The sequence below is a fragment of the Coffea arabica genome, chromosome 5c (genome assembly GCF_036785885.1).
Source record: "Coffea arabica cultivar ET-39 chromosome 5c, Coffea Arabica ET-39 HiFi, whole genome shotgun sequence".
NCBI classification, from domain to species: domain Eukaryota; kingdom Viridiplantae; phylum Streptophyta; class Magnoliopsida; order Gentianales; family Rubiaceae; genus Coffea; species Coffea arabica.
Genome location: NC_092319.1, coordinates 39,020,477 through 39,092,565, shown reverse-complemented (window position 1 = coordinate 39,092,565; position 72,089 = coordinate 39,020,477). Strand labels below are relative to the sequence as shown.

General features: G+C 38.4%; 6 protein-coding genes across 6 annotated transcripts; 1 reads left to right on the top strand and 5 right to left on the bottom strand.

Moving 5' to 3' along the window:
• Nucleotides 1-1,642: 1,642 nt before the first annotated feature.
• Nucleotides 1,643-4,932, bottom strand: LOC113690746 (putative late blight resistance protein homolog R1B-16). Its single transcript, XM_027208774.2, has 2 exons — nt 2,178-4,932; nt 1,643-2,047 (listed from the first exon to the last, which is right to left on the bottom strand). The coding sequence occupies exon 1, from the start codon at nt 4,745-4,747 to the stop codon at nt 2,198-2,200; it is 2,550 nt and encodes an 849-aa protein (XP_027064575.1). The 5' UTR covers nt 4,748-4,932; the 3' UTR covers nt 1,643-2,047; nt 2,178-2,197.
• Nucleotides 4,933-19,035: 14,103 nt separating this feature from the next.
• LOC140007331 (putative late blight resistance protein homolog R1A-4) lies at nt 19,036-21,594 on the bottom strand. Its single transcript, XM_072050061.1, has one exon. The coding sequence runs from the start codon at nt 21,592-21,594 to the stop codon at nt 19,036-19,038; it is 2,559 nt and encodes an 852-aa protein (XP_071906162.1).
• Nucleotides 21,595-41,412: 19,818 nt separating this feature from the next.
• On the top strand, nt 41,413-41,928 carry LOC113689413 (uncharacterized). Its single transcript, XM_027207187.1, has one exon. It carries the CDS (start codon nt 41,413-41,415, stop codon nt 41,926-41,928), a length of 516 nt encoding a protein of 171 aa, XP_027062988.1.
• Nucleotides 41,929-49,260: 7,332 nt separating this feature from the next.
• Nucleotides 49,261-53,805, bottom strand: LOC140007329 (uncharacterized). The gene is made up of 5 exons (XM_072050060.1): nt 53,130-53,805; nt 51,850-52,868; nt 50,996-51,729; nt 49,746-50,398; nt 49,261-49,268 (listed from the first exon to the last, which is right to left on the bottom strand). The coding sequence occupies exons 1-5, from the start codon at nt 53,803-53,805 to the stop codon at nt 49,261-49,263; spliced, it is 3,090 nt and encodes a 1,029-aa protein (XP_071906161.1).
• An 883-nt stretch (nt 53,806-54,688) lies between these two features.
• LOC140007328 (uncharacterized) lies at nt 54,689-62,817 on the bottom strand. The gene is made up of 5 exons (XM_072050059.1): nt 62,142-62,817; nt 60,862-61,880; nt 60,375-60,741; nt 58,758-59,375; nt 54,689-55,383 (listed from the first exon to the last, which is right to left on the bottom strand). The coding sequence occupies exons 1-5, from the start codon at nt 62,815-62,817 to the stop codon at nt 54,689-54,691; spliced, it is 3,375 nt and encodes a 1,124-aa protein (XP_071906160.1).
• An 883-nt stretch (nt 62,818-63,700) lies between these two features.
• Nucleotides 63,701-71,829, bottom strand: LOC113689412 (uncharacterized). Its single transcript, XM_072050058.1, has 5 exons — nt 71,154-71,829; nt 69,874-70,892; nt 69,387-69,753; nt 67,770-68,387; nt 63,701-64,395 (listed from the first exon to the last, which is right to left on the bottom strand). The coding sequence occupies exons 1-5, from the start codon at nt 71,827-71,829 to the stop codon at nt 63,701-63,703; spliced, it is 3,375 nt and encodes a 1,124-aa protein (XP_071906159.1).
• Between the last annotated feature and the right edge of the window lie 260 nt (nt 71,830-72,089).

Below are 72,089 nucleotides of genomic sequence, written 5' to 3'. Positions count from 1 at the left end.
TTTTCTTGATTTACCGAGCAAGATTTTATGTAGACAACATTAATATTCTGAACTGAACCAGATTAGGCACAATTTTACTGCAATTGATTAACACTGATAAATGTTTTTGATGGGATGTGGTTCCTCAATCAGTTGGATGTCCATCTCCTTGATCTGGAAATGAACCAAAGGGCTCATGACTTACCATTCTTAGTTCTGTCACTAACATTTACAGGCAAAAGTGATAGTTAACTTTATCAAACTTGTAAGGCCTGGCCACGCATGGCCAATGCCCAACGAGGCAACAAAATTTGAAGGATTATTTATGAGTTGAATGTCATGTGTAAATATATTATAGAGAGCATCTTAAATGTATTGCTTTGGTTAATAAACAGAAAAACTTCGTTGTAATAAAAAGCAAGTATTAATGCATAAATAAAATAAAATAGATGGGAAAAGTGTATATTTTGGTTGGTGGCAATTTTAATTGGTTTATATAGGTTTAACTAGTGCTAAATATTTTAAGATAATTTAAAATATCGTTAAATATTAATTTATTAATGAATAAATGTGAAAGAGAAGAATGTAAAGTGCATTTGGCAGCAATAATAATCTTTATCTTTGTAATACGTCGCACTTAATTTTAAATATTTTTTCCATTTTTAAAATTACATCCCTTTTACTTATATGCAATAATATAAAGTTGAAATAATTTAATAGACTTTTCAATCTCTAAATTTGGGAGAGATAAAATTCAATTAGAGTACCATTTACATGATCATTTCAAGTTATATTTGACAAATTTACTTAAGTTTTAATCAGATTTCAAAATCTAGTAGTTGGGAGTAGAATTGTAAAAAGAGTGTAGGGAGGAATGGGAGGGTTTTTTTAAAAAAAAAAAAAAAAACTTTGGGTTTCTTCCTTCATTTTGTACAACAATCAATTTTGGTATGTGCTTCTATCAAAAGTTATTTCGTTAACTAGCAGAGATCCCCCGATAGTGTAAATAAAGTTCTTGGAAAATTTATAAACTTAGTTGTTCAAGCAGAGCACTGATATTAAAATATTACCTTCCACAGAGTATTTGGGTACGTAGGGTGGGAAAAGAACCAATTGGACTCCAAGAAATTACTTCAACTCAGATCAGATGATGTTACTATTAACAGGTCCCATGTCCTTTATCATTAATCTTTTATTTTGATTAGGAAGTTGTCTAGGTGATCCCTTTCTTGTTATGCTGAAGCCTCTGGTCTAATCTGCTACAATTTTGATAAGTCGGATCCTGAATTTGTTTTAGTTTTGGCGCACAAGAAATGCATCAAAAGCTTAGAGAAAGAGGAACAAAATTTTACTTTAGGCTGCAAACCTTTTTGATTGTACAATGTAACAGATATTAATATGCTGGGTTCTTAATTCTGCACCTGCTTGATTATATGATTTAATAAATTGTTATTAGGAGTCAGAAAAGATCAGAAATTGTAAAAGAAGATGATGAAAATGAGCTAATAAAATTGTTGAGTCCTGGTAAATATGAGGCCCGATGGCATGTATTCTATTCCACGAACAAATTTAATTGCATCTATTGGTCGAATATATCTGCCTTTGATATGCAACTAAGCAGTCTTAATTTCGGATAAGGGCGAAACATTCTTGAAATCCTGACTTATTTGAGGCGGCAAAAAAACAGCAGCTTCATTAACTTGAATCTTTAGGAAGAAAACATCAGACTCGGGGAGTGATATATCCCAAAACAAGATTCTGTCACAGGGATAACAAGAAACTTGCAAAGAAACACAGACAGATACAACATTACCAGTTCTGTGTACAGAAGTAAAGGATTAATAAAGAATAGTACACTGAAGCGGCTGCCCAACCAAACCAAACACGCTTGAAAAGATCAGTCATCAATCATGAAATAAGGATCTTCAGATCAATCTTCGCTCTTCCTGAATTTGGTCCACTGAACTTGTAGAGTTGGGACATTTAGACACTTCAATTATTTCACGAGTTCATATATTTTCCAAACAAGAAGGGATCTCCTCCAAAAACTTGCAGCTTGATCTTGATGCTATTAAGAAAAAAAAAAAAGAAAAACTATTAAGAAAAAGAACAACTTGATCTTGATGCTAAACAGATACACGTTACCCGTAGAGTACATAAGTAGAGTAGAGTACACTGGCTGTCCACAGCAAACTTACTTGAGAAGATCAGTCGTCCATTATGAGACAAGTATCTTCAGATCGGTATATCCATTGCTTATTTGCTCTTCCCGAATTTCCTCCAATGAACTGGTACAGTTGGGACATTTTGACACCTCAATTATTTCAAGAGTTGAACTATTTCCCAAACAAGAAGGGATCTCCTGCAATGCATCACAGCTTTCCAACACTAGCTTCTGGAGACGAGGAAAATAGTACTGGTCCTCGTACTCATACTCGGAGGAGGCTGTCCACTTCACAATGTCCAGGGAAGCTAATTTCAAGAAACGAACTTTAGGGAACTTCTCTACTTCCATTTCCCATATTTCCCCCTCAAATGATCGGCGGAGCAATTTGAGCACCTCAAGATTGGGTAGATTTCCAATTGCTGCCATTTTGCTCCATGGCCAGCGAAAATAAGACAGGGTCAACTTTTTAATAGTCGAAGGATATTGGAAATCTATATGATATTTCTCATAATCGCAAATCAGACTGAGTGATTCCAAATGACTTAGACAATCCATTGCTACATGATATTCAACATCTGGCTCGAGATTGACAGTGCATCTCAGCTTGCGGATATTTGGAAACTTTCTCAACAGCTTGTTGATGCTCTCCCGAGGATTGAGGCATAGACAGGACAAGAAATCTAAGTCACGCAACAGTGACGAGTTGTCAAGATTGTCGCTAGGGAAAAAAAAACAATAATGCTTATCGACCTCATCAATTAGTTCTAAATGCCTTAGTTTCTTCAGGTTCCATATGGTATCTGGTAGTGAAACTGAACCATGAATAAAATAATTTCGCCAAATCAAAGTTTCTAAATTCGGGAGATTGCATATTGATGGTGGGAGATCGAATATACCTTGACCTAGAATCGCCAAGTAGCGCAAGTGAACAAGCAGTTCTAACTCTCTAGGAAAGGGGTCGAGTCCAATTTGGCTCAAATCTAACACTGTAACAAGTTTGATGATGTGAAAAATGAACCTAAAATCAAAATATACTACGTTGCCCATGCCACTACTTAAGAATAATAGACGGCGTATGGCAGGAGCAAATAACCTTAACTTGTCAAAGTGCTCAGGATTAGAATCAATGCATAAACGGCGTAGGTAGCATGGCACATTGATATCAGATAGTTTATCATCCCTACGTACCAGCCGTGAAAAGTTTTCTTCTTTGGCTTTTGTCACGCAAAACTCATATAACAAATCGTGAATGCGACAAGCTTTGACCCCATCAATGGATCTTGGTTTGGAAACTGTGACTAAGCTTCTGCCAATGAGTTCCATCAGGTAATCATTTGCCACATCCTCCAATCTCTTGGGCTGATTTTTTTGAACAAATCCTTCAGCGACCCATAGAGAAATCAGCCTCTTGGTATTGTGTTCATGGTCTTCTGGAAAGGCTCCAAAATAAAGAAAACATGCCTTCAAAGTATCAGGTAAATGATTGTAACTCAGCTCTAATGTAGCGGTACATTGATCCGAACTAGAAACATTCCTTGAACTTAAACCTTCCACAGCTTCTTTCCAACCATATCGGTCCATGCTTGAGAGAATTCCAGCAAGAATGACAACCGTAAGAGGTAATCCTTGACACATTTCCACTACTTGCTGTCGAATTTCACATAGTTCTGGAGGAGCCAAATCTTGTCCAGGATATAACTTCCCTTTTAGCAAATCCCAGCTCTCATTAGGAGTGAGTTGACGAAGAGAATGTGGTTCTTGGTCGAGTTTGTCTTGCGGAGCAACACCACGGTGCCGACTTGTCAAGATAACTCTACTTCCATTTCCATCATCAGGGAATGAGGCTTCCAATCCGTTCCATGCATCAATGTCCCATACATCGTCCAAAACAATGAGATATCTGTTTTTCAGCAAACGTCTTTTGACTTGAAGAGCCAGATCTTCTTCACCCATCTTAAAAACATCCTCAGGAAGCTTGGACTCAATACAAGTCAAAATTTGAAGCAACAGATTTCTCTTGTCATATATTTGAGAAACAGTACACCAAGCACGCTCATAAAAATGGGACTTCACTGAAGAATCATTGTACACTTTTCTAGCCAAAGTTGTCTTACCGCAACCCGGCATACCCACAATGGAAACAATTTTCACTTGGCTTGATCCATTTCTGAGTCCATTGATTATCGATGCCGTCTCATCCCCGAATCCCACCACCACATCATTGACTATTGGCTTACTTCCTTCTTGTGGCATGTGATTGAATCTCTTCGTTACTTCCTTAACTTTTCCACCAAGTCTTTCGCTATCACAAATCTTCAAGGCCGCAGCTTTAATGATGTTCATTTCTTCTAAAATGGAATGAATGGACATTGAAGAAGAATCTAAGATATTTCCAGTTATTAAGGAGTCAATAAGAAACTCTGTCCCATATGCCACCCCAACAATACGATCCCAAATTGCCTGGACCTCCTCGTCTTCATTGTGCAGCTCCACAATTTCCCTCAGCACAGAGCGTAAACAAACAAGTTCTTCCTGGACTTTTTGAATTGGATGATCGATCAAAGCAATCGAACCAGCCTCAGAACTTGTCACATCCATCATCTTTTCTAGAAGGGAATCAACAAAGCCCAGTCCATTGGTCTTAGGAAAATTGAACGATGATGATTCTGGACACTTCTCTGTGATTACTGTTGACCGAAGTGTGCCTCGTCCCACATCGGTAGTTTTGGAAGAGTGCCTCGTCCCACATCGGTAGTTTAGGAAGAGTTGAAGGCTTTTGAAACGTTTGTGGCCGTTTACAATTCGGTCAATCGCCAAAAAACTTTCTGTCAGATCAATTCAAATTTTCACACAGCTCATGCACTGGAAAACAGAGGAATCACACCTCTCAATGAAAATTAAAATTATTTCACGTGGCAACCAGTAATGGTCCTAAAGTTGTCGGGCACTACCAAAACAATTGCAAAGAAAAGTCATGAAAGTACTCAAAAGTGCCACTCTCATCTTCTTTATTTTTTCAATGCACATTTGGGTGGGTTCGATTTAGATCACCTCCATGCAACAACAGAGCCTTGGGACAACATCAGCGACCTGCCCAATGAAAAAGGTACAAATGTGACTGTTAAAAAATACACATAAAGCAAGAAGTCTTTAGCGTGATTTTTTTTGTAATGGTATAGTACAGCTCCTTTTTCTTTTGATTTATAAGCGGTATTTTTGGGTGCCTGTTTCACAACAAAGAATAGTTAATAACTGGATATAAACATTGAAAGAACTCTTTGCATTTTGCCTGGGATTACGTGCTTTCATATGTTGGCAAGTGTAAAAACCATATTTGTACTGCCCGGAACATTTCCCTGAAAAATAATAATATTTGTTGCACTCATGAGATTAGATATGGGTCTCCTGTTTCCATGGCTAGGGAAGCTACTTTAATAAGATCATATAAGCTGCAAACAACAGCTAATATATGTATGATATTTATACGAAGGTAGACTACATATAGTCAAGGCAATTCCGGCCCAAATGCTAGCTAAACCTCGTCTTCTCAGGGCGTATGATGGGCCCTCCGTAACTCGCCGACCTTGGCATCCTTGTCCCTAGTCTTTGGTCAACATTAGTGACTTGCCCAATGAAAGAGACCACATCCTATTCCTAATTGTAATGTGACTTGCCCAATGAAAATAATATTTGTGGTTCGATTTAGATCACCTTTATGTATATTTTTTAACAGTCACGTCTGAAATTAAAAATTGCTAGTACAGTTTCTTATATATTGTTCAACAACATAATTCTCACATCAATGGTGATTTCAGTTTCATCTTGGTCATCTTTCCAGCTCGCTAAAGAAACAAATTAATATAGTAGCCTTCCTCCGCGGACAAGGAGTTACTTTGGCAAAAACAACTATGTTGCTCTTACAACTCATGCCATGCTTTCGGGAATCACTCGTACTATTTACATCTCAATTAACCGAAGCAAAAGCAAGATATTGTCGGCAGCAGATTTTTATGATCTTTGAATTATTTCCTTTTCCTTCACATCCATGGGTTACATCTTGATGTCACTACGTCCTCCATTTTTGAAAAGTTTTAGCATCAATCAAAAGTATTTATTCTGGTGATACTCGTGCCAAAAATATTTTTAAAGGGTGATATTCAAAACAATCAATTAATGAATGGAATCTATTGAGTATCACTTGAGTTTCTTAGTCTATTTAATTGAGTATCAATTATTATTTGATAATCTAATACTAATCTTTTGATCGGGAATTGAAAAAAAAAATCACCTTGAAAATCTAAGCTAACTTGATATGTCTAATAATTTTTATATGTCCTAATCCTATATTAGTTTCAATTATTTTACATGACTTAGAATGGCTAACTTTTGTAAACTTTAATCCTAATTACATAATGACATTTGTATCTCTATGTCCACATTAAAGCGTACACATAAACTATGTAGATGCATTTTCTTATGTTCAAAGATATTAGGTAGACATTAACAAATTCAAATATTAGGGTAGAGGTGCTTTTTTTTTTTTGTTCCACCATTGATCAATATCTAAGTTTGTCCAAAAATATTAATAGAGACAAAAAATTATGCTACACCAATATGCAAACTCATTTTATTATTTTTTGAACTTCCAATTTTATTCTTATGAAAACTAATTTTTATCTTAATTACATAAATCACATTTTGCCAACACTCATAGCTATCGCCCCCTACTCTCTCTCTCTCTGTTTTTTTTTTTTTTTTTTGATAAAACTCATAACCACTTTAAGTATTGTAACTGCCAAATTACTATAACCATATAAATCAAAATTCTTAATAAATTTACATAAATTGTATTGATGTGAAAAATCTAAACTATAAGTGTGCCCTTAACACTAGTAATTAATCAAATGAATGCGCCCTGTTAGTTTCTCTGTGTTTTCTTAACATGTAGTAAAATTTATTCTCAACAATGTCAAGGTCATCTAGAATTGCTTTAGATAGATGGGGTTTTCCTAGTTTTCTTAGGGGTAGATATGAAAGGTAGCTTTGTTTAATCTGTCAGGCAGTCTGGATGTAAGATATTGTTCATTTCTATGTATTTTTTATTTCTCATAATAAAAGTTGGGTTGGCATCCCACCCTGTGTATGGGGTTTGAAAAAAAAAAAAGGTCATCTAGAATTGGATTCCAATGAAGCACTACAGATTTAATTTTTACGCACGGATTAATTTCACCTGGTCACATCCACATTTCTAGGATGAGGCACCATCAATGGGCTGATACACAATTATGGATTACTTTTAAGACAGTGTGAGAAAGTTCATTGGGAGATTCGGCAAGCAAAACCGGTTTGACAAAATGGCGATGTTACTTTTATAATTCAAGTTCCACGATTGTCATTTTGTATATTGTCGTTGCTAATTTCATGAGTTAGACGGACGAAATTGTTCGTGTAATTAAATTAGCTAGGGATACTATTGACCAGTAAATATTCACCTGAGAAACAAGACGAAGTTTGTTAGGTTAAAACATGACACATAGTGAATGGGGCCTTGCATGTCCTCCCTCTCAACGCCTGTACCTTTCTATGCCTGAAATTTCCTGCCAATATTTTATGAGTTTATCAAATATATATTGACGGTATACACACTATCATCCTTAAATACATGTCACATATATAAAAAATGATAAATTAACTGTAATGATAAGATATAAGATACAAATATGATAAAATATCCCTCATATGTATGTTATAGATATTTGAGACTTTCAATAAAAAAAATTTTTGTTACTAAAATAACATTGTATCATAGTGTGCTAATTATTTTAGAACTGTGTTACACATAAACTAAATTTAATTTAAACTATACAATATATTATATATGTATGTGATTTTCATTTAATTGTTGGATCTCGTTTTTATGAACAATCTCCCAAGGAAAAAAGTCCACATCATACTGCTTTTCTTATATTAATTGTTATACTAATTTTCTCATTTTTATTGTTATATTATTTTTGTTTGGGCTTTAACTCTTATTAATTCTTGTGTCCTAGATGTAAATTCATTAAAACTTTATCATCTTATTATATTTATAGATGTTAAATTATAAAAATTGTGATATATAAACAAGTGGTATTCTATATATAACTAGAAAGATTAGTTGTTATTGTTATCCAAACTTTCAAACTTTTTAAAAATTGAAAATGATTAAAAACTTATAATATGACAAAATTTTATTACATATTTTACAAGGTTATGTGAAAAGTAAAACTATTTTTCACAATATTTTAAAATATATAAAGACAGAAAATTTTAAAATTATACCTATAATCATGTATTATACAGGTATATTACGAGTACTTACTAACTAAGGTACTAAGCTTTAATCATTAATAAAACTTATCATTATTTCAAATAAACTTCCTAATACTAGTTTGAGACAAGTTTTTAAAGTAAAATAGTACATGTGTCCCATAAATCAGTAAGTTTTGATCATTAATCAAATTTACCATATTATCAGTAAGAATTACTACTTATGTATAAAAACTTACTATTACTTGAACTAAACTTACTCTCTAAAAACTAAGTTTCGGATATAAAGTAGTAATTTATTTATTTAAAAAGTAAGTTTAATATTTATTCCAATTTACCTTTTGAGGTATAAAAGTTACTAATTTATTATAGTTAACTTACTATTTTAGATGGAAAACTTACTTCCTTATTTTTAGATGTTATCCTATTTAGATGGATAGATCCAACAAGTAATCAAATGGTCACTAAAAGTGTAACAACCTGTTATATCAGATAAACATTATTTCGTTACCATAACTATCATTACTAAAGCATTGTCCATTTGAATAATACAACATTAATTATGTCTTAATAATCTTTTAATACATCTAGCAGCACTAATTTTGCAACTGGGTTAACCACACCATACTGTCAAGTTATTTTGATTAGTCTTGCACGTTATATATAATTGCTTATGTCAATGAAGTAGGACTTTAATTTAATTTTGAGATTAACAACAAGAATTCAATCAACAATCCATTTAATAAACTAGTAACAGTTCGTGTACTTTGCACGTGATTATATTAACCCAAATATAACATGTCTTATTTTTTTTTGTGAAATTTGAGTGTTTACCTAATAATAAACATGTTATATTTTCATTAACCAATTATTATTCCAAAGACCATCTAAATATGAACTCTTTGATCTATTATTTTTTAATTCATTTTGAGTTTTCTTTTTTTAATTTATGTCAATCTTTTTGGTAAATTATGGATTCAGTTTGATAAATAATTCCTAATATGGTTATTTTTCACCAAAGTTGTTGTATACTCACAATATTTTTACCATAAAATCATAATATTATTTTTTTAATATTGTACAAAAAATATTGCTAAACAGGAAATACATGCATACATGTCAAGTGTGACCCTACTGAATAGAATTCATAATTATTAGCAAAATAAAGATTTAAATCGTAAAATCAATTTCTAAAGGGAGGGACATGGCGCATGGAACATTTTTGTTCTCTTTATAGTTATTTTTTTGAGCCTTATTGTTATTAACTTATGTACAGCCACGGATTTAAGGGGGGGCTGGTGGGGGCTTAAGCCCCCCCCCCAAGATTTGGACGGTAAGGATAAGATTGCATTTGTCAAAACAATTTTTCTGAGTCCGTTGTTTCCTTTGTCAATGAATTTCTTACCCTCGTGACTGCCTGTAGTCAAGAGTAAACATTTTGGTTTAGAGTAGGCCAAAAAAATTTTTTTTTTTTTTTTGGGTTAGAAGGAAGAGTAGACCAAAGTTCAAATAGAAAAGTCAATTGTTGCTGGTGTCCATGGCCCATGGATTTGACTGACGTTGGGAAAATGGACAGAAGGCCCATCGAAGCGTGCAATTCTTCAGCCCAGCTCAACTGGTGTCAATTGTTGCTGCCTCAAGAAGTCACGAGTGGTGCCGTTGGAATTAAACAAACATTTATTCTCTTCACAAAAGTGCTGCTACGAATGTTGCCCCGGTTTGGCAAGTGAGTTTTTTGGATCTTTGTTTAAAACTTTACTGTATCTTATTATAGAAGTTTTTTTAAAAAATTTTGAAGTGCGTAAATTTTTCAATATTTTGAACTGTGTAGTTTAAAAATTTTGAAAAATTTTTGAGATTACTATAATTAAAGTTTTTAAAAAATTTGTGGCAAATAAACTTGGCAAAGCTCTGAAGCTGCCCCAAAGTAACTGCTGCTGGGAATCCTAATCCATTATATTACGGTGGTAGGTAAGAGCAGAGGTCCATCTTCCGACTGTGTTTTTTTTTTTTTTTTCCTGCAATCCCACCGAGAAGGATATTTTTGCAACAATTGAAAATGAGCAAATATTGCAGCGTTTTCAACGGATGAAAACTCGCAGAATGCAATTGCCTCCTCTTCGTTATTCGAGTGCAACAACTACCAATACTTCAAGTGTTAATCAATAACAAATTTTTGGGTATGTATAATTATATGTTTTTTTATTTTTATAATTATTGATTCTAAATTTTACTTATTAAATATATTTATTTCGTCACAAAAAAAAAATTTTAATACACTTCAGCCCCCCCAAAAATAAATTTCTGGCTCCATCCCTGCTTATGTATGGTCTGCATTCATAGCCAGCTAGACGTAGGCATGGCCATGGTTCCATTTAGAACTGGGAACGGACCGTTTGGAACCGGACTAGAACCGGAATCAAAACCATGGAACCAGAACCGCGGTAGAACCTTGGATAAAGGTTCCGGTTCTGGTTCTCTGACAGGTTGTCGAAGCCTGTGTAATAATAAAACCTGCTCAAACTAAAAGTAATTTCTGTAGATAGCGGTGAGTAGGGTCGAATCCACAGGGACTGGGAGTAATTGTTTCTTTTCAAATTCACAGTGACAAGGGGGATGTTTTTATCTCAGGGGTGACAATTTAAGCAATTTAACTAAAAGTAAAATAATAAAAGTAAAATAGCCAACTAGAAATTAAATAACAATTTACTAAAATCAAACGAGTGATAATTAAGGATCTAGCCAAGGAATAACTTCAGCAATGGTGCACCTAATTGATCATTGAAGCAAAGGCAATTCTAATTATTTATCAATAAATAGGTTATAACTACCAAACAAGCGATGGCGGTCAACCCCTCCTTACTGTGTCGGTGATTAAGATACGCCCGTTAATCACTGCTCTAATTGAGAAATAATCCTAGGTACGCCCGTAGCATTTAATTCTCCAATTGCCTTACATATTAGAAGAGCCCTATTCTAACCAAATAACGCATTACCAGGGTTATTTTAGATTAGCCCGCATATCCCCCTGACACGAATCTAATCGTGCCAGTTGTCACTATTTCTAAGCAATTAAACAATTATGGATTCAAATGCCCTTATTGACAATAGATTATCAAATTAACTAATTATCCGGATCCAAGACAATCAATCAATTAAATAATCATAAATATCGCAATCAAGGGATAGGCGAATACCAATAAATAAGAGAAAAAGATAAAATTAAATCGATCTCATAATTTTAAGCGAATCAAAGCTTTCGTTGTTCCCTGACTAGAGTGCAAAAATTAGTTCATATTTGACGAACAAAATCCACAGAAAATTGAAATAAGAGTCGCGGCCATTGTCTGCGTTTGGAATTCGCTTCAGTCAGGAAAGGAAAAGCAAGCCTACAAAGAAGTGATTTCTTGTTCTCCTTTCGTCCGTCATACCAAGGAGGAAAAAAACACTACTAAAAGCTGAAAAGAAGAAAAGTCAAAGGTTTCCCCCAATTTTTGCTCCTGACATGCGTGGAGACCAAAGCTACTAAGAAGCCAAAGAAAAGTCAAAGGAAACAATTCCTTTTTGCTCCTGCCATGCGCAGGAGAGGTCCTAATCAAAAGTCTAAAAGGAAAAATCTCATACTAAGCTAAAGCTATCCGTTTCCTTCTGCACAATTTTCCTATATAAAAATAATGCTACTTGCGGCGGCTCCTGTGTGGAAAAACGAGGACTCTCCAGGCCGTGCTTTCTTCCTCGGCAATTACCGAAATGGGCCCAAGTTTTTCTGTTGCCAACAATGCCCTTGGGGTAAGTTTTATGACTTGGACTCCTTTCCTGTCAAATTGGCACTTGTTATCATATTTTCGTTCTACTCCCTGAAATAAATGCAAAATACTAAAAGTGAGTAGAATCCAACAATTAATCCACATCAAGTCAGGTAATAGGGAAAATTAATAATAAAATAAATAATAAAATTGCAACCTATCAATTCCCCCCACACCTAAACCATGCTTGTCCTCAAGCATGAGAACAGTAAACAAGCATCCATGTTTGATAATGGCTATTGCTCCATCTATCTTATTGCCAAGATACCAAGAAAAATATATATCAAGCATCAGTGATCAAGATCCAAGAAACATCACTCCGATTAGCTTCTAAATCACAAATTCCTCCAATTTCAGGTTAATTAATCTAAGAAAAAGAAATGACGCACTACATTTATCAGCAAATTGTCCAACTATTAACCAAAATCTTAACATTAAATCCATAAATCGGCAAGCTGACTATTATTATACACTAACACAACATTCACTTTTTTATCACATTTTTCTACTTTTCTCTTTTTTTTTTTAATTTTTTTTCTCTTTTTTTTTTTTTTTTGCTTTTCTCAATAGTAACAAAAGACTTAGTCGCTAGCCATTGGAGCCTTTTGACGCGAACTCTGACATTTGTTAGATGAAAGAGCCCGATTACTCAGCTTCTATCGTCACGTGACCACGTACTCATAGCAATTACAACTTTTTGATGCGAGAATCGACACTTTTGATGAAAATCCCCGGTTACTCGGTAGTAAAGACCAGTGGAGTACAATCAACTCTTATTCACAGTCAAATAACACAAAAACTCAAAATAACACAAAAACTCAAAAGAAAATTTGCATCAGCAAGCCTCATTTTCAAACATGGAGAACTAAGGTTAATAACCGGAGCAATTCACATGAAAATGCTAACAATCATTCCCTATGCCTAGGAAAGTTAACCAAAAATTATAAGAGTAAAACAATCACCGATATTCACCAAAGAGATGTTTTTGGATTCAACCACATTGACTTGATACATTTTTATTATTAAAGTTTGGCAATAGCAGAAATAGAGGCAACAATCCAACATCAAACTTGGCAATCATAGGAGAGCTAGACAGATAAATGACAAAAAGTAAACGAAAACTAGACAAATAACAGACTAAAAATAAAAGAAAAAATATCTGAAAACTAAGAACTAGAAAAACTAACACCATAACTGCTCCCCCCCCCACACCTAAATCCTACATTGTCTTCAATGGAGGTAATAAAGTAATTAAAGTGAAGAGAACAATGAAACTTCCCTCTTGAGTGACGAAGGGATAGGCGGGAACGGTGGAGGAAAACCGATGTGGCGGAAGTATGCACCCAAGTGCTGAGACATCTTAACTCAATTCAACCAGCAAAATGCAAAACTCTGTCCACCCAAAATCTCAACAAATGGCTCCAGTTGGCCAGTTACCGTTTGAACTCAAAATCAGCCATAGCAGTGCAGAAATTAGACAGTAACAAATCAATAAAAACATTTAGCTCTCACTCAAACAGTCACCCAAATAGCAACCTAAGTCAGCAGCCAATTTGGCACTGACTAATCACTTAAATTGGACCGATGCCAATGAGTAGATTCAAGTGCCCTCGTGCCACCCAAAACGTCAACCAAGTGAAACAAATGGGCAGAGTATTCTTCAAATTGTTAACTTAAATCCAGTCAACAACCAAGGCAGCAAAACAATCCCCAAAATAGTGCAATTAGCAACCCTAGCAATTCAATCAGATGCACCCAACTGGAACAAGCAATGTAAATGGCATAGAAACCTCCCAATTTAACAAACAAGTGCGGTATTTCAGCTCACCCAAAGTCCCAACAAATGGCTCCAGTTGGCCAATTAATTGCACAATTTCACCCAACCCAAAAGAAATAGCAATTCCAAGCGAAAATAGTCCGACCAGTACCACTGGTGGAATTCACCAATTGAGAAAATAAACTCCAACCGTCAACAACATTAACTATTGAGCAACCCAGGTAGCAACAATTAGTTATTAAGAGATTGGGGGACAAGTTCCAATTACCTCCACCTTGGACGACAACCAAATGAAAGGGGACAGTAGTGGGTGGCGTGCGCAGGCGAGGTGGGTTGCGCGCGACTGTGGAGACCAAGCTGGAGGCGAAAGTGGAGCACTGGTGGACTGGGCTGCGGTGGAAGAAAGTAGCCGCGGTGACAATCGCGGCGAGCTTAACCTGGGCTTCGTGAGCTAATGGAGGTGGCGCGTCGAGATGGGGCTGCGGATGAGCTGGAGGTGAGTGGGTGGCGGCGGAGCTCAGAGAGAGAGGGACGGCGGCACTGTGGCGGCTTCCGCGCGGACAGCGGGTGAGGTGGAGTAAGCGACGGCGGAGTGCGCAGAGACTCTAGAGGCGAGGGGAGCTTGTGGTCTGGTGGGGCGCGCGACAGCGGCGCGCGCGAGAGAGGCAAGCCCGAGCAGGTGGTGGCGGGGCTGGAGCTGGGATGGAGGTGATGGGCCGCGGCGTGCGAGGTGGACTACTGATGGCGCAAGTAGAGATGAAGCTCAAAGTGCGCAGCGGTGACGAGGTGCAACGGGCCGCGTGCGCGTGGCCTTCGTGCGGAGTCGTGGACAGCCGTGCGTCGCGGCGGGCAGGAGCGGGAGGTGGCGGATGGAAACGGCGGCGTGCGCAGACGAAAAGAAAGAAAGGGCGAACAGGGGCAGCAGGGAAGAAAGAAAGAAAGAAGAAAGAAAGAAAGACAAGAAAAGAAGGAAAAAGAAAGAAAAGAAAAGAGGGAAAAAGAAAGAGATTTTTTTTTTTTTTAGAAATTTAAGCTACGGTGAAAAGGAAAAAAAAAATTTTTAGTTTTTTTTAATTTTAAATTAAATTTTTTTAATTAAATTTTTTTCCTATAACAATTGCAAAACTCAACCTTTAGCTCTCTAACGAAGGCACGGAATGAGAACGGGGGAGCTCTCTGACCTTGAGCTCTTCATGGGTCATGACACGGGCACGTCATGAGGGCAGGAATCTGTCAGGCCCCAGCTTCTAAGTGATGTCGTTTGATGTGGAGTGCTCTGCGTTTGGGGGTTTGAGGGGTAGCAGTCTTAAACGACGTAGTTAGACTAAGTCAGTTAGTTGGAGTTAGTTGCAACAGATAACAGAAATTGTATAAAGGTCCCTTTCATTTGCGGTATTTGGGTATCAGATTCATAATACCAGAATTACTTTCTCTTTCTTCTCTGTTACTCTCTCTTGCCCTCTCTCTTTTCACTCGATTCTCCTCCTTCCCCAATTCTTTTCTTCCAATCTGTTACCGATCGATCTAGCTCAGGAGTGCTTGCCTGACAGAATCCCTTCTGATGATTCTGACCGTGAACTCTCTAGACGTCATGACGCGGGCGCGTTATGACAGAAAGACACCTACAAATCATCAAAAACGAAAATTGAAACCCGAAATTAGTCAAATTCAAAGAAAACATATTTATACTATCACACGAAATTAAAACAAACAATTAAAAGAAATAATTGGGTTGCCTCCCAATGAGCGCCTTTTTTTAACGTCTTTGGCTAGACATTGAACACCACTCTTCAAACTGGGTGTAACTCAGTTTTCCTGGAAATCGGTGGCCCTCCTCCAGGATCCAAATAGCCTTTGACGGCAGCCTCCTTTCTTAATTTTCTACTCCTTTTCACCTCATACAGTGTTTCCATCCCCTTATACTTGTTCTCAGTAAATTTGAATTTATCCCTACAAGCAAACTCAGAAAATTCTTGCACAGAGGGATTAATAACATGAATAGCAAATTGCACAGAGGGATTAATAGCATGAATAGCAATGACATTATTCAGTTTTGTAGCCATGTGTTTTCTTGCTGGCTTTTCTTGTTATCATGTTTATCTAATTGCTATAAACCAGGTTTTGTTGTAAAACTAATAAAATATACTACTATAATAGGAATTGAAATATTAGGGAAATGAGTAGAGAAATGGAGAATGATTTTCTTATTATTCCAACTAATCAAAAGTCCTCACAAAATGTATCAATGTACCTCTATATATAAGTACTACAAGATTAAAGGTGCATCAATCCTATTAAACATTCATTACTACAAGAATAAAAAGAACCTTATGAAACGGTTCATCCACTACATGAATAGATTTATAGATTGTAACTTTTTTACATAATGTAGCAATGAATCAAGAATTAATCCTCTTAGGAATATAAATGGACATCTACACTTTTAGTTATTTCATAACAGGTTTGCCCTTTATACTTTCATTTATGCCAATAGTACTTATATCATCACGGTTTATCTCAAAGTTGAATTAATGCATATTTTTCTTGCATGATTGTATTTCATGTATGCCAAATATATTAATTAACGGGCAATTCTTTTGGGAACAGTACTGAATTTTTGGTACAACAATTATTTAAAGTGCACAGCTTTGAGGAAATTTCTGCTTTGGCACATAAATATAGAAGGCCAGTCTAAATAGCTGCTTAAACAAATTATGATGTAATTTCTATATTATGCCCTGTGCAGACATCTTATGAGCATTTTCACCAAAAGTATGTGAACTCTGGAAACCCCTATGACAAGGGAATCCTAGGCAACATTAAAGAGGTTCCACTTGCTTCACAACCACCCTCTAGTGTCAACTTTCGAGCAGATGTGGAGCCTGGATGGTTTGGTGGATTAAGTGATATTAGCATCAAATGATTTTATTGCATATTTAATACGTTTGCTAGATGATTTCCTTGTTTCCTTCAATTTACTAGTCCCATTTGTAATTACATTGTACCATGTTTTGGTAGCTGAATTTCTAGTCTTAGATTGATTACAAGCTGGACAGGGATAGCATAGATTATGAACCTTTTTAATTAGTGACTACATAATCATACTTCTTCATTGTTTCAAACATTTTGCTGCATTTGGCGCTAGCTAAACTTTGCTTATGTAAGTTTTCCAAGTTTGGTTACTTTAGTTTTGTCATCAGCATACCACAATTAGGAGGAAATGCATCACTATTGTTAAATTAAGATGAAAATGTTTTGAATCTTCAACCAAGGTATTTATGTATATTTTTGAAATTATAAATTGGTAGTTCGCCTCTAACATACTCAGCATCGAGAGCGCAACGGCATTTTGAATTGGATTTTTGAATTATGTCGAGTTATTTGCTTTTTGTTTATTGTTCGCTAGATCACTTGCAAAGTTGTTTTCAATGCAAAAGAGTCGTGAAAAAACTTTGTGGCTTCATTTGGATTGACAAATTTAATGAAGGATTTGAAATTCACCCCAATCACTTTAGTTATTAGGATTTATAAAGAAGCATTTGACTTTGTAATTCACCAATTATCAATATATATATATATATATATTAAATATTAGAATAATTGATGACTTATAAATTCAAATATCTTTTAAATAATCCAAACGCAGCATGAGAGAATGTACTATTTTCTTCTGGTCACCTAAACTGGTTTTATGCTTTTTGGATACTATAAAATTACTTTTAGCTACTCCCTCATGTAATGTGTTTGACTTGTAGAACCACAATAAAAGTATACTCCAAAATATAGCTGAGGTAGAGATAATATGAGTAGATTTTTTGCAAACTAAAATATATAGTTGTAGCTCCAAAATATTCAAATTTAAAGGGCATTTTGAAAATTTTTAGAATTTTAAGGATGGACAGGAGAATTATCTAAATCTTTGGATAAGAGTATCTGGACTTGGAGGAGCCCTTCCAGGTCCATCTTTGAAGCCATCATTTCCTGTTAAACTATATAAGTTGGGGTGGCCCTAAAAATTATGCTGAAATCTCTTCAAAAATGTTCCACTCATACCTTGCCCTGAATGTTACCTATTTTGGAAGATATCAATTTTAGAACAATTTAAAACGTTTAATAAACAACTTTACAAAAAGTTTCATAATCTTTCTAAAACAATAAAGAGAGCTTTTAGGATTATGACGATGCTCAAGTGAAGTTAGCACAATTAACTCTCTTAACTTGGCTTCTCCTTGACTTCAGATTCAAGGTTCGAATCTAAAGTCTAGTAGTTGGGAACATAAAGAATGTAGGGAGGGATTTAAGAAATTTTTTTTTTTTTGGGTTTCTTCCTTCATTTTGTACAACAATCAATTTTGGTATATGCTTGTATCAAAAGTTATTTTGTCAACTACCAGAAATCTCCCAATAAAGACAAATAAGTTCTTGGAAAATTTGCAAACTCAGTTGTGCAAGCAGAGTACTTGGGGTACGTTTATATCCCAGTACAAGATTCGGTCACAGGAATAACAAGAAACTTGCAAAGAAAACAAGAACAACTTGATCTTGATTGATGCTCAACAGATACAACATAACCAGTATGTGTACAGAAATAAAGGGTTAAAAAAGAAAAGTAGACTGAAGTGGCTTCCAAACCAAACCAAACCAAACACACTTGGAAAGATCAGTCATCCATCGTGAAATAAAGATCTTCAGATCAGTATTTGCTCTTCCTGAATTTGCTCCACTGAACTTGTAGAGTTGGGACATTTAGATACTTCAATTATTTCAAGAGTTGATATATTTTCCAAACAAGAAGGGAAGTCCTCCAAAATCTTGCAGCCTTCCAATGCTAATTAAGAAAAAGAAAAAGAAAAACTATTAAGAAAAAGAACAACTTGATCTTGATGCCAAAACAGATAAACATAACCCGTAGCAGTACATAAGTAAAGTACTTAAAAAACAAATGTAAAGTAAACTGGCTGTCCAAAGCAAACTTACTTGAGAAGATCAATCGTCCATTATGAGATAAGGATCTTCAGATCGGTATTTCCATTGCTTCTTTGCTCTTCCTGAATTTCTTCCAATGATCTGGTACAGCTGGGACATTTTGACACCTCAATTATTTCAAGGGCATAACTATTTCCCAAACAAGAAGGGATCTCCTGCAACGCTCCACAGCGATCCAATACTAGCTTCTGTAGACGAGGAAAATAGTCCTGCTCCTCGTACTCATACTCGGAGGAGGCTGTCCACTTCACAATGTTCAAGGAAGCTAATTTCAAGAAACGAACTTTAGGGAACTTCTCTACTTCCATTTCCCATATTTCCCCCTCAAAGGCTTGTTTGAGTAATTTGAGTACCTCAAGATTGGGTAGATTTCCAATTGCTGCCATTTTGCTCCATGGCAAGCGAAAATAAGATAGGGTCAATTTTTTAATAGTCAATGGAAATTGGAAATCTAACTGATATCGGTCACCGCCGTAAATAACGCAACTCAGACTGAGTGATTCCAACTGACTTAGACAATTCATTGCTACATGATATTGAACATCTGGCTTCAGATTGACAGAGCATCTCAGCTTGCGGATATTTGGAAACTTTCTCAACAGCTTGCTGATGTTTTCCTCAGGATCGAGAGACAAACAGGACAAGAAATCTAAGTCACGCAACTGTGACGAGTTGTCAAGATTGTCTCTAGGGAAAAAAAAACAATAATGCTTATCGACCTCATCAATTAGCTGTAAATGCCTTAGTTTCTTCAGGTTCCATATGGTATCTGGTAGTGAAACTGAACGATGAGTTGAAGAATTTCGCCAAATCAAAGTTTCCAAGTTCGGCAGATTGCATACTGATGATGGGAGACTGATTTTACCTCGACCTAGAATCGCCAAGTAGCGCAAGTGAACAAGCAGTTCTACCTCTCTAGGAAAGGGGTCGAGTCCAATTTGGCTCAAATCTAACACTCTAACAAGTTTGATGATGTGAAAAATGAATCGGAGGTCAAAACCAATACTGTCTTCATCGTGACTGAATAATAATAGACTGCGTATGGCAGGAGAAAATAACCTCAAGTTGTCAAAGTGCTCGACCTTAGAATCAATAATGCATAAGCGACGTAGGTAACATGGCAAAGTGAAAGCAGATAAGTCATCATACCTACGTACCCGCTGCAAAAGCTTTTCTTCTTTGGCTTTTGTCACACAAAACTCATATAACAAATCGTGAATACGACAAGCTTTGACCCCATCAATGGATCTTGGTTTCGAAACTATGACCAAGCTTCTGCTAATAAGTTCCATCAGGTAATCATTTGCCACATCCTCTGATCTCTTGAGATGAGTTTTTTGAACAAAACCTTCAGCAACCCATAGAGAAATCAACCTCCTGGTATTGTGTTCATGGTCTTCTGGAAAGGCTCCAAAATAAAGAAAACATGCCTTCAGATTATCAGGTAAGTGTTTGTAACTCAGCTCTAATGTAGCGGTACATTGTTCCGTACTAGAAACATTCCTTGAACTTAAACCTTCCACTGCTTCTTTCCAACCATATCGGTCCATCCTTGAGAGAATTCCGGCAAGAATGACAACCGTAAGAGGTAGTCCTTGACACATTTCCACGACTTGCTGTCGAATTTCACATAGTTCTGGAGGAGCCAAATCTTGTCCAGGATATAACTTCCCTTTTAGCAAATCCCAGGTCTGATTAGGAGTGAGTTGAGGAAGAGAATACGGTTCATGGTCGAGTTTGGCTTGCGGAGCAACACCACGGAGCCGACTTGTCAAGATAACTCTACTTCCATTTCCATCATCAGGGAATGAGGCTTCCAATCCGTTCCATACATCAATGTCCCATACATCGTCCAAAACAATGAGATATCTCTTTTTCAGCAAACATCTTTTGACTTGAAGAGCCAGATCTTCTTCACCCATCTTAAAAACATCCTCAGGAAGCTTGGGCTCAATACAAGTCAAAATTTGAAGCAACAGATTTCTCTTTTGATATATTTGAGAAACAGTACACCAAGCACGCTCTTGAAAATGGGAATTCACTGAAGAATCATTGTACACTTTTCTAGCCAAAGTTGTCTTACCGCATCCCGGCATACCCACAATGGAAACAATTTTCACTTGGCGTGATCCATATCTGAGTCCATTGATTATCGATGCCGTCTCATCCTCGAATCCCACCACCACATCATTGACTATTGGCTTACTTCCTTCTTGTGGCATGTGATTGAATCTCTTCGTTACTTCCTTAACTTTTCCACCAAGTCTTTCGCTATCACAAATCTTCAAGGCCGCAGCTTTAATGATGTTCATTTCTTCTAAAATGGAATGAATAGACATTGAAGAAGAATCTAAGATATTTCCAGTTATTAAGGAGTCAATAAAAAGCTCTATCCTGTATGCCACCCCAACAATACGATTCCAAATTGCCTGGACCTCCTCATCTTCATTTTGCAGCTCCACAATTTTCCACAGCAAAGAACGTAAACAAACAAGTACTTCCTGGACTTTTTGAATTGGATGATCGATCAAAGCAATCGAGCCGGCCTCAGAACTTGTCACATCCATCATCTTTTCTAGAAGGGAATCAACAAAGCCCAGTCCATTGTGTTGCGGAAGCCCTACCAAAGTTAAGGTATAACGAGTAAATTATTGTACCTAAAATTGCAAAATGGTAATTCCCAGGAAATATTTGGTGAGGCACACTGGCCTGCTTAAGTACCAATTTCCTAGACAGAATCACCTATATATGCACTTAATTGCACAATAACTCACTACAAATATACCTACAAATATAGCTACTAAATAGACAATAAAATAGAACACCAGAATTTAACGAGGTTCGGCTAATTTGCCTACGTCCTCGGACACTACCGACAATTTAATATTTCACTAGAAGAAATATTACAAAGAGAGAGAAGAAAGCAAGTTATTGGCTCTTGCTTGGTGTACTTGAATTGGTTTGTTTGAGAGCTATTTATAGTTCTCAAACAACCTCTCAAATGTTAAACTTAACCGATGTGGGATTTAGAAACTTAGGCCAAAGATTTCAAAGTCCTCAATTTTGGCTTGAAAAAGTCATCAATTGAGGCTTGGCTTTGAATTCAACAAATCTCCACCTTGGCATAATTTCTAATCCCACCAAAAATAAAAATTTTTTTCCCTCAAATTCGGTGGTGTCTTCAAATGCGTTGTCAAGCGCCAATCTTCAAGTTGTGCACAACATTTATCAAATTCAAACAATGTTGGAATTTGATAGTTGTCACAACCTTCGTAAGCATATCAGCAGGATTCTCCTTGGTCTGAATCTTTTGAAGTAGTATCGTACTATCTTCCAAAATCTTCCTCACAAAATGATACCGTACGTCGATATGCTTCGTCCTTGCATGATAAACTTGGTTCTTTGCTAAATGAATAGCACTCTGACTATCACAATGAACTTTGATAGACTTCTGTCCAATTCCCAATTCATCAAGCAATCCATGAAGCCAAATTGCTTCCTTAACAGCTTCCGTAACTGCCATATACTCCGCCTCTGTAGTAGACAAAGCAACTGTTGACTGTAAGGTAGACCTCCAACTGACTGGTGCCTTAGCAAGTGTAAAAACATACCCAGTCGTTGATCGACGTGTATCTTGATCTCCTGCGTAGTCGGAATCACAATATCCAACTACGCCTTGACCAATCTTCTCATCCCGCTCAAATACTAATCCAACATCTACGGTGTTCAAAATATACCGTAAAATCCATTTCACAGCTTGCCAATGCTCCTTGCCAGGATCATGCATGTACCTGCTCACAACTCCAACTGCTTGTGAAATGTCGGGCCTTGTACACACCATAGCATACATCAAGCTACCCACCGCATTTGCATACGGTACCTTTGCCATATATTCTCGTTCTGCATCATTCTTTGGAGATAACGATGCACTAAACTTGAAATGAGGAGCAAGTGGAGTACTAACAGGTTTAGTCTTTTCATTCATACCAAACCTCTTTAATACTTTACTAAGATACTCTTTCTGTGTCAAATAAAGCCTCCCCAATCTTCTATCTCTACTTATCTCCATGCCGAGAATTTTCTTGGCTTCGCCGAGATCCTTCATTTCAAACTCCCGACTCAAATGAGATTTCAATTTTTCAATCTCACCTTGATCCTTGGAAGCTATCAACATATCATCAACATAAAGAAGAAGATATATGTAGGATCCATCTCGTAACTTGCGCAAATATACACAATCATCATATTTGCTTCTTGTGTACCTTTGCCCCATCATAAACTTGTCAAATCGCTTATACCACTGTCTTGGAGACTGCTTCAATCCATACAACGATTTGTCAAGCTTGCATACCATCTTTTCTTTACCAGCAACTTTGAATCCTTCTGGCTGAGTCATGTAGATTTCCTCTTCCAAGTCACCATGTAAAAACGCAGTTTTTACATCTAATTGGACAAGTTCCAGATCCAATTGTGCTACCAAAGCCAATAAAATTCTGATGGAGGAATGTTTCACGACTGGAGAAAACACTTCGTTGTAATCAATTCCCTTCTTCTGAGCGTAGCCTTTAGCCACCAATCTTGCTTTGTAGCGAACACCAGACTTGTCAGGAAATCCTTCCTTCTTTGCATATACCCACTTGCATCCGATTGCCTTCTTTCCCTTTGGAAGACTGGTTAGCCTCCATGTTTGATTCTTATGAAGGGAATGTACTTCTTCATCCATTGCAATCCTCCACTTTTCTTTATCCGAACTTTGAGCTGCTTCATTGAAAGTGGCAGGAATATCAACATTTATGGTTGGGGATGCATAGGCCACTATATCAGCAAAACGAGCAGGTTTTCTGATTGTCCTCTTTGGCCTACTGGTTGCAATTGATTCATGTTGCTGTGAAAGTTCTTCAACTGGAACATTTTCTTCAGTTGATTTTTCTTCTACCATAGGAGTCCTTTCATCTACTCCGATATCCACTGCTGGTCTGATAATGCTTCTTTCAAACTCCATCTGCTTAGGAGTGCTCTCCACCTGTTGGGGAGTACTATCATTCTGCTGTACATCTACCTTTGTTAACATGGTAGATTCATCAAAGGTGACATCCCTGCTGAAAACTATCTTTTTCGTTTCGGGACACCAAAGGCGATAACCTTTAATGCCTGTTGTGATCCCCATAAAGAGCGCCTTCTTCGCCCTTGGATCCAACTTTGATTCTTTAACATGATAATATGCAGTAGAACCAAACACATGTAAGGAATCATAATCTGTAGCAGGTTTTCCCGACCATTTCTCTAATGGCGTTTTGCCGCCAATAGCAGTTGATGGTAAGCGATTAACGAGGTGATTTGCATATGCTAAAGCCTCAGCCCAAAATTGTCTGCCCAACTCAGCATTGGACAACATACACCGAACTTTCTCCACCAATGTCCGGTTCATACGCTCTGCCACCCCGTTTTGCTGTGGTGTATCTCTGACTGTGAAGTGCCGAACAATGCCTTCATTTTCACAGACCTCCATGAACGGATCACTAGTGTATTCACCTCCGTTGTCTGTTCGAAGGCGTTTGATCTTTCTTTCTGTTTGAGTTTCCACCATCTTTTTCCACTTGATGAAAATTCCCAATACTTCACTTTTCGCCTTCATAGTATACACCCATACTCTTCGAGAGAAGTCATCGATAAAGGTAACAAAATAATTCTTGCCTCCCAAAGAAGTTGTTTTGGAAGGTCCCCACACATCAGAGTGCACATAATCCAAAATACCCTTGGTATCGTGAATTGCAGTGCCAAATTTTACCCTTGTCTGCTTTCCTTTGACACAATGCTCGCAAAAATCTAACTTGCAAACACTGGCTCCTTTTAATAGTTCTTGATTCATCAGAAGATTCAAAGATTTTTCTCCGGCATGCCCTAAGCGCATATGCCATAATCTGGTTACTTTCAATTCTCGATCATCACTGGAAGCCACGGCCGCTACTCCAACAATTGCATTACCTTGATAGTAATACAAGTTATTATTTTTTCGGATTCCTTTCACCAGCACCAATGCACCTGAAATGATTTTCATCACTCCATTATATGCCGACACCTTGTAGCCCATTGATTCTAGTACTCCCACAGAAATGAGGTTCTTTTTCAATTCTGGCACATATCGGACATCAGTTAGAATCTTAATTGATCCATCCTGATTCCTTAGCCGAATTGAACCAACCCCATTTGTTGCTAATGTGGTCTCATCTGCCGTGTAGACCACTCCACCTTATTTTTCCTTGAAATCAAAGAACCATTCTCTATTGGACGTCATATGATGGCTACAACCTGAGTCCAATAGCCATGTACTAGAATGACCAGTAGGCATGACAGCTAATGAAAAATCTGAGTTTTGATCAATGCACTCAGATACATTTGAATCCGCAACAGCTTTTTCTTTGTCAGGTCTACCCTTCAGTTTTGGGCAGTCCTTCTTCCAGTGCCCTTTCTCTCTGCAAAAGGCACACTCATCTTTACTTAGTCTGGCTCTTGACTTGGATCTTCTTCTCGTCCCCTTTCTCTGGTTTTGTGAGCGTCCTCTAGTTACCAGAGCTTCTGCTGCTCCATCTCTGCTATTTTGCTTGTCTTTTCTTCTGAGCTCATAGCTGTACAGGGCAGAGCTAACTTCACTGAGGGACACCTCGGCTTTCCCATGGAGTAGAGTTGTTTCAAGATGCTCAAACTCCTCAGGAAGAGATCCCAACAACATGAGAGCCAAATCTTCGTCTTCAAATGTCACATCTAAATTCATCAGATCAGTGATTAACTGATTGAAATTAGTGATGTGATCACTTAGAGTTGTGCCAGGAACATAAGTGAAGCGAAATAAACGCTTCTTCATGTTGAGCCTGTTCTGACAATTTTTCTTCAAGAACTTCTCCTCCAATCCAGTCCATAATTTATTTGCAGAGGTTTCTTTTGAGAACACATATTTTTGTTCCCTTGAAAGACACGATCGAATTGTACCACAGGCTAAACGATTTAGCGTCCTCCATTCCTTCTCTTCAATCTCTTCTGGTTTCTCTTTTTCGATGGCAATGTCTAGACCTTGATTAAAGAGCGCGTCTAGAATCTCACTTTGCCACATGCCGAAATGACCAGTACCATCAAATGTCTCCACATTTAATTTTGTATTCGTCATAACATTTCTCGCCATAATAGATAATGACGAGCTTGTTGATGCTTGCATTGTAGATGAAGATCTACTTTCGGCCATCTCTACAAATTATATTTAGTAGCTCCTAAATGTAGAGTAACAATAGCCCAAGAAATCTTTTCTGATGTGGAAGATCAGACCATGCTGCAACCACAGAGCATACTAAGAAACCTCGAGCTCTGATACCAATTGTTGCGGAAGCCCTACCAAAGTTAAGGTATAACGAGTAAATTATTGTACCTAAAATTGCAAAATGGTAATTCCCAGGAAATATTTGGTGAGGCACACTGGCCTGCTTAAGTACCAATTTCCTAGACAGAATCACCTATATATGCACTTAATTGCACAATAACTCACTACAAATATACCTACAAATATAGCTACTAAATAGACAATAAAATAGAACACCAGAATTTAACGAGGTTCGGCTAATTTGCCTACGTCCTCGGACACTACCGACAATTTAATATTTCACTAGAAGAAATATTACAAAGAGAGAGAAGAAAGCAAGTTATTGGCTCTTGCTTGGTGTACTTGAATTGGTTTGTTTGAGAGCTATTTATAGTTCTCAAACAACCTCTCAAATGTTAAACTTAACCGATGTGGGATTTAGAAACTTAGGCCAAAGATTTCAAAGTCCTCAATTTTGGCTTGAAAAAGTCATCAATTGAGGCTTGGCTTTGAATTCAACACATTGGTCGTAGGAAAAGTGAATGATGATGATTCTGGACACTTCTCTGTGATTACTGCATCGATGAGCTTAATTATTTCCAATAACTCAGAACACACGATATCCATATCCTTGGCTTGTATGGCGTCTTTGATTGCATTCAGAGAGAGTGGGGAAATAAAATCTCCTCCATAACATTTCACGACTCGAGTAGGATCTCTTACTTTCTCATCGAACTCCTTTGGCTTCTCCTTCAAAATGGTTCTCAAGGAATTGAGCCCCTCGTAAAACATTTGTAGTTGACGCAAAATCACAGGACAAGTACCATGCTTTAGTTTCTCCCAAAGATTACACAGGAGAGAATGGTAGAAGTCTCTCAATATGCGCTCATCTGTATCTCCGTATGATTGTCTTGATAATTTTGAAGCAATCAGGGCCTGGATACAAGTCTCAAGGACTTGCGGTTCAACAGGAATAATCTTCTGCGGCAGTTCCGAAATGCTTTCCTTGATATCCTTGGGCGATCCGAAACCCTTCTTAAACTGGAACTTATAAGAGATGCCTGCTGCATTGATAGCCACAGCTTCAGTGTGAACCAACAAAGGTCCCAATTCTGTGTTTTCAACGCCATGCAGTGTGAGAAAACGGATGAAGTTTTTCATGAACGCCGGCTTCTCTTCAAGGGCTTTAATTAGTCCAACTTGATGTGCCAGCCGACTCCTTGGAAGATAATTCACTAGATTCTCCAGAAGAGAATCCATGAATTCCATAAGGTCATCTTTTCGAACGACCGAATTACTGGACTGCCGTGACGAGGAACCCAAGAAAAAGACGTACCATTCGCAAATTTCTTGTTCGAAGGATTCCATGTCTTTTTCTAAATCATGGACCACTTTCCAGGGCTGATCAGAAGATTGGATCTCCTTTGCCCACTTGGGAATGGCTTCTCCAATGCGAACTGCCAGAGCTTCTAGGCTTGCATGATGATTATTTGCCTGGTTCTTTTTGTTGTCAAATAGTAATTGCACATCACCGTTGCTGTATTTTCTCGCACACAGAAGAAATGTTCTCAGATATCTTAGCATGTGTCTCATGCGTCTCAGGTACTTCTGCGGCCAATTTGGAAATTCTGGATAATCGTTCTCCAGCGCTTGCAGATCATCCAAGATGGAAGTAATACAAGTGATACTAGTGGAGGCCATCTAATAAAAGGAAGATCAACAAGGGAACCAGAATGTATCGATCTCAGTTTAAGAGATGAAACAGTTCTCAAATATGAAAGGAGATCTCAAATAAGAGGAGAAAGATCTGCAAAACCTCAAAAACAAGTGCTCTCCCCTTTTCTGCACGTTGATTGCTAGTGTCCAGAAAGTAAATGACAAATAGTCATCGGATACTTCTTGTATGATTGAAAGAAAAAAAAAGACCCACTGCACATGCGTTATCCACTAGTCCAATTGCTTGAATGGTACAAATAGAAGTTATGGTATGGTGTTTTATAACAAATAGAAGTTTTAATGCTTTGGGCTCTATTGATTTCCATGTTTATTGCCTTGCCATCAAACAACAGCTTTTCACATTGAGAGCTGTCTACAATGGCTTTAAGTAAAATTGGTAAGCACCACAATCTCCGATTTCACTCCTATGTTTTTAGATGGAGTTTGTCAATACCTACACGATTCAACATTCCGGCGGCTGTCTAACCAATCAAAAAGGGCTCCCTTTAATCATTAAAATCTTGAAACGTTTGGGCTCTGTTTTGAAACTCGGACCGGACCGGCCGGTCGAATCGGGAACCGGCCAGGTAGCCGGTCCGAGTCTTTATAAAAAACCGGAAATTTAAAATCCGGTCAAAGCCGGTCAAAAACCGGATTTGACCGGATTTGACCGGAAAAAAATCGATTTTTCCGGTTCAACAGTAATTTTTTTTAAAAAAAATTCAAACTTTATAATATTATGTTTTGACCCCCTAAATTGTCAAAACTTATCGATATACCTCAAATATTTGATACTTTATAAATATTGTCCTAAAATTTGATGTTATTTTTCAATTAAACTCATAATTTTAATTCTAAACTTGTTAATATTTATTAAATAATATAAATTGCTACTTAATTGTTCTAATTTCTTTATATTTTCTTGTTAAATATATTTGAAACATCAAATATATATGAATATACCTTTATTAATATCAATATATTATTAGATATTATAAATATAATATTTTAATTTTTAAATAATTTTTATTTATGACGTCATCCGGTTCGACCCCTATCGACCCCCGGTCGAACCCATTGACCCCTGACCCCTGACCTTGGCCGAGTCGCTATCCGGTCCGGTTCTGAAAACATAGCGTTTGGGGCTGTTTACAATTTAGTCAATCGCAAAAACGTTTTGTCAGCTCAATGGTTTGGCGTTTGTTAAACTTTCAATTTTCACACAGCTCATGCACTGGAAAACAAAGGAATCACATAACTCAATCAAAATCAAAATGGTAAAATATAAAAAACTTCTTGTGGTTTGCTAAATGTTTAATTTAACTCTTTTTGATTTAAAAACCTACATCGTGGTTTCAACTAAATTGAAAATTGGACGGAAAGTATCCAATCCAAAGTGGAAGAAATGCAAGTAATACTATAGTACTGGAGGCCATCTAATCAAAGATTAATAAGAGAACCAGCAGAGATCTTAATTTAGAGATGAGACAACTCTCAAATGTGAAAGGAGATCAGAACTGCAAAACCTCACAATCGGTTCTTTTTTTTTTTTTTAAATTTATGTCGATCTTTTTGGTAAATTATGGATTCAGCTTTGATAAATAATTCTTAATTCGGTTATTTTTCACCAAAGTTGTTGTATACTCACAATATTTTTACCATAAAATCATAATATTATTTTTGTAAAATATTGTAAAAAAATATTGCTAAACAGGAAATATATGCATACATGTCAAGTGTGAGCCTAGTAAATAGAATTCTTAATTATTAGTAAAATAAAGACTTAAATCGTAAAATCAATTTCTAAAGGGGTATTAGAATAAATAAATTGATTTGTTAGATTTTGTCATTCTAATTATTTTCACCACACTTACCCCTTTCTTTACCCTTTTGGAAAGCTCGTTTATGAACTAGAGTCTAGACGTGCCTTTTCTTGCTTAAAAATAAACCCCAAAGTTAAGTTTATGATGAAATCAACAAATTTTAAGAAATAAAAAAATTGTATCAACATTTTAAATATTATTTTCCCTTGCTAAGACAAATGAAATGCAATTGTATAGTTAGAATGAATTAATTATTTAAGAATAAAATATATGAATCGTGCTCATATCCAACTTCGCATGAACATTTTACTTTATATCTTTCCAGTTGAACTTTTCACAAAAAATTTTGTGAATTTGAATTGAATAATATGAGGTGCATTGTTGAATTTGGATTATTGACGTTTTTTCTAAGTGTTACTGTGGTTGATAAGAATATAATGATTTATACAGCTTAATTACCTTAAAATGGCTATTTAGTTTCAATTGATAGAAATAGTTGGATTCTTTTATTTTTTGCTTTTCTTTTAGTATTTCTTTATACTGATAGAAGACACATAATTATGTACCTGTCTCATGATATGCATATCAAGATTCTCCAAATGAATATGGACTCTTTTCTTATTCTCTTTTGTTCTAAGAGCATCTATTTTTTTATACTAATATTTTTTTACAATCTTCAAATTGTGGTTAATGAAATTGGTCAAACTATTATGAGTAAGTAAAATCTAACAATTAATCCACATCGGATCAGGTAATAGGGGAAATTAATAATAAAATAAATGATAAAATTGCAATCTATCAGAAATTATTTCGAATAAGAAACTTTGATGCACATAAAAATTGGAGATGAAATGTGAGGGTCGCTTGTACATTTGGACATTTGAAGCTTGTCTTCAGAATCTCAACATTCAACACCCCTCTTACCTGTTTTTCTTGTCGAGGCAACACTGCCTATACTAATAATTTATCTGAAAGCCTTCATTGCTACCCTTGGTTGTATCTCCTGTACAAACCTACCCCGAAACCCCTTTAAAACTAAACTATTTTTCTTATTGAGGGAAACTAGGGTTATACTGGTATTTTATATGAAAGCTTGTATTTCCTTTTGGTCCTATTCTTGACACATTGACTAGTGCTAACTGATGAATCTTTTTGGATTTTTGGACATGTAAGTGAAAAAAATTAGGTGGTACTAATCCCAAATGAATAGTTAATTAGTGAACATTTTGTGTTAATCTATTTATTGATGTTTTAACATGTATACTTTCATATGTGTCATCAACCTTAGGGTGAATTTTTCAGGATCATTGGAATTTCTTAGGTCATTTTATTAGATCTCAGTATCGAATTTGACTTTGAACCAGTTGGATAGTAGATGGGATAGCATTGGCATACATAAATATTCTAAATTTCAAATTTGTTGAGTTTCACAATGCAATTTTTGTAATTTTCTAGATCTATTAGATGTAGTGATTCTTCAGATTTATTATATATGTGATATAATTAAAGTATTTTCTGCCACATTAGTGCATATTTCATTGTATTATATCGTTTATCAAAAAAAAAAAAAAGTTATCTAGATCGCATATATACATAGTGATAGTACTCCTGATGTGCGCACGTAGCTGGTTAATATCATGATTAGGTGACATCTATATTTGCAGGACAACTAATGACTGTGACTGACATCTTCGCAAGTGCAAGTGCAGCAGCAGCAGCCGGCCTGAAGCAGAATTGTAGATTATTTCAAAAAATTATGCAGACAAGATCATTGATAGATTAAACCAAGAAAAGTGGTCTTACAACAATGACAATACGTCAATATTGAATCCTTTATATATATATTATCAGTTTGCAACCTAATAAATTTTTTATTACTGTAATCAGACTATTGTCAAGCAATTATTCTGATTGAAAGAGACCTTGCGCCTGCACTCAATTTTAATTTCATTGGTTAATGTGAAAGTTTCCTTGAAAGCTTGTATCCGGACCAGAATTCAGCTTAGATGCCTTGATCTCAATATTTGTTTAGCATGCGCATTTCCTTTCAGACTCTCCATTTTCTCAAAGGATTCAAAATTTGTATCCAAGATTGTTCACCTATGAATGAGTACTTCCATTGAAAGATGCCAGGGGACAAATGTGCTCCATTTCAAATCACCGTTTATTTAGAAAATGCCAAAGAGAAAGACAAGAACTATTTTGAACCAGAAATGCTAAAGGAGAATTAACTCAATCAATTATCCCACCAAAATCCAACGTTTAATGTGCAACAAAAGTACAGTTCTGGTCCCCAATATTTAGTCCATCTAATATTTCGATTAAAACAAAATTTGTCTTCAACGCAATTTAAGACAACTAACGAAAAATCACAATAAGTAATAGTCAAATCAAATTGATGTACGTCAACAATTATGATAATCTATATTTTTGTTTAAGTACATCAAATTTGCATGGGTATGTTGTTAATACCTCACAAATCCCTTATTATTCAACCAAGGATGGAGCAGCCCTTTCGCTCCCCCCACAACCCGCAAAATTTCGGAATGTAGGAGGATTAGTTAAAAAAAATAGAAAGTCACAACTTTTTATCCAGCTTCTCAAGGATCGACTCTTTCTAAGCTCCATTATTATGCTTCAAGCATCAACTGTTCTCAAACTCCAATTTTGCAAGGCAAGTTTTTATTTTTGTTTCCTTCAAACTTTCTTGTATTATATTTTAAATTGTATTATTAATTTTGAAATAGTTATTTTTATTTTGAGTTTGTTGTTTTAGAATTATGCAATGATTATTGCTTCTATTAATGTAAGAAAAATAAATAAATGAAGCCAGCAATATGAATTATTAATTTATTACTATATTAGATAGTTATTTCTCGCATTGATAGGAAATAGAATGGTAGGGAATCCAAATTTTGTAGTTTGAATTATACTTTTTCTTTTATTATTGAAATCCTTAATTTACATTTTAAATTTACCATGCTTTATATGCTATAATATGTGTTACTACTATATGTTGGATTTTTTGCCTCCCCTAAACTAAAGTTTTTGGTTCTACCACTGTATTCAACAATATCCATTTAGCTCTTTTGTAGCATCATGTAAAGTGGAAAAATTGACCCCCAAAAAGAAAAAAAAAAGTGTCTCCAAGCATTAGTTAATATTTAAGTACAACAAGTGTCTAGCCACTTTACATAAAATTAATAGGGGATTATGTGGCCAAATGCGAAGCCATAAGGGGAATAAGTGGCAATTCCATATTTTCACATATTCCACGTTTCTAGCTAGCATGCATGTAGGTTGATCACCGTGACTATAGTTGCTTTTTGTCTATTTTGGACTTTACGTACAATCATAGACAGGTTAATTGGATATTTTAAATAATAGGAGGATTGTATGATAAAATGCGAAATTATGAAAGATAAAATTATTTACTCCATTCGTGTACATCTAGTCTAGCATTAAGAGAAGGAAGAAGCTGAGGATTTTGCAATTACTCCTTACAAAGCCTACGCGTTCTATCATCTTTCTGCTTCACTACACCAAATCCCGTTTGGTATAGTACTAAAATCTTGATTAACTCCTATACAAACCTGTGTTTAGTTTAGCTATCTTGAAATTGACGACCGGTTTTACTACCTTTATTTTATTTGAATGCCTTTATTTTATTTGAGTGCCTTTATAGTTTATATCTTTGTTGTCCCGTTACTAATGAAGAAGACAAATTGTCGCAAGTGGAGGCGCCAGCAGCGGCCGGCCTGAAGGATGACCGTCGGTTATATTCAAAAGTTATAGAGACAAAAGATTATTGACAGATCACGCCACTAAAATTGGTATCAGAAACAATGACAATATTGTTCTTTTTTTTTAAAATAAATTTTCCAGGCAAACTTTACAAGTTGAAGAAATGAAATTCTAAATGTAAACTGACATGGAACGCTACTGACTAATATATTATGGTAAATAAGATTTCATGTTAATACATAGTGAGATATAGAAGTGGCAAAATGGATATATGGTTGATAAATAGTTTTAGTTAAATGGATAGTGGATCAAATTGATCCAATCCAATTAAAACCATTTAATAAATGGATGTCATTTAAATGGATAGTGTAAAACCATGATCCATCCATTTATCCATTTACTTTCCCAAATCCTAAATTTAAGATCCAAATGTTTTTTTCCAAAAAGATATAGATTCCCAAAATTCTATCCTTAAATCACCTAGAAAACTTTTGGTAATAACAAATGCTTGTGCTATTACTCTATTTTATTCTTCATAAAAGCAGTTTTAAATTATTTTAGTTCTAAGAAAATGTAACTAATGTGGTCAATTTAACCTTAAATCATTACTTAAAGTATCATCTCGTAAAGTAATGAACAATTACTAACTTGGCTACATTATTATAACTTTTGGATGAATTGAATATGTCTTTACAATGGAAGGAAGTTTATTTTTCCAATTTTTTGCACTCTGTTCAAGAGGGATGCCTTGAATAAAAATAGAGTTCCAATAAAAGGTCTTATATTATTTGATAAATAAAATATTTTCATCACATGAGCACATAGTACCTAGAAATGTATGAAACTCCTTATTATAATATTGATATACAAGCTACCTTATATTTACTTAGTAAATTAGGTGTTTTTGTTTTTGAGGGTTGGGTTGGATGATAAAGGGAGAAGGATTATAAGTAGGAGATCATAGATTCAAGATCTTCCACTTATTAAAAAAAAAAAAAGAAGAAGAAGGTGTCATTTATATATCTTAACCAATGTCGTAGGAACACTCGTTAGAAAAATCTTTTTATAAATAAAAGAATAAAAAATAAAAAAATTACTTTCACACTGTATGATACATTCTTGCTTTTTCTTTACTTTAGAATGTGCAAGTTTGCTGTCATTACTATATAAGAGTTTAATTAAAAAAAAGTGTAGAGACTAAAATACAATTTTGAAAAGGATGGAAGAAGTCTAAGAACTAGAAGTGAATAAAATGCAATTAATGCTATTGACAACTTGGCATTGAGGAAGTTATGAAGTAAATAATATGTGGACCCACAAAATTCCATCCCACTTTTTTATAAATATTTGCAATCACAATGTGTGTTTTCTCTTTTTTAAATTAAGTGGATATATATGGATGATATGGATAATCCATTTAAAGCCATCAACATAATTGGGTTTAGATGGTTATCTATTTAAAACCATTGAATTTATTTGGGTCATCCAAATCCATTTAAGTGGATATAATTTGTTGTTTCCCAAGGGCAAAGTAGGAGAATTCAAGTAAATAAAAAAAATTTTGGGTAGCAAAAAGTTTGGATGGGGTTGGCTCTAATCAACACCACGGGTTAGGACATGTTTCTAAAATCATAGATTGTTTACAGGGATTCTTACAGATTACCCATTAACACAACCATACAGGTACATATTATCTACCAACACATCCTTATATTGACAATTGGATTTGAACATACGACCTTTTTGTAAGGAAGTGACCGAAATTTTCTATTCTACATGCTAAAGGTACACAATAAAGATACAAAAATTAGGGGTTAGTATAAAATTCTAGCATTCTCTTTTATCTTCTAAGTTGTAGCATAGAGAATTTACAACTTTTACGGGACAAAATAAAATTGGCTTACATTCTTTGTGTTGTATCCTAAAGTGCATGTAACTGAAGAACCAAAACAAAGAATGAGGGATTGATGTCATATTGAAATCATTTAGGCCTTGTTTTATAATTCAATTCAGCATTTAAACTTAATCTTATAAGTTGCTGATACTTTAGCATAGAGAATTTACTACTTTTATGGGACAAAATAAAATTGGCTTATTCTTTGTGTTGTGTCCTAAGTACATGTAACTGAAGAACCAAAACAAAGAATGAGGGATAGATGTCATATTGAAACCACTTAATCATCATGCTTTCAAACACATTCTAATTCAGATTTTGTACATTTTTAAGGCTTATTTAGCATATGCCAACATGAAAGACTTTGAAGCAAATGACACTTATTCTAAAGGTGTACTGAGTTGGTAACTAGTAATGTACGTATTTAATGATAGATTGGTCATGGAGTTTTGCATGCAAGAAAATCAAGCAACATAATGTGAGTTGACAAGATCACATAAAAGCTATTAATCTAAATTAAATGAGACAATAATAGATATTAACCTTAATATGCATGGTTCCTTGATGAGACTACATCAAAGGTCCTACAAGTTCGACATTTGGCTCTTTATTGCTGTAGGCAACCCTGAAAGAAGGACAAAATAAATGGCTTTTTCGTAATAGACATTCCAAAAAAAAAACATTGACTGCATATATGTTTTGAGCAAAGAACAAGTCTGCCTAGTTATTGAGATTAAAACTACCAAATTTTTGTCCCAAATTGACAAGATAAGAGAGCCCCAAATTAACAAAATTTTATTAACTAGGCAGACTTGTATATTTAATTGATACAAGATTGGGAATGCAAAAACTCTTATATGACCAGAACTGCATATTCGGAGCTAGCCAGTGTCTTCACTTGAGAATAAGTCTTACAATCACGATTTCTTACAATGCAAGAGAGAGAATACAACTTTTTTTTTAAAGCAGGCCTGCAGGCCAACTTTGCATGTATTTCTTAATTTAGATGACAATCAATCCCGGTCAATTGTAATGGATATAAATAAGATGAACAATTTATAGTTTTTTTAAGTCTACATTGTGTCTGAGGGGAATCATAGTTCAGAATATCACAGAAATGGTGACAGAAATGTCTAAAGTTCTGTTATTCACTGCCTTGTTTTCCTTACTAATTCTGTCATCATACTCAAGTTCGATTCCTGACAGCTTCATGTCATCAAACATCTCAGTTCTGAATGTTCTTTTATCTCCCCAACAACTCTTCTTATTTACCCATCGTCGAATCTTGACAGGTGTCGAGCCTGTACAATAATAATTACCTACTCAAAAAAAATACAAATTTTGTATATAGCGGTGAGTAGGGTCGAATCCACAGGAATTGGGGATAATTCGTTTCTTCTAGAGTTCACCGCATTGGGGGTTTTTGGAAAATATAAAATCACTAATTAACTAACTAATGAAACAACTAATAGAAATAAATAAGAATTAATCAATAACCAATACGACTCTAGCCAAAGGTGCAACTTTTCAGATACGATCCATTCAACTGATCATCGATGCAAAGATAATTCAATTACTCATTACTAGATTGGTTATAGTTGTCATATACGCGATAAACGACCAGTCTTTCCTTACTTTTTCGATAGTTAAGGTACGACCATTAACTATTTCTCTAACCAAGAAATAACCCTAGGTACGACCGTAGGATTTAATTACTCGATTGCATTAATAATTAGAAAAACCCAACCCTAACTAACAAACACGCAACGAGGGTTTGTTTAAGTTAGATCATACGTTTCCCTAACATGAAACCAATCACGCTAGTCGCCACTGGTATTAATCAATAGAACAATTACGGATTCAATCAATTAATATGACAGTAGATTATTAGGTTAACTGGAATATCGGGCCCTTGACATTCAAATAACAAAACAATCATAAACAATTAAATCAGGAAATGTACAAATACCAATAAATAAAAGAAATAAGTAAAATAATTAGATCTCACAGATGTTCAGAACCGAGTCCTCAAATTGACCTTCGACTAGAAAAAGGAGCTAGTTCATCTTCATGGAGGAAATCCCATGCAAAAGTGCAGAAGTAATTCTCTGAAACAAAGCTATGTTTTTGTCGTCCTCATCGAAGAGACGGCAGAGAAGAAAACCCAAGAATATTAAAAACGAAGGAACTGCCCCCTAAAAACTAAAAAAACAAAGTTCTCCTGTTCTAAAACCAAACTACTACTTGTCTCGTGGTCCCCGCCGAGATTCCCCAATCAAAGTACAAAAAGGTAAGGCCTCTTAATGTTTCCTCTTTTCTCGTTTCTCATTGCTCCTAGGACTCCTAGGATTCAAGACACTCTTCATCAGCAAAAGAAATGCAGTCCGCGTATATCACCATGTGGGCCAGGTCTGTGGCTTATTTGAAGTCTCAATTGTCTCCAGAAAGTCCCTCCTTTTTTGTAGTTTTCTGCTTCACTCCCTGAAATTGGGTTCAATACCAAATATAAGTAAATATTAATAATTAAAACAATATTTGGCAAGGATAAAAGGGAAAATTAACAATAAAATTACTAACAATTAACACCCTATCAAATCTTCAATCCAAAATCTTAGGTTCTCTGTATCAAGGAAAAAACAAAACCTTTGGCAATAATGACAGGTTGTCGATGCCCGTGTAATAATAAAAATAAATCTAGTTGCCAATTAAAGTAATCAGAACCCGATTCTAAGTACTGGAGTAGGGACTCTAGGTGTGCAATGGGTTACTTGATTCACCCTGTTCCCGAAGAGTTTGCTTAATCCGATATACCAGAATGGGATTGCTTATTCACGAGGATTTATTGATTTGTATAAAGGGCAAGTAGGGTCGTCTCTTCAGGGATTGGGGGTATTTGTCTCTTTTGAAATTCAAAGTAACAAGGGGGTGATTTTGTATAAAAGATGCCAATTAAGACAGTTCGAATAAAAACAAATAGCTAACTAAGAATTAAACTACAATTCACTAAAATCAGAGTAATATTAACTAAAGGTCTAGTCAAGAAATAACTTCAGCAATGGTTCATCTAATTGATCATCGATACAAAGGCAACTCCAATTATTTACTAATAAATAGGTTATAATTGCAAAACGAGCGACAACAATCAACCTCTCCTTACTGTGTCGGTCATTAAGGTACCCCCGTTAATCATTGTTCTAATTGAGAAATAATTCTAGGTATGCCAGTAAGATTTAATTTTTCAATTGCCTAACGTATTAGAGAAGTCCTATTCTAACCAAATAACACGTTACCAGAGTTATTTTAAATTAGCCCGCATATTCTCCTAACAGAAACCCAATCATGCCAGTTGTCACTATTTCAAGGCAATTAAACAATTACGAATTTAATGCCCTAATTGACAATAGATTACTAAATCAATTCACTATCCGGATCCATGATAATCAATCAATTAAACAACCATAAGTGCTGCAAGCAGAGAATATGCGAATACCAATAAATAAGAGAAAAAGATAAAATTAAATTGATCTCACAATTTTTAGACGAACCAAAGCCTCCGTTGTTTCTTGACTAGAAAAAGGGATTTAGTTCATTCCTGATAAGAAAAACCCACACAAAGCTGTAGAGAAAGTAGCAGTCATTGTCCTCCGATTGAGAAAGCTCAATTCGTTCGATTAATCAAAGAAAACGTAAACTACAGAGAGTGATTAAGTCTTCCAATTGCTCCTGACATGTGAGAAGAAAAGCTACTAAGAGACCAAAAGAAAAGTCAAAGTTCTCAAACTAAAGTAGTCTCCTCTTGTTTCTATCCATTCCTATCTAATTTTCGTCTTCTACTTTGCGGCTGCTTCCCCGGAAGAAAAGAGAGGCTCCAGGTCTTCTTCCGTCTCTTCTCTCTTCGGCAATTACCAAAAGGGGAAAATTCCCCCTATTCCCAAAAATGCCCCTGGAATAAGGGTTGCTGCTTGAACTCTTTTCCTGATGACTGTCAAATTAGCACTTGTTATCGTATTTTCGTCCTACTCCCTGTAATAAATGCAAATTTCTAAAGTGAGTAAAATCTGACAATTAATCCACATCGAATCAGGTAATAGAAAAAATTAATTATAAAGTAAATGATAAAATTGCAACCTATCAAATAATCACTCCTCTAGAATACTATATATCACGTTGAAGCAATAGTCATATGTTGCAAACGAGATGGAGTACAAATGAGGATTCGAAGTGGCGGCCATGATTTCGAGGGCACATCCTATAAGTCTGAAGTTCCATTCATCATGCTTGATATGAGAAATCTCAAGTCAATTAGCGTTGATATTGAAGGAAATAGTGCTTGGGTTGAGTCTGGTGCAACAATCGGCGAATTGCAGTATTCCATTGCTGAGAAAAGTTTTGCTCATGCCTTTCCTACTGGGAACTATCTAGGCGTTGGTGACTTGGTGTTGGTGGACACTTCAGTGGTGTTGGTGGACACTCGTGCCTTTCCTAAAACACACACACTTTACAAATACTCATTTGGAAATTTTTACTAAAACTTGTTGCTCCTCAAAATCTATTTTACAAATTAGAAATATATTAACAAAATGAAATATTACAACAATTAATTCTCAAAACAAAGATCACTTTGAATGACATTGTATAATCATAACTTCTTAACTAACAAGATTCATAATAAAACTAAGGATGGGTAGATTACTAATTACATTTTTATTTGTTACAACTCTCGCAATTATTAGCATTCTATAATGACATTATTTTGTGATGTCATACGACATATCTTGTATTAAAAACTACTGGTGTGTTTCGATTGCAGCTATTTCTCAAAAAATTATTTGCTTGTTTCATAAACAAATTTTTTAATATATATTTTTATCTTTTTAATTATCTTTTTATATCACATATATCATATCACAAAAAGTACTATAATAATTATTTCAAATATTCACGTCCAAACACACCCTTTATTATAGTGATCTACTGGTTCAATCTAGCATCCATTGGGAATCCGCTGACCCATCCATTTCAGTGTGTTCCTCCCCGAGCCTAATTTGATAGGCTTGTTTTGCTTTATATTGCCTCCGGGTAGTGCGTGCATATATAAAGCAAGTGCTTTATATCACTGACCAAATGAACCTAAGACTTACTGAACCTGTTAGGGAGGTAGAAATCAAAGAAGCTTTGTTTTCCATGAACCCAACAAAAGCTCCTGACCCTGATGGCATGACACCAAACTTTTTCCAGAAATTCTGGCATATCCTTAAAACAGATATTATTCAAGCCATCAAAAGCTTTTTCCATTCTGGTCATATGCTCAAAGCTGTTAATCATACCATCATATCCCTGATACCTAAGGTAGAAAACCCCATTGATATAAAGCAGTTCAGACCCATAAGTCTTTGCAATGTTATTTACAAAATCATATCCAAAATTTTGGCAAACAGATTGAAAAAAGTGCTGGATAATTGCATCAGTAAAAACCAGACAGCTTTTGTGCCTGGAAGACAAATTTTGGATAACGTTAGTCTCTCATGAGTACTTGCACTACCTCAAAAACAAAAGGCAGGGATCTCAAGGTTTCATGACTTTAAAGTTAGATATGTCAAAGGCCTATGACAAGGTGGAGTGGGGCTATCTGAAGGCAATGATGATCAAAATGGGATTCTGTAAAAAATGGATCAACTGGATCATGGAGTGCATCACAACAACTACCTTCTCTTTCAATATAAATGGGGAAGCAAGAGGATATGTGACACCTTCTAGGGGAATTAGGCAAGGTGATCCCTTATCACCTTACCTATTCTTACTAGTCTCAGAAGGCTTCTCCAATCTTTTGGCTCAAGCTGAGAGGAACTAGAAGCTGACAGGAATGAAAATTAGTCGAAGTGGACCATCAATCAATCACATTTTCTTTGTAGATGATTCCCTGATTTTCTGCAAAGCTGATACAAATCAAGCTGAAGAGGTGCTGAGGATATTGGAAACATCTGAAAAAGATTCAGGACAAATGATAAACATGGAAAAGTCTTCAGTTTTCTTTAGCAAGAATGTGGCACAGGAAGATCAAAAAGAAATTTGCAACAGACTAGGAAATTTAAAAATGGTGCATCAAGGAAAATATTTGGGGTTGCCAATGGTCATAACCAGAACCAAGGAACAAATCTTTGGATATATCAGAGACAAGTGCCAGAAAACTATCTCTAATTGGTGCAACAAGAAGCTTAGCCAAGCAGGAAAAGAGGTGTTACTGAAAGCAATTATCATGGCTATGCCAACCTATGCAATGTCCTGTTTCAAGCTTCTAGTGAAGTTGTGTAAGGATATACATGCCTTAATGGCAAGATTCTGGTGGGGAGGGGATAATGAAAAAAGGAAAGTTCACTGATGCTCATGGAAAAAGATGGCAGCTGGAAAGAACCAAGGAGGATTAGGATTCAAAGACTTACAAGCTTTCAATAAAGCGTTGCTGGGTAAACAAATCTGGAGGCTCCTCACAAGCCCAAACCTGCTGATGAGTAAGGTGATGAAAGCAAAGTACTATCAGAAGGAGTCACCGTTGAGCTGTGAAGTAAAAGGCAATTCATCCTGGATATGGAAAAGCATGATGGGAGCCAGAGAGGAGGTTAGGAGAGGAGTAAGGAAGAGAATTGGAAATGGAAAGGGGACCAAAATTTGGGAGGACGCTTGGATCCAGGATGGCAAAGAAGGCAAGCTAGAGTCCCCTAAACCCTCAGGGTGCCTGATAAGCAAAGTGAGTGAACTGATATCTAATTTTAGATGGAATTCACCACTTGTTTTCAGGACTTTTAATGCAAGAGAAGCTGGACAGATACTTAACATCCCTATAAGCCTAACTGGTAGACCTGACTGCTACTCCTGGAGTCATAGTACCAATGGTCAATACACAGTTAGATCAGCATATGAGGCAATTACAAGGGAGAGTAAGCAGCTGGAAACAGACAGGAGAGTGAAGGGAGAGTCAAGCTGGGAAGGAGGCAGTGAAAAAGTCTGGAAACAGCTATGGAAGTTGAAGATAAAACATAAACAAAAGCTGTTTATATGGAAAAGTCTGAACCAAGCCTTGCCGGGTAGGGAAGCAATATAAAAACGAATAGGCAAAGGTGACACAATCTGCAAGCTGTGTGGAAAAAGTAGTGAGACAGTTGAACACATTTTCTTTCATTGCACAAAGTGTCAAATGATATGGCAGATGGCACCCCTCCAGTGGGATGGACTTAAGGAATACACTGCTGATTTCAGAAGATGGTGGAATATGTTAATGGAGGCATAGGCCAGACAGGAGGGACTGGAACATATAGCTCTAACAGTGGAAATACTCTGGCAGATCTGGAAAGCTAGGAATGCAGCAGAATTCGAAGAGAATGATAGACATCCAATGGAGGTTATTAGGAAAGCAATCAAGGATTGGGAGGAGTATCAACAAACTCAACAGATGGAACATTGGATGAGCATCTCAGAAACAGAAACAACACAAGAAGATGAGGAAAGGGTGAGGGAGGAGGATTATTTGCTAAACATTAGTGTTAAGGTGGGACAACATGCAGAAGGCCAAAACATGGGAATTAGAGTTACAGCAGAAAATAACATAAGCCAGAAATGTGCAGCTTGGATACTGAAAGAGAGAAGTACTGGATCAGCTGTGCTGGACAACTTTTTGGCCATCAAACTGGCACTCTATAAGCTAAACGAGAAAGGGTGGCAACATATCAAGATCCAAACACCATGCACTCAGATTCTGAATATGATACGACTTCAAGCTGCTAGCAACTCAAGGCTGGCAACTCAGCTGGAGGATATAAGAGATCTTAGCTCAATGTTTAGGAAATGCTCATTTGATAGCCTGCCTGTTGAAGTGAATAGACTCAGTGAAAAACTGAGTAAGCTAGCTATGCGTGTACTTTAATGAGGAACTCTAAGCTCCTCAGTGGTTTGGTCCACTTTTGTAAAGTCTAAGTTTGAGCCCTTGCTCATATAATGTGTTTGTTCTCATTATTATTCTGAATAAAATTTCTATCGTTTCTGGAAAAAAAAGGGTAGTGCGTACACGCTTTAACCCGATGGCTTGGACCTAATGAATACAAAAATAGTAACCGCTTTCTGAAATATCTTTTCCAGTCACAAGTTTCAACCGGGTTGGTTATCGTCTGTCGATTGAAGTTCTTAATTTGAGTCTAGATAGTAGAAGCAAGAGAGAATGGAGTGGATGGCGAGTGAAGAGAAAGACGGCAGCGTAAATTCTTCAGTCGCTCAAGCTATCGATAATTCTGCGTCATTAGAAATTGATCAACCTACAGAAAGTACTATGTCATCAGGAAAGAAGGTAGATAAGAATTCTGAAGTTAGTCTTCAAGCAATTGCTTTCTTCTCTTTGGGAGAAAATAATTGGATTCAAAACGGTGGTTCAAGAAAAATCTTTTCGATTTTGTCGAGGTGGCGACGAAATTGAACAAGCAAGAGTTTACCATTTTTGGCCTGGAAACAATGTAATCCTCCATTTGCTCTTGCTTTACGTTCCAAAGCTATTTCTTATCATTGTACTTTGCTGAATCCTGATAAAGCTTTTAGTTTATTGGTTTAAATCAAAGAAGAAATGGAGGATTTGATGCTTACGCAAAAAAAAGAAGAAGAAGGATTTGATGTTGGACGTCTTATTCTAAATGTAGGTATTCTTTTTCAAGGGGAGACTGATTTGTGGTCCGGATCCAAAAGGGCTGATTTTAATTGCCATTGCTATTAGTCTATCAAGTTGGACATTTGCAGTTCATGTTGCAAGTGACATAAGGAATCCGGCCATCATCGTAACATCTTCAATTTTGACAACAATTGTTAGTTCTAAACTAAATTTCACACACACAAACACACACACTTGTATGAGAAAGTTGTGAACGTAACCGAATGCCCTTATGTAACTATATATTGCCCTCAATGCAGGTTCTTGTGAGCTTGGTATTTGTCAGTACCATTGATCCTGGTATAATTCCTAGAAATGATCTAGGAACAATTGATGCTGGTAAACGCAGAAGGAGATCAAGGGTAGTTGTCATAAATGGGATAGAGGTGAAGTTGAAGTATTGTAACATTTGTAACATTTATCGTCCACCAAGAACCTGTCATTGTGCAACTTGTAACAATTGCATCCAACAATTCGATCACCATTGCACCTAGATCGGGCATTGTGTGGAACTGGTATGTATGATCACAAGCCTGCAAGTCCTTCTGGCATTAAAATTAGTTTACTAACTATAGCTTTCTAATTTTTTTCTTTCAAAATGCAGAGGAATTATCGGCTTCATGTAACATTTCTATTGACAGGACTGCTCTTGTTTGCCTTCATGTTTATCTTTTCATGCAAATCACTACATCACAAATTGCCCGGAGACGGCAATGGGGTAATTGGATTGCTAAGAAATGACCCGTAGACTGTGGCATTGACATTATTCAGTTTTGTAGCCATGTGTTTTCTTGCTGGCTTTTCTTGTTATCATGTTTATCTAATTGCTATAAACCAGGTTTGCCCTTTATACTTTCATTTATGCCAACAGTACTAGTATCATCACGGTTGATCTCAAAGTTGAATTCATGCATATTTTTCTTGCATGATTGTATTTCATGTATGTCAAATATATTAATTAACGGGAAATTCTTTTGAGAACAGTACTGAATTTTTGGTACAACAATTATTTAAAGTGCACAGCTTTGAGGAAATTTCTGCTTTGGCACATAAACATAGAAGGCCAGTCTAAATAGCTGCTTAAACAAATTATGATGCAATTTCTATATTATGCCTTGTGCAGACATCTTATGAGCATTTTCACCAAAAGTATGTGAACTCTAGAAACCCCTATGACAAACGAATCCTAAACAACATTAAGGAGGTTCTACTTGCTTCACAACTACCCTCTAGAGTCAACTTTCGAGCAGATGTGGAGCCTGGATGGTTTGGTGGATTGAGTGATATTAGCATCAAATGATTTTATTGCATATTTAGTACGTTTGCTAGATGATTTCCTTGTTTCCTTCAATTTACTTGTCCCATTTAGAATTGCATTGTACCATGTTTTGGTAGCTGAATTTCAAGTCTGAGATTGATTACAAGATGGACAGGGATAGCATAGATTATGAACCTTTTTAATTAGTGACTACATAATCATACTTCCTCATCGTTTCAAACATTTTGCTGCATTTGGTGCTAGCTAAACTTTGCTTATGTAAGTTTTCCAAGTTTGGTTACTTTAATTTTGTCATCAACATACCACAATTAGGAGGAAATGCATCACTATTTATTATGTCAAATTAAGATGAAAATGTTTTGAATCTTCAACCTAGGTATTTATGTATATTTTTCAAATTATAAATTGGCAGTTCGCCTCTAACATACTCAGCATCGATAGATCAAAGGCATTTTGAATTGAATTTTTGAATTCTGTCGAGTTTGAATCATTTTACAAGTATTGAAGTAATTCTTGCCATCCAATTTCTTTGAAACTACTAGAATAAATTTATTATTTGCACAATTTTTTGTTTATTGTTTGTTAGATCACTTGCAAAGTTGTTTCCAATGCAATAGAGTCATGAAAAAAACTTTATGGCTTTATTTGGATTGGCAAATTTAACGAAAGATTTAAAATTCATCCAAACCACTTTAGTTATTTGGATTGATAAAGAAGCATTTGACTTTGTAATTCACCAATTATCAATATATATATATAATATTAGAATAATTGATGACTTATAAATTCAAATACCTCCTAAATAATCCAAACAACTACAGGGATTTGAGAGAATTTTAAATTATTCGTCAAATTTTTGAATCCAAACGCAGCATGAGAGAATGTAGTATCCCCTTCCGGTCACCTAAACTATTTTTTATGTTTTTGGATACTATAAAATCAATTTTAGCTACTCCCTCATGTAATGTGTTTCACTTGTAGAGCCACAACAAAAGTTTACAGGGGTAAGGTTGTGACGACCCCACCTCTCCCTAAGGCGTACCAAAGGGTTCGGCGGACCGCCTGCCCAGCTCTCGCCAGGACTCACTCACTATCTCAAACGAATCATATACACACATCCATGAACCATAAATAATATTCACAATTCAAACTTATAATTTACATTGATAAGAATCGAGTTTCAAAGTCTTAATACACCAAACTAGTTCAAATCGTATACAATCCAAGTACAACATGTTCCGTTCGAGGAAAAGCGCGAGTACAAGACCAAAAGTCAAAAGTCAAAACAAAAGGCTATACTAGTCTTTTACAAGTCTCTCGCGTCACTCGTACCCCTGTAAGGAAAACAAACTAACGGGGTGAGCCAAAGCTCAGTGAAGTTCCCAAATATCAAATTGGTTAACAACCAAGTTATAGCAAAATAATAGGGAAATAGCGAGCAAACAAGTCAAATCAGGGAAATAGCACTTCAGCTAACCAAGTAGTCAGATTCACATTCACATATAAGGATACAGTACTCATTTCCAGCTCCATTCCAGCTTGGTCAAGTGGTAGTTGACACTCCGTCAACTTTCAAGTAATATCAAGTCCAAATAAACTCCACTACACGCCAATTTCCGTCCACCGATCAACCCCCTATTCCGGGCCCGCACGCCATACAAAACATGGGTGGTAATACTCGAGTATACCGTTAGTCGAGGAGATAACACTCCACTCGACATTACAAGTGACCCAGGGTTTGTTATCTAATCGACCAGGCCCTTGCCGGCTCGACTCGATTAACTAGCCACAGGGTTTCTGGAATTCCAGGCAAGATATAATTCAAGTACATGTACAACAAGTCAAGTATGATCAATAGCAAGAACAGGTCATATTAGGGCAAGTGCGATAAAGTACACCCTTGCCCTTTCATTCATTGTCATGTAATCACGCCAGTCAAGTAAGAAGCACACATATCAAGTACAATTGGATATTTGGAAGCACTCACCAAAATAGTGCTTCTAGTGCTCGTGTCTGGGTGGTACTCCGAGTTGGGAGTCCAAATCTGCGATAAAACTTAACTTGAGAACTTTGAAAATCAACTAAGGTTCGAAACTTAAGCGTTTCGTTCAATAAGAATCAAGAAATTAAAGTTCACTTGAAAAGAGTCGTGAAATAATTGCTCGCTCTTCAAACTGAAAAATTTGATAACATTTTTGCTTGAAGATGACCCTTGAGTCAAAAGTGCAAGTAAAACGGTTTCGTAGTGATTCAAACCGTTTTCCTAAGAGTACAAGTTCGGCCAAGTCCTAACGTATAACCCTTGATAAACAAGTGGCAAAGGTCCTCGATAGTTCAGGTGATAATCACTTAACCTTCACTCAAGTCGCAAAGATAGTTTTCTAGACTTCGAGTAAAAATTCGGGCAGCATGCCCTTTGTGTTTACCTAATTTCCAGCCATTTAGGCTTCATTATTTTTCTTCAACAACAACCCAACATCACACATAAAAACAATTCAATCCAAGAGCCGTTCCCTAGGCTCACAATATCATAACAACAAGAATTGCATCAAGTACAAGTGCAGAAATTCAATGTGGCACAAGACAGATTTGACGTATAAAAGCGGAAATAACTTGTCCGAGGCTACGCTTATCGGATTAAGGCGAAACCTATGCCGTTTCGAAGCTAAGACACAAAGCTACAACATTCATGAAGGTCACTTAGTCCATTTCCTAATGTAACTTAGTCAAAATCTCAGATTACTAAACCAGAAACCAATTCACCGGCTGTTTAAACGCAGAACACTGTAATGGATATAACTCAGTGTACACAAGTCCGAATCAGATTTTCTTTGAGGCATTTTAAAGCTACTTCAGAACTCTACAACTTTTATGTTTTGGCCCAGAGCTAAATCAGAATGGATCCTGGTCAAATATCGTGATAACTGGACTGAACTGAAGAAACGGACTGCTGGGAAATTCTTAAAACAGTAGGGGTATTTTGGACTTTTCACGTTCTGCGTTGCTCCGATTGAGCTGAAATTTTGTAGGCACCTATAAAACACCATTCTATACAACTTTCCTTCTTTGAGCAAAGGCCAATTCAGCCTCTAACATACAGATACAATTTCGGACAGAATGCTTGGGTAATTTTCCAGAAATCTGGAATTTTTAGCTCTAAGTGTAATTTCCTCAAATTTCTGGTTCTAATCACCACTAAACAACCTTATATAACCTTAATTGCAACATTTACACATCATACATCACATTGAGCAGAAAATCAGAAACCCTAGTTCATCAAATAAATTGGGGAAAAACTTCTACACATGCTAGCATCCATGAATCCACCACCAATCAAGCTACTAAGCTCACTTTAACCATGATTGAAAGAGAAAGTTAGAGAGATATCATCCTCTTACCTTGATTTGAGTTCTCCAAGTAGCCCCAAGCTTTCTCTTCCCAAATTTTCACCACCAATCACTAGATAATCACTCAAGAGTAGGTTTAATCGGTTTACTTTGTTTGATTTCGCACTTTGTTGGTGGATTGAAGAAGAAATGGAGAAGAGTTTTGTTTTTCCTCTCTTGTTCTTACTCTCTCTCTCTCTCGGCTCTTAGCAGCAGAAAATGAAGAGAAAATGCTAAGTATTGGAGTTAAATGGATGGAGTTTGTCTTGGGTAAGAAGCCATGAGGTGGTGACAAGTGTCACCACCACCACCCTTTCTTTTTCTCTTTCTTTCTTGCCTTTCTTAGCCACCAATTTTCGGTCAACATGCTGCCAAGAGAGAAGATATTATGTGCAAAAGTCAACAACTTGTTGGGTAAGAAAAATGGTGGTCAAGCGGTGCGTTCAATCGGTAATGCGTGGGACCCGCCGGTTCGCGCCGTTTTTCTTAAAACTCACGTACTAGGGTTTTTACTTCTCATTCACTAACCTTATACCATTGCCACTAGTCACATCTTATTTCTCACTTAAAAGTCACTTTTACTCATCAAATTGATCCTTAGCCAGTACCGAAAATTCATCCGGCGGAAAAAATCGAAAAACCCTAATTTTGCTCAAAACGTGAAACCAAAGCGTAAAACCTTATTTTTTTCTAGGTTTACTTACTCTTAGTGTGAAATAATAAGGTAGGGGCTTTGATAAATAATAATTTTCAAATAAAAAGCATTTTTGGGAAAAAAATGTAGGAAATTTGCGGGTCCTCACATCCTCTCCCCCTTAAAAGAATTTCGACCTCGAAATTCATACCTTTTGTCGTGAACAGGCCAAGATACTTTTCTTGCATATCCTTTTCTAGCTCCCAAGTTGCTTCTTCCACTTCGTGATGCTTCCATAGTACCTTTACTAAAGGAATCTGCTTGTTTCTCAAGTCCTTCACCTTTCGATCCAGTATTTGAATAGGTCGTTCTTCATAGGTTAAAGACTCGTCAAGTTCAACATCTTCGGGTGGCAAAATGTGAGTCGGATCTGGATGGTATTTCTTAAGCAAAGAAACGTGGAAAACGTCATGGATCCTAGATAAACTAGCTGGCAACTCAAGTCGATAAGCCACTTTTCCTATTCGCTGCAGTATATTGAAAGGTACTATGTATCGTGGTTGCAACTTTTTTCCTTTTCCTGATCTAATCTTTCCCTTTAATGGTGTAATCCGGAGAAACACCTTATCCCCTATTTCAAACTCCAAGTCTTTCCTCCTATGATCGGCATAGCTTTTCTGACGGCTTTGGGCTGTTTGAAGTCTCTGGCGGATCACTTTCACCTTTTCATAGGCTTCCTCAACCCATGGTATAGTAGCTGGATCTATTACTTTTCTCTCTCCTACTTCATCCCAATGGATTGGGGATCGACACCGTCGTCCATACAAGGCTTCATATGGGGCCATTTGAATAGAGGAATGATAACTATTGTTATACGCGAATTCAACCAAAGTCAAGTATTGACTCCAACTTCCTTTAAAATCCACAATACAGGCTCTCAACATATCCTCAAGAGTTTGGATAGTTCTCTCAGATTGTCCATCAGTTTGCGGGTGATACGCTGTGCTATAACTCAGCTTAGTTCCTAGAGCCTCTTGTAATTTCTGCCAGAATCGGGATACAAACCTAGGGTCTCTATCCGATACAATACTCACAGGTACCCCATGTAATCTCACTATCTCATCCATATAAAGTTTAGCAAGTTTCTCCAAAGGATATTTCATATTTACTGGCAGGAAATGTGCAGTCTTGGTTAATCTATCCACTATCACCCAAATTGCATCATGCCCCTTTTGTGTTCGTGGCAATCCTGACACAAAATCCATCGTTATGTGCTCCCACTTCCACTCAGGGATCTCTAAAGGCTGTAACAAACCTGACGGTTTTTTATGCTCAGCTTTTACCTGTTGGCACGTAAGACATTTTTGCACAAACTGGGCAATCTCCGCCTTCATTTTCTCCCACCAATACAGACTTCTAAGATCTTGGTACATTTTATTATTCCCTGGGTGCACCGTATACCTAGAGCAATGTGATTCTTCTAAAATCTCCCTTTTCAATTCCTCATCCCTAGGTACCACGACACGATTTCGAAACTTTAAAATTTCATCAGGGCTTAGATTAAAATTAGGTAACTCCCCTTTCTTCACTCTCTCTACCCACTTCTGCACTATTGGATCCTTCACTTGGCCCTCTTTGATTCGTTCCATCAATGCCGATTTCGCCTCAATATTTCCAAAAACCACCTTTTCCGGTTCCAAACGAGGTTTCCACTCACATACATCTTCCAATAGGCTCCACTCTCTCACTATAGAACTTGCTAGTTGAGCCTTCCGGCTTAAAGCATCTACTACAACGTTGGCCTTTCCAGGATGGTAGTTAATTGTACAGTCATAGTCCTCCAAGAACTCTACCCACCGACGTTGTCTTAGATTCAACTCCTTCTGGGAAAACAGATACTTAAGACTTTTATGATCCGTAAAAACCTCAAAAGTTACACCATAAAGATAATGTCGCCATTTCTTCAAAGCGAACACTACAGCTGCAAGCTCCAAATCATGGGTCGGGTAATTTTGCTCATGAGTTTTTAACTTTTGGGATGCGTAGGCAATCACATTCCTATTCTGCATCAACACGCACCCTAGCCCTTCTTTCGAAGCATCGGTATAAACCGTATAACTATCACTCCCACTAGGCAAAGCTAAAACTGGAGCCACAGTCAATTGTTTCTTAAGCTCTTGGAAACTACTTTCACACTTAACATCCCAAATATACTTTCCTTGTTTCTTGGTCAGGTTAGTCAAGGGTCCTGCAATTCTCGAGAAATTCTTTATAAATCTGCGGTAGTACCCTGCTAAACCTAGAAAACTCCGTACCTCTGTAGGATTTTCTGGCTGCTTCCACTTAGCCACAGCTTCCACTTTTGCCGGGTCTACAGCAAGGCCATCTTTTGAAATTATGTGACCTAGGAACGCCACACTTTCCAACCAAAATTCACACTTACTGAATTTAGCAAACAGTTGGTGCTCTCTTAGGGTTTGCAGTACTATCCGCAAATGTTGTTCATGTTCTTCCCTTGACCTCGAATACACTAAGATATCATCAATGAACACCACTACAAACCTATCCAAGTAAGGTTTGAACACTCGATGCATCAGATCCATGAATGCTGCTGGGGCATTGGTTAAACCAAAAGGCATCACTGCGAACTCAAAATGCCCATATCGAGTATTAAACGCCATTTTTGGCACATCCTCCTTCTTAACTCTTAATTGATAATACCCTTGTCGCAGGTCCAACTTAGAAAATACTACAGCCCCTTGTAACTGATCAAATAACTCATCTATGTGGGGCAAAGGATATTTATTCTTAATAGTTACTGCATTCAGCCCTCGATAGTCAATACACAACCTCAAACTTCCGTCTTTCTTTTTAACAAATAACACTGGAGCTCCCCACGACGACTCGCTCTCATGTATAAACCCCCGTTCTAGCAAGTTCTGTAATTGCACCTTTAATTCCTTAAGCTCAGCAGGTGCCATACGATAAGGAGTTTTAGAAATGGGAGTGGTTCTGGGTACTAAATCAACCTTAAATTCCACCTCCCTTTCAGGTGGCAAGGACTTCAACTCCTCCGGAAATACGTCCGGGAATTCACTGATTACTGGCATGTCTTCCAACTTAGTCTTTTCTCCTGGAGTGTTAATTAGGAAGGCTAGGTAACCACGAGCCCCACGACTAAGCAATTTCCTAGCCCTTATACCGGAAATAAGTGCAGAAGAGGCTATCATACCCCTCACATCAAGCTTTAGTGTTGCCTCCCCCGGTATACAAAATTCAACCACCTTCATCTTACAATCTACCCGAGCATGATAATGAACTAGCCAATCCATACCTAGGATGACATCGTACCCCTTAATGGCTAGACTAATGAGGTCCACTACCAATTTTCGTTCGCCAATCCAAATATCACAATTCCTATACACCTCATTCGCAAGCAAAATTTGATTACCTGTAGGTGTTCTTACCTCTAAGTCACAAGGTAACCTTTCAACTTTCAAGTCAATTCCAAGCATAAATGCAGGATTAACAAAAGAGTGAGTAGCACCGGGGTCTATCAAAATTCTAGCTAACCGATGAAAAACAGGGATTGTACCTTCTAGCACCCTGGTTGGTTCAGGCACAGTTGTTTGATCTAGCGAGTACACTCTGGCCGGTACCCTCGACCTGGCCCCTCCAGCAGTAGTCGGCTTTGGGTTTGACCTGGCAGTCGACTGAGTGTCATTGATTAGCGGACAATTGACCATCTGATGATCCGCACTTCCGCACCTCAAGCACTTCCGAGCCTTTCTCCAGCACTCGTCCTCAGTGTGGTTCGATTTTCCACAATACCCACATGTCACTCGGGGAGTGGAGGTTTGACCTCCCTGAGTAAAACCTCTACCTTGACCTCTACCACCTTGGCCTCCCCTCTGGGCATTCCCTCTCGGAGCACTGCCCCTAAACGTGTTTGAGAATCGTCCACCTCCAGCTCCACGACCGGATTTAGCAGGTGGCATGCTCCGCTCGCCTCGTACCGACCCTTGGGCTCCACTAGGTGCCCCTTTCCGCTTAGCGTGGAAATTCCTTACTTGCGTCCTAACAGTTTCTATCCTCAAGGCCTTCTCCAGAACCTCCGTGAAAGTATTGATTTGAACCGCTGCTAAGGCTTCTTGTAATTCCACATTTAACCCTTGTATAAACCTTCGTACTTTCCTTGGTTCCGTGGCAATCAATTCGGGAGCGAATTTGGACAATTTGGTAAACTGGGTCTCATACTCAGTTACACTCATCAGCCCCTGACGGAGTTTAATGAATTCGTCCTCTCTCTTCTCCTGGACGATGGGTGGAAGGTATTTTTCGTTGAAATCCCGCACAAAGTTTAACCAAGTCCATACAGTTCCTTCTCTCTCCCATTTGGCCCTTACCACATTCCACCAAGCCCTAGCTGGCCCCTCAAACTGGAATACAGCAAATTGAACTTGTCTCTCCTCAGTATAGTTTAGGGCAGCAAAGATATTTATCATGGCCTCCAGCCATTTCTCAGCCTCATACGGGTCTGGTCCTCCTAAGAATTTGGGTGGAGAGAATTTCTGGAATCTCTCCAAGGCTCTATCTTGCCCTGAATCAGGGTCTATAGGTTGATTTACAGAACCTTGACCCTGTTGCTCCACTAACCGAGTCAAAATATTGGTCATCTGTTGGATGGCAGTGGCCACCTGATCTCCCCCGGCAGTCTGGGGTTCAGGTTGCTGCTCAACCGTTGCCTCCCTCTCCTCTCTCGGTTCAGGCACCGGTTCCTGTACTTGTTCACCTTCACGGCCTCGCCTAGAACCGCGTTCTCGGTTAGTTTTCTTGGTCCGACTCCTTTTATCTTCCATGTTTGAGAGTCAACCAACTATACGCATATAAACAAAATAAGGTACGGGTCGTATAACACGTTGCAACAGAATAAATAGAGGCAATCGAGCATGTAATAAACAAGCACTTTATACATATAACAACCAAGCCATATATACAGGCCAACAAGTCACGTAGTCAGAGGCTATGACAGCCAAGGAACATAGAACAAAAGATATTTACATCCACCAAGACACGTCTAAAACAAAAACAAAAGAAGACGTGTCATCCCACTATGTTCCTAGCTATCCCACAAAAACTCCTAAAACCCCGATCCTAACAAGTGGTCTGGCTAGACGCCGACCCAACCGACTCTGAGGACGCGCTCGGCTCCTCCCCTGGGTCCTCCTCAGGATCCTCATCCGGATCCTCCTCAGGAGTACCAGGGACCTCAGGAACTACAGGCGCTTGGCCTTCCTCGGCCAAGTCCTGTATCACATCCTCTACAAGTGCCTCGCACTCGGTCAGGATGCGGTCGGTCCGGTCTCGTATATCCCCAACGACTCGCATCAGGCGTCCAGTCGTCGCATGAGCCTGGTCACGGTAAGCATCTGACTGCTGCTGCTCTGCCAGAACTGCGGCCTCCAACTCGCGTATCCGAGCTCCCTGATCTCGGAGAGTGGCCTGGAGACGCTCTATCTCCGCAAAGCACCTACGATTGGTGCTACCCAATCGTCTCCGCTCGTCATCCACGGCGAGCACTACTCGGTCTGGATAGGAGTAGGTCCTCCAGCAATCACAGCGCCGGATCTTGCGCGCTGGGGACCACCGCTGCACTGGCCCGCCGGGAACCTCCTGGTATGTGATCACACGGCATACAGGGCCCGCTAGATATGGCTCGACCACGGGAGCGTCAGTAGGTACGTCAGTAGGTACGTCAGTAGGCACCTCAGGCACATCAATAGGTACCTCCGTCGGTATGTCAGTAGGTGCGGGCTGGGACGGTCCAACACCCCCAGAAGAGTCAGTGTCTGCCATCACCTAGGTTTGCAAATAACATTGCAAGGGTAAGTACACATCAAGCACAAAACAAGACTAAGGTTAAGCTCGATAATAACACCCTAGCCTATCAAGTCAAGCACTCAATCTATCCAGATCAATTCAAGCCTAAGCTCTGATACCACCTGTGACGACCCCACCTCTCCCTAAGGCGTACCAAAGGGTTCGGCGGACCGCCTGCCCAGCTCTCGCCAGGACTCACTCACTATCTCAAACGAATCATATACACACATCCATGAACCATAAATAATATTCACAATTCAAACTTATAATTTACATTGATAAGAATCGAGTTTCAAAGTCTTAATACCCCAAACTAGTTCAAATCGTATACAATCCAAGTACAACATGTTCCGTTCGAGGAAAAGCGCGAGTACAAGACCAAAAGTCAAAAGTCAAAACAAAAGGCTATACTAGTCTTTTACAAGTCTCTCGCGTCACTCGTACCCCTGTAAGGAAAACAAACTAACGGGGTGAGCCAAAGCTCAGTGAAGTTCCCAAATATCAAATTGGTTAACAACCAAGTTATAGCAAAATAATAGGGAAATAGCGAGCAAACAAGTCAAATCAGGGAAATAGCACTTCAGCTAACCAAGTAGTCAGATTCACATTCACATATAAGGATACAGTACTCATTTCCAGCTCCATTCCAGCTTGGTCAAGTGGTAGTTGACACTCCGTCAACTTTCAAGTAATATCAAGTCCAAATAAACTCCACTACACGCCAATTTCCGTCCACCGATCAACCCCCTATTCCGGGCCCGCACGCCATACAAAACATGGGTGGTAATACTCGAGTATACCGTTAGTCGAGGAGATAACACTCCACTCGACATTACAAGTGACCCAGGGTTTGTTATCTAATCGACCAGGCCCTTGCCGGCTCGACTCGATTAACTAGCCACAGGGTTTCTGGAATTCCAGGCAAGATATAATTCAAGTACATGTACAACAAGTCAAGTATGATCAATAGCAAGAACAGGTCATATTAGGGCAAGTGCGATAAAGTACACCCTTGCCCTTTCATTCATTGTCATGTAATCACGCCAGTCAAGTAAGAAGCACACATATCAAGTACAATTGGATATTTGGAAGCACTCACCAAAATAGTGCTTCTAGTGCTCGTGTCTGGGTGGTACTCCGAGTTGGGAGTCCAAATCTGCGATAAAACTTAACTTGAGAACTTTGAAAATCAACTAAGGTTCGAAACTTAAGCGTTTCGTTCAATAAGAATCAAGAAATTGAAGTTCACTTGAAAAGAGTCGTGAAATAATTGCTCGCTCTTCAAACTGAAAAATTTGATAACATTTTTGCTTGAAGATGACCCTTGAGTCAAAAGTGCAAGTAAAACGGTTTCGTAGTGATTCAAACCGTTTTCCTAAGAGTACAAGTTCGGCCAAGTCCTAACGTATAACCCTTGATAAACAAGTGGCAAAGGTCCTCGATAGTTCAGGTGATAATCACTTAACCTTCACTCAAGTCGCAAAGATAGTTTTCTAGACTTCGAGTAAAAATTCGGGCAGCATGCCCTTTGTGTTTACCTAATTTCCAGCCATTTAGGCTTCATTATTTTTCTTCAACAACAACCCAACATCACACATAAAAACAATTCAATCCAAGAGCCGTTCCCTAGGCTCACAATATCATAACAACAAGAATTGCATCAAGTACAAGTGCAGAAATTCAATGTGGCACAAGACAGATTTGACGTATAAAAGCGGAAATAACTTGTCCGAGGCTACGCTTATCGGATTAAGGCGAAACCTATGCCGTTTCGAAGCTAAGACACAAAGCTACAACATTCATGAAGGTCACTTAGTCCATTTCCTAATGTAACTTAGTCAAAATCTCAGATTACTAAACCAGAAACCAATTCACCGGCTGTTTAAACGCAGAACACTGTAATGGATATAACTCAGTGTACACAAGTCCGAATCAGATTTTCTTTGAGGCATTTTAAAGCTACTTCAGAACTCTACAACTTTTATGTTTTGGCCCAGAGCTAAATCAGAATGGATCCTGGTCAAATATCGTGATAACTGGACTGAACTGAAGAAACGGACTGCTGGGAAATTCTTAAAACAGTAGGGGTATTTTGGACTTTTCACGTTCTGCGTTGCTCCGATTGAGCTGAAATTTTGTAGGCACCTATAAAACACCATTCTATACAACTTTCCTTCTTTGAGCAAAGGCCAATTCGGCCTCTAACATACAGATACAATTTCGGACAGAATGCTTGGGTAATTTTCCAGAAATCTGGAATTTTTAGCTCTAAGTGTAATTTCCTCAAATTTCTGGTTCTAATCACCACTAAACAACCTTATATAACCTTAATTGCAACATTTACACATCATACATCACATTGAGCAGAAAATCAGAAACCCTAGTTCATCAAATAAATTGGGGAAAAACTTCTACACATGCTAGCATCCATGAATCCACCACCAATCAAGCTACTAAGCTCACTTTAACCATGATTGAAAGAGAAAGTTAGAGAGATATCATCCTCTTACCTTGATTTGAGTTCTCCAAGTAGCCCCAAGCTTTCTCTTCCCAAATTTTCACCACCAATCACTAGATAATCACTCAAGAGTAGGTTTAATCGGTTTACTTTGTTTGATTTCGCACTTTGTTGGTGGATTGAAGAAGAAATGGAGAAGAGTTTTGTTTTTCCTCTCTTGTTCTTACTCTCTCTCTCTCTCGGCTCTTAGCAGCAGAAAATGAAGAGAAAATGCTAAGTATTGGAGTTAAATGGATGGAGTTTGTCTTGGGTAAGAAGCCATGAGGTGGTGACAAGTGTCACCACCACCACCCTTTCTTTTTCTCTTTCTTTCTTGCCTTTCTTAGCCACCAATTTTCGGTCAACATGCTGCCAAGAGAGAAGATATTATGTGCAAAAGTCAACAACTTGTTGGGTAAGAAAAATGGTGGTCAAGCGGTGCGTTCAATCGGTAATGCGTGGGACCCGCCGGTTCGCGCCGTTTTTCTTAAAACTCACGTACTAGGGTTTTTACTTCTCATTCACTAACCTTATACCATTGCCACTAGTCACATCTTATTTCTCACTTAAAAGTCACTTTTACTCATCAAATTGATCCTTAGCCAGTACCGAAAATTCATCCGGCGGAAAAAATCGAAAAACCCTAATTTTGCTCAAAACGTGAAACCAAAGCGTAAAACCTTATTTTTTTCTAGGTTTACTTACTCTTAGTGTGAAATAATAAGGTAGGGGCTTTGATAAATAATAATTTTCAAATAAAAAGCATTTTTGGGAAAAAAATGTAGGAAATTTGCGGGTCCTCACATCCTCTCCCCCTTAAAAGAATTTCGACCTCGAAATTCATACCTTTTGTCGTGAACAGGCCAAGATACTTTTCTTGCATATCCTTTTCTAGCTCCCAAGTTGCTTCTTCCACTTCGTGATGCTTCCATAGTACCTTTACTAAAGGAATCTGCTTGTTTCTCAAGTCCTTCACCTTTCGATCCAGTATTTGAATAGGTCGTTCTTCATAGGTTAAAGACTCGTCAAGTTCAACATCTTCGGGTGGCAAAATGTGAGTCGGATCTGGATGGTATTTCTTAAGCAAAGAAACGTGGAAAACGTCATGGATCCTAGATAAACTAGCTGGCAACTCAAGTCGATAAGCCACTTTTCCTATTCGCTGCAGTATATTGAAAGGTACTATGTATCGTGGTTGCAACTTTTTTCCTTTTCCTGATCTAATCTTTCCCTTTAATGGTGTAATCCGGAGAAACACCTTATCCCCTATTTCAAACTCCAAGTCTTTCCTCCTATGATCGGCATAGCTTTTCTGACGGCTTTGGGCTGTTTGAAGTCTCTGGCGGATCACTTTCACCTTTTCATAGGCTTCCTCAACCCATGGTATAGTAGCTGGATCTATTACTTTTCTCTCTCCTACTTCATCCCAATGGATTGGGGATCGACACCGTCGTCCATACAAGGCTTCATATGGGGCCATTTGAATAGAGGAATGATAACTATTGTTATACGCGAATTCAACCAAAGTCAAGTATTGACTCCAACTTCCTTTAAAATCCACAATACAGGCTCTCAACATATCCTCAAGAGTTTGGATAGTTCTCTCAGATTGTCCATCAGTTTGCGGGTGATACGCTGTGCTATAACTCAGCTTAGTTCCTAGAGCCTCTTGTAATTTCTGCCAGAATCGGGATACAAACCTAGGGTCTCTATCCGATACAATACTCACAGGTACCCCATGTAATCTCACTATCTCATCCATATAAAGTTTAGCAAGTTTCTCCAAAGGATATTTCATATTTACTGGCAGGAAATGTGCAGTCTTGGTTAATCTATCCACTATCACCCAAATTGCATCATGCCCCTTTTGTGTTCGTGGCAATCCTGACACAAAATCCATCGTTATGTGCTCCCACTTCCACTCAGGGATCTCTAAAGGCTGTAACAAACCTGACGGTTTTTTATGCTCAGCTTTTACCTGTTGGCACGTAAGACATTTTTGCACAAACTGGGCAATCTCCGCCTTCATTTTCTCCCACCAATACAGACTTCTAAGATCTTGGTACATTTTATTATTCCCTGGGTGCACCGTATACCTAGAGCAATGTGATTCTTCTAAAATCTCCCTTTTCAATTCCTCATCCCTAGGTACCACGACACGATTTCGAAACTTTAAAATTTCATCAGGGCTTAGATTAAAATTAGGTAACTCCCCTTTCTTCACTCTCTCTACCCACTTCTGCACTATTGGATCCTTCACTTGGCCCTCTTTGATTCGTTCCATCAATGCCGATTTCGCCTCAATATTTCCAAAAACCACCTTTTCCGGTTCCAAACGAGGTTTCCACTCACATACATCTTCCAATAGGCTCCACTCTCTCACTATAGAACTTGCTAGTTGAGCCTTCCGGCTTAAAGCATCTGCTACAACGTTGGCCTTTCCAGGATGGTAGTTAATTGTACAGTCATAGTCCTCCAAGAACTCTACCCACCGACGTTGTCTTAGATTCAACTCCTTCTGGGAAAACAGATACTTAAGACTTTTATGATCCGTAAAAACCTCAAAAGTTACACCATAAAGATAATGTCGCCATTTCTTCAAAGCGAACACTACAGCTGCAAGCTCCAAATCATGGGTCGGGTAATTTTGCTCATGAGTTTTTAACTTTTGGGATGCGTAGGCAATCACATTCCTATTCTGCATCAACACGCACCCTAGCCCTTCTTTCGAAGCATCGGTATAAACCGTATAACTATCACTCCCACTAGGCAAAGCTAAAACTGGAGCCACAGTCAATTGTTTCTTAAGCTCTTGGAAACTACTTTCACACTTAACATCCCAAATATACTTTCCTTGTTTCTTGGTCAGGTTAGTCAAGGGTCCTGCAATTCTCGAGAAATTCTTTATAAATCTGCGGTAGTACCCTGCTAAACCTAGAAAACTCCGTACCTCTGTAGGATTTTCTGGCTGCTTCCACTTAGCCACAGCTTCCACTTTTGCCGGGTCTACAGCAAGGCCATCTTTTGAAATTATGTGACCTAGGAACGCCACACTTTCCAACCAAAATTCACACTTACTGAATTTAGCAAACAGTTGGTGCTCTCTTAGGGTTTGCAGTACTATCCGCAAATGTTGTTCATGTTCTTCCCTTGACCTCGAATACACTAAGATATCATCAATGAACACCACTACAAACCTATCCAAGTAAGGTTTGAACACTCGATGCATCAGATCCATGAATGCTGCTGGGGCATTGGTTAAACCAAAAGGCATCACTGCGAACTCAAAATGCCCATATCGAGTATTAAACGCCATTTTTGGCACATCCTCCTTCTTAACTCTTAATTGATAATACCCTTGTCGCAGGTCCAACTTAGAAAATACTACAGCCCCTTGTAACTGATCAAATAACTCATCTATGTGGGGCAAAGGATATTTATTCTTAATAGTTACTGCATTCAGCCCTCGATAGTCAATACACAACCTCAAACTTCCGTCTTTCTTTTTAACAAATAACACTGGAGCTCCCCACGACGACTCGCTCTCATGTATAAACCCCCGTTCTAGCAAGTTCTGTAATTGCACCTTTAATTCCTTAAGCTCAGCAGGTGCCATACGATAAGGAGTTTTAGAAATGGGAGTGGTTCTGGGTACTAAATCAACCTTAAATTCCACCTCCCTTTCAGGTGGCAAGGACTTCAACTCCTCCGGAAATACGTCCGGGAATTCACTGATTACTGGCATGTCTTCCAACTTAGTCTTTTCTCCTGGAGTGTTAATTAGGAAGGCTAGGTAACCACGAGCCCCACGACTAAGCAATTTCCTAGCCCTTATACCGGAAATAAGTGCAGAAGAGGCTATCATACCCCTCACATCAAGCTTTAGTGTTGCCTCCCCCGGTATACAAAATTCAACCACCTTCATCTTACAATCTACCCGAGCATGATAATGAACTAGCCAATCCATACCTAGGATGACATCGTACCCCTTAATGGCTAGACTAATGAGGTCCACTACCAATTTTCGTTCGCCAATCCAAATATCACAATTCCTATACACCTCATTCGCAAGCAAAATTTGATTACCTGTAGGTGTTCTTACCTCTAAGTCACAAGGTAACCTTTCAACTTTCAAGTCAATTCCAAGCATAAATGCAGGATTAACAAAAGAGTGAGTAGCACCGGGGTCTATCAAAATTCTAGCTAACCGATGAAAAACAGGGATTGTACCTTCTAGCACCCTGGTTGGTTCAGGCACAGTTGTTTGATCTAGCGAGTACACTCTGGCCGGTACCCTCGACCTGGCCCCTCCAGCAGTAGTCGGCTTTGGGTTTGACCTGGCAGTCGACTGAGTGTCATTGATTAGCGGACAATTGACCATCTGATGATCCGCACTTCCGCACCTCAAGCACTTCCGAGCCTTTCTCCAGCACTCGTCCTCAGTGTGGTTCGATTTTCCACAATACCCACATGTCACTCGGGGAGTGGAGGTTTGACCTCCCTGAGTAAAACCTCTACCTTGACCTCTACCACCTTGGCCTCCCCTCTGGGCATTCCCTCTCGGAGCACTGCCCCTAAACGTGTTTGAGAATCGTCCACCTCCAGCTCCACGACCGGATTTAGCAGGTGGCATGCTCCGCTCGCCTCGTACCGACCCTTGGGCTCCACTAGGTGCCCCTTTCCGCTTAGCGTGGAAATTCCTTACTTGCGTCCTAACAGTTTCTATCCTCAAGGCCTTCTCCAGAACCTCCGTGAAAGTATTGATTTGAACCGCTGCTAAGGCTTCTTGTAATTCCACATTTAACCCTTGTATAAACCTTCGTACTTTCCTTGGTTCCGTGGCAATCAATTCGGGAGCGAATTTGGACAATTTGGTAAACTGGGTCTCATACTCAGTTACACTCATCAGCCCCTGACGGAGTTTAATGAATTCGTCCTCTCTCTTCTCCTGGACGATGGGTGGAAGGTATTTTTCGTTGAAATCCCGCACAAAGTTTAACCAAGTCCATACAGTTCCTTCTCTCTCCCATTTGGCCCTTACCACATTCCACCAAGCCCTAGCTGGCCCCTCAAACTGGAATACAGCAAATTGAACTTGTCTCTCCTCAGTATAGTTTAGGGCAGCAAAGATATTTATCATGGCCTCCAGCCATTTCTCAGCCTCATACGGGTCTGGTCCTCCTAAGAATTTGGGTGGAGAGAATTTCTGGAATCTCTCCAAGGCTCTATCTTGCCCTGAATCAGGGTCTATAGGTTGATTTACAGAACCTTGACCCTGTTGCTCCACTAACCGAGTCAAAATATTGGTCATCTGTTGGATGGCAGTGGCCACCTGATCTCCCCCGGCAGTCTGGGGTTCAGGTTGCTGCTCAACCGTTGCCTCCCTCTCCTCTCTCGGTTCAGGCACCGGTTCCTGTACTTGTTCACCTTCACGGCCTCGCCTAGAACCGCGTTCTCGGTTAGTTTTCTTGGTCCGACTCCTTTTATCTTCCATGTTTGAGAGTCAACCAACTATACGCATATAAACAAAATAAGGTACGGGTCGTATAACACGTTGCAACAGAATAAATAGAGGCAATCGAGCATGTAATAAACAAGCACTTTATACATATAACAACCAAGCCATATATACAGGCCAACAAGTCACGTAGTCAGAGGCTATGACAGCCAAGGAACATAGAACAAAAGATATTTACATCCACCAAGACACGTCTAAAACAAAAACAAAAGAAGACGTGTCATCCCACTATGTTCCTAGCTATCCCACAAAAACTCCTAAAACCCCGATCCTAACAAGTGGTCTGGCTAGACGCCGACCCAACCGACTCTGAGGACGCGCTCGGCTCCTCCCCTGGGTCCTCCTCAGGATCCTCATCCGGATCCTCCTCAGGAGTACCAGGGACCTCAGGAACTACAGGCGCTTGGCCTTCCTCGGCCAAGTCCTGTATCACATCCTCTACAAGTGCCTCGCACTCGGTCAGGATGCGGTCGGTCCGGTCTCGTATATCCCCAACGACTCGCATCAGGCGTCCAGTCGTCGCATGAGCCTGGTCACGGTAAGCATCTGACTGCTGCTGCTCTGCCAGAACTGCGGCCTCCAACTCGCGTATCCGAGCTCCCTGATCTCGGAGAGTGGCCTGGAGACGCTCTATCTCCGCAAAGCACCTACGATTGGTGCTACCCAATCGTCTCCGCTCGTCATCCACGGCGAGCACTACTCGGTCTGGATAGGAGTAGGTCCTCCAGCAATCACAGCGCCGGATCTTGCGCGCTGGGGACCACCGCTGCACTGGCCCGCCGGGAACCTCCTGGTATGTGATCACACGGCATACAGGGCCCGCTAGATATGGCTCGACCACGGGAGCGTCAGTAGGTACGTCAGTAGGTACGTCAGTAGGCACCTCAGGCACATCAATAGGTACCTCCGTCGGTATGTCAGTAGGTGCGGGCTGGGACGGTCCAACACCCCCAGAAGAGTCAGTGTCTGCCATCACCTAGGTTTGCAAATAACATTGCAAGGGTAAGTACACATCAAGCACAAAACAAGACTAAGGTTAAGCTCGATAATAACACCCTAGCCTATCAAGTCAAGCACTCAATCTATCCAGATCAATTCAAGCCTAAGCTCTGATACCACCTGTGACGACCCCACCTCTCCCTAAGGCGTACCAAAGGGTTCGGCGGACCGCCTGCCCAGCTCTCGCCAGGACTCACTCACTATCTCAAACGAATCATATACACACATCCATGAACCATAAATAATATTCACAATTCAAACTTATAATTTACATTGATAAGAATCGAGTTTCAAAGTCTTAATACCCCAAACTAGTTCAAATCGTATACAATCCAAGTACAACATGTTCCGTTCGAGGAAAAGCGCGAGTACAAGACCAAAAGTCAAAAGTCAAAACAAAAGGCTATACTAGTCTTTTACAAGTCTCTTGCGTCACTCGTACCCCTGTAAGGAAAACAAACTAACGGGGTGAGCCAAAGCTCAGTGAAGTTCCCAAATATCAAATTGGTTAACAACCAAGTTATAGCAAAATAATAGGGAAATAGCGAGCAAACAAGTCAAATCAGGGAAATAGCACTTCAGCTAGCCAAGTAGTCAGATTCACATTCACATATAAGGATACAGTACTCATTTCCAGCTCCATTCCAGCTTGGTCAAGTGGTAGTTGACACTCCGTCAACTTTCAAGTAATATCAAGTCCAAATAAACTCCACTACACGCCAATTTCCGTCCACCGATCAACCCCCTATTCCGGGCCCGCACGCCATACAAAACATGGGTGGTAATACTCGAGTATACCGTTAGTCGAGGAGATAACACTCCACTCGACATTACAAGTGACCTAGGGTTTGTTATCTAATCGACCAGGCCCTTGCCGGCTCGACTCGATTAACTAGCCACAGTGTTTCTGGAATTCCAGGCAAGATATAATTCAAGTACATGTACAACAAGTCAAGTATGATCAATAGCAAGAACAGGTCATATTAGGGCAAGTGCGATAAAGTACACCCTTGCCCTTTCATTCATTGTCATGTAATCACGCCAGTCAAGTAAGAAGCACACATATCAAGTACAATTGGATATTTGGAAGCACTCACCAAAATAGTGCTTCTAGTGCTCGTGTCTGGGTGGTACTCCGAGTTGGGAGTCCAAATCTGCGATAAAACTTAACTTGAGAACTTTGAAAATCAACTAAGGTTCGAAACTTAAGCGTTTCGTTCAATAAGAATCAAGAAATTGAAGTTCACTTGGAAAGAGTCGTGAAATAATTGCTCGCTCTTCAAACTGAAAAATTTGATAACATTTTTGCTTGAAGATGACCCTTGAGTCAAAAGTGCAAGTAAAACGGTTTCGTAGTGATTCAAACCGTTTTCCTAAGGGTACAAGTTCGGCCAAGTCCTAACGTATAACCCTTGATAAACAAGTGGCAAAGGTCCTCGATAGTTCAGGTGATAATCACTTAACCTTCACTCAAGTCGCAAAGATAGTTTTCTAGACTTCGAGTAAAAATTCGGGCAGCATGCCCTTTGTGTTTACCTAATTTCCAGCCATTTAGGCTTCATTATTTTTCTTCAACAACAACCCAACATCACACATAAAAACAATTCAATCCAAGAGCCGTTCCCTAGGCTCATAATATCATAACAACAAGAATTGCATCAAGTACAAGTGCAGAAATTCAATGTGGCACAAGACAGATTTGACGTATAAAAGCGGAAATAACTTGTCCGAGGCTACGCTTATCGGATTAAGGCGAAACCTATGCCGTTTCGAAGCTAAGACACAAAGCTACAACATTCATGAAGGTCACTTAGTCCATTTCCTAATGTAACTTAGTCAAAATCTCAGATTACTAAACCAGAAACCAATTCACCGGCTGTTTAAACGCAGAACACTGTAATGGATATAACTCAGTGTACACAAGTCCGAATCAGATTTTCTTTGAGGCATTTTAAAGCTACTTCAGAACTCTACAACTTTTATGTTTTGGCCCAGAGCTAAATCAGAATGGATCCTGGTCAAATATCGTGATAACTGGACTGAACTGAAGAAACGGACTGCTGGGAAATTCTTAAAACAGTAGGGGTATTTTGGACTTTTCACGTTCTGCGTTGCTCCGATTGAGCTGAAATTTTGTAGGCACCTATAAAACACCATTCTATACAACTTTCCTTCTTTGAGCAAAGGCCAATTCGGCCTCTAACATACAGATACAATTTCGGACAGAATGCTTGGGTAATTTTCCAGAAATCTGGAATTTTTAGCTCTAAGTGTAATTTCCTCAAATTTCTGGTTCTAATCACCACTAAACAACCTTATATAACCTTAATTGCAACATTTACACATCATACATCACATTGAGCAGAAAATCAGAAACCCTAGTTCATCAAATAAATTGGGGAAAAACTTCTACACATGCTAGCATCCATGAATCCACCACCAATCAAGCTACTAAGCTCACTTTAACCATGATTGAAAGAGAAAGTTAGAGAGATATCATCCTCTTACCTTGATTTGAGTTCTCCAAGTAGCCCCAAGCTTTCTCTTCCCAAATTTTCACCACCAATCACTAGATAATCACTCAAGAGTAGGTTTAATCGGTTTACTTTGTTTGATTTCGCACTTTGTTGGTGGATTGAAGAAGAAATGGAGAAGAGTTTTGTTTTTCCTCTCTTGTTCTTACTCTCTCTCTCTCTCGGCTCTTAGCAGCAGAAAATGAAGAGAAAATGCTAAGTATTGGAGTTAAATGGATGGAGTTTGTCTTGGGTAAGAAGCCATGAGGTGGTGACAAGTGTCACCACCACCACCCTTTCTTTTTCTCTTTCTTTCTTGCCTTTCTTAGCCACCAATTTTCGGTCAACATGCTGCCAAGAGAGAAGATATTATGTGCAAAAGTCAACAACTTGTTGGGTAAGAAAAATGGTGGTCAAGCGGTGCGTTCAATCGGTAATGCGTGGGACCCGCCGGTTCGCGCCGTTTTTCTTAAAACTCACGTACTAGGGTTTTTACTTCTCATTCACTAACCTTATACCATTGCCACTAGTCACATCTTATTTCTCACTTAAAAGTCACTTTTACTCATCAAATTGATCCTTAGCCAGTACCGAAAATTCATCCGGCGGAAAAAATCGAAAAACCCTAATTTTGCTCAAAACGTGAAACCAAAGCGTAAAACCTTATTTTTTTCTAGGTTTACTTACTCTTAGTGTGAAATAATAAGGTAGGGGCTTTGATAAATAATAATTTTCAAATAAAAAGCATTTTTGGGAAAAAAATGTAGGAAATTTGCGGGTCCTCACATCCTCTCCCCCTTAAAAGAATTTCGACCTCGAAATTCATACCTTTTGTCGTGAACAGGCCAAGATACTTTTCTTGCATATCCTTTTCTAGCTCCCAAGTTGCTTCTTCCACTTCGTGATGCTTCCATAGTACCTTTACTAAAGGAATCTGCTTGTTTCTCAAGTCCTTCACCTTTCGATCCAGTATTTGAATAGGTCGTTCTTCATAGGTTAAAGACTCGTCAAGTTCAACATCTTCGGGTGGCAAAATGTGAGTCGGATCTGGATGGTATTTCTTAAGCAAAGAAACGTGGAAAACGTCATGGATCCTAGATAAACTAGCTGGCAACTCAAGTCGATAAGCCACTTTTCCTATTCGCTGCAGTATATTGAAAGGTACTATGTATCGTGGTTGCAACTTTTTTCCTTTTCCTGATCTAATCTTTCCCTTTAATGGTGTAATCCGGAGAAACACCTTATCCCCTATTTCAAACTCCAAGTCTTTCCTCCTATGATCGGCATAGCTTTTCTGACGGCTTTGGGCTGTTTGAAGTCTCTGGCGGATCACTTTCACCTTTTCATAGGCTTCCTCAACCCATGGTATAGTAGCTGGATCTATTACTTTTCTCTCTCCTACTTCATCCCAATGGATTGGGGATCGACACCGTCGTCCATACAAGGCTTCATATGGGGCCATTTGAATAGAGGAATGATAACTATTGTTATACGCGAATTCAACCAAAGTCAAGTATTGACTCCAACTTCCTTTAAAATCCACAATACAGGCTCTCAACATATCCTCAAGAGTTTGGATAGTTCTCTCAGATTGTCCATCAGTTTGCGGGTGATACGCTGTGCTATAACTCAGCTTAGTTCCTAGAGCCTCTTGTAATTTCTGCCAGAATCGGGATACAAACCTAGGGTCTCTATCCGATACAATACTCACAGGTACCCCATGTAATCTCACTATCTCATCCATATAAAGTTTAGCAAGTTTCTCCAAAGGATATTTCATATTTACTGGCAGGAAATGTGCAGTCTTGGTTAATCTATCCACTATCACCCAAATTGCATCATGCCCCTTTTGTGTTCGTGGCAATCCTGACACAAAATCCATCGTTATGTGCTCCCACTTCCACTCAGGGATCTCTAAAGGCTGTAACAAACCTGACGGTTTTTTATGCTCAGCTTTTACCTGTTGGCACGTAAGACATTTTTGCACAAACTGGGCAATCTCCGCCTTCATTTTCTCCCACCAATACAGACTTCTAAGATCTTGGTACATTTTATTATTCCCTGGGTGCACCGTATACCTAGAGCAATGTGATTCTTCTAAAATCTCCCTTTTCAATTCCTCATCCCTAGGTACCACGACACGATTTCGAAACTTTAAAATTTCATCAGGGCTTAGATTAAAATTAGGTAACTCCCCTTTCTTCACTCTCTCTACCCACTTCTGCACTATTGGATCCTTCACTTGGCCCTCTTTGATTCGTTCCATCAATGCCGATTTCGCCTCAATATTTCCAAAAACCACCTTTTCCGGTTCCAAACGAGGTTTCCACTCACATACATCTTCCAATAGGCTCCACTCTCTCACTATAGAACTTGCTAGTTGAGCCTTCCGGCTTAAAGCATCTGCTACAACGTTGGCCTTTCCAGGATGGTAGTTAATTGTACAGTCATAGTCCTCCAAGAACTCTACCCACCGACGTTGTCTTAGATTCAACTCCTTCTGGGAAAACAGATACTTAAGACTTTTATGATCCGTAAAAACCTCAAAAGTTACACCATAAAGATAATGTCGCCATTTCTTCAAAGCGAACACTACAGCTGCAAGCTCCAAATCATGGGTCGGGTAATTTTGCTCATGAGTTTTTAACTTTTGGGATGCGTAGGCAATCACATTCCTATTCTGCATCAACACGCACCCTAGCCCTTCTTTCGAAGCATCGGTATAAACCGTATAACTATCACTCCCACTAGGCAAAGCTAAAACTGGAGCCACAGTCAATTGTTTCTTAAGCTCTTGGAAACTACTTTCACACTTAACATCCCAAATATACTTTCCTTGTTTCTTGGTCAGGTTAGTCAAGGGTCCTGCAATTCTCGAGAAATTCTTTATAAATCTGCGGTAGTACCCTGCTAAACCTAGAAAACTCCGTACCTCTGTAGGATTTTCTGGCTGCTTCCACTTAGCCACAGCTTCCACTTTTGCCGGGTCTACAGCAAGGCCATCTTTTGAAATTATGTGACCTAGGAACGCCACACTTTCCAACCAAAATTCACACTTACTGAATTTAGCAAACAGTTGGTGCTCTCTTAGGGTTTGCAGTACTATCCGCAAATGTTGTTCATGTTCTTCCCTTGACCTCGAATACACTAAGATATCATCAATGAACACCACTACAAACCTATCCAAGTAAGGTTTGAACACTCGATGCATCAGATCCATGAATGCTGCTGGGGCATTGGTTAAACCAAAAGGCATCACTGCGAACTCAAAATGCCCATATCGAGTATTAAACGCCATTTTTGGCACATCCTCCTTCTTAACTCTTAATTGATAATACCCTTGTCGCAGGTCCAACTTAGAAAATACTACAGCCCCTTGTAACTGATCAAATAACTCATCTATGTGGGGCAAAGGATATTTATTCTTAATAGTTACTGCATTCAGCCCTCGATAGTCAATACACAACCTCAAACTTCCGTCTTTCTTTTTAACAAATAACACTGGAGCTCCCCACGACGACTCGCTCTCATGTATAAACCCCCGTTCTAGCAAGTTCTGTAATTGCACCTTTAATTCCTTAAGCTCAGCAGGTGCCATACGATAAGGAGTTTTAGAAATGGGAGTGGTTCTGGGTACTAAATCAACCTTAAATTCCACCTCCCTTTCAGGTGGCAAGGACTTCAACTCCTCCGGAAATACGTCCGGGAATTCACTGATTACTGGCATGTCTTCCAACTTAGTCTTTTCTCCTGGAGTGTTAATTAGGAAGGCTAGGTAACCACGAGCCCCACGACTAAGCAATTTCCTAGCCCTTATACCGGAAATAAGTGCAGAAGAGGCTATCATACCCCTCACATCAAGCTTTAGTGTTGCCTCCCCCGGTATACAAAATTCAACCACCTTCATCTTACAATCTACCCGAGCATGATAATGAACTAGCCAATCCATACCTAGGATGACATCGTACCCCTTAATGGCTAGACTAATGAGGTCCACTACCAATTTTCGTTCGCCAATCCAAATATCACAATTCCTATACACCTCATTCGCAAGCAAAATTTGATTACCTGTAGGTGTTCTTACCTCTAAGTCACAAGGTAACCTTTCAACTTTCAAGTCAATTCCAAGCATAAATGCAGGATTAACAAAAGAGTGAGTAGCACCGGGGTCTATCAAAATTCTAGCTAACCGATGAAAAACAGGGATTGTACCTTCTAGCACCCTGGTTGGTTCAGGCACAGTTGTTTGATCTAGCGAGTACACTCTGGCCGGTACCCTCGACCTGGCCCCTCCAGCAGTAGTCGGCTTTGGGTTTGACCTGGCAGTCGACTGAGTGTCATTGATTAGCGGACAATTGACCATCTGATGATCCGCACTTCCGCACCTCAAGCACTTCCGAGCCTTTCTCCAGCACTCGTCCTCAGTGTGGTTCGATTTTCCACAATACCCACATGTCACTCGGGGAGTGGAGGTTTGACCTCCCTGAGTAAAACCTCTACCTTGACCTCTACCACCTTGGCCTCCCCTCTGGGCATTCCCTCTCGGAGCACTGCCCCTAAACGTGTTTGAGAATCGTCCACCTCCAGCTCCACGACCGGATTTAGCAGGTGGCATGCTCCGCTCGCCTCGTACCGACCCTTGGGCTCCACTAGGTGCCCCTTTCCGCTTAGCGTGGAAATTCCTTACTTGCGTCCTAACAGTTTCTATCCTCAAGGCCTTCTCCAGAACCTCCGTGAAAGTATTGATTTGAACCGCTGCTAAGGCTTCTTGTAATTCCACATTTAACCCTTGTATAAACCTTCGTACTTTCCTTGGTTCCGTGGCAATCAATTCGGGAGCGAATTTGGACAATTTGGTAAACTGGGTCTCATACTCAGTTACACTCATCAGCCCCTGACGGAGTTTAATGAATTCGTCCTCTCTCTTCTCCTGGACGATGGGTGGAAGGTATTTTTCGTTGAAATCCCGCACAAAGTTTAACCAAGTCCATACAGTTCCTTCTCTCTCCCATTTGGCCCTTACCACATTCCACCAAGCCCTAGCTGGCCCCTCAAACTGGAATACAGCAAATTGAACTTGTCTCTCCTCAGTATAGTTTAGGGCAGCAAAGATATTTATCATGGCCTCCAGCCATTTCTCAGCCTCAT

Bases quoted from the DNA above. Each gene is read 5' to 3' on its own strand.
- LOC140007329 (XM_072050060.1), bottom strand. From the start codon at position 53,805: ATGAGTGTAACTGAGTATGAGACCCAGTTTACCAAATTGTCCAAATTC. The intron at 51,730-51,849 runs GTACGGAGTTTT...TGGGATGTTAAG, and splicing joins AGCCAGAAAATCCTACAGAG to TGTGAAAGTAGTTTCCAAGA. The intron at 50,399-50,995 runs GTATACGGTGCA...GTATAACAATAG, and splicing joins GAAGAATCACATTGCTCTAG to TTATCATTCCTCTATTCAAA.
- LOC140007328 (XM_072050059.1), bottom strand. From the start codon at position 62,817: ATGAGTGTAACTGAGTATGAGACCCAGTTTACCAAATTGTCCAAATTC. The intron at 61,881-62,141 runs GTACAATCCCTG...ATGTCATCCTAG, and splicing joins ACCAACCAGGGTGCTAGAAG to GTATGGATTGGCTAGTTCAT. The intron at 59,376-60,374 runs GTACAATTAACT...CCCCATATGAAG, and splicing joins GTTCTTGGAGGACTATGACT to CCTTGTATGGACGACGGTGT.
- LOC113690746 (XM_027208774.2), bottom strand. From the start codon at position 4,747: ATGATGGATGTGACAAGTTCTGAGGCTGGTTCGATTGCTTTGATCGAT.
- LOC113689412 (XM_072050058.1), bottom strand. From the start codon at position 71,829: ATGAGTGTAACTGAGTATGAGACCCAGTTTACCAAATTGTCCAAATTC. The intron at 70,893-71,153 runs GTACAATCCCTG...ATGTCATCCTAG, and splicing joins ACCAACCAGGGTGCTAGAAG to GTATGGATTGGCTAGTTCAT. The intron at 64,396-67,769 runs GTATGAATTTCG...AGGTGATGGCAG, and splicing joins TGGCCTGTTCACGACAAAAG to ACACTGACTCTTCTGGGGGT.
- LOC113689413 (XM_027207187.1), top strand. From the start codon at position 41,413: ATGAAAATTAGTCGAAGTGGACCATCAATCAATCACATTTTCTTTGTA.
- LOC140007331 (XM_072050061.1), bottom strand. From the start codon at position 21,594: ATGATGGATGTGACAAGTTCTGAGGCCGGCTCGATTGCTTTGATCGAT.